Source organism: Acomys russatus, chromosome 20 (assembly GCF_903995435.1).
Source record: "Acomys russatus chromosome 20, mAcoRus1.1, whole genome shotgun sequence".
Classification (NCBI taxonomy): domain Eukaryota; kingdom Metazoa; phylum Chordata; class Mammalia; order Rodentia; family Muridae; genus Acomys; species Acomys russatus.
Genome location: NC_067156.1, coordinates 10,056,579 through 10,123,113, shown reverse-complemented (window position 1 = coordinate 10,123,113; position 66,535 = coordinate 10,056,579). Strand labels below are relative to the sequence as shown.

Sequence of the window (66,535 nt, the reverse complement as noted above, 5' to 3'; positions counted from 1 at the left end):
AAGGCAGCAGGGGTGTTGCCTGACCTCTGCCATCCCTGTAAATCTCAGAGCTGTTGGCTCTGCCTTGTTATAGTTCCAATCCTGCTAAGGAGGAATGCTGCCCGGCGCAGCTTTGACCTCTTCCACTGTAACCTGGTTGCTAGGCAACAAGTAAAGATTAGCTTGTTGTAGTGAGTGGAAATTTCTCCCTTGTATTGTTTGTTGTTTAGAGAGATGAAAAGGGGTTGAGAGTATTTGAGGAAAATACTGCTTCTATGTCTTTGGCTGTTGGATTGTTTTTCAAGATTAATTTTATTTATCATTTATCTATCATCTCTATCATCTGTCTATCTATGTATCTATCATCTGTCTATCTATCTATCTATTATGTATCATCTATCTATCTGTCTGTCTGTCTATATCTATCTGTCTATCTATCTATCTATCTCTTTTATTTATTTATTTAGAGAGAGTATGTGTGTGTGCATGTGTGTATGTGTGTGCCCAGTGTGCATGGTAGTGCCCGAGGAAGCCAGAAGATACAAGATACATTAGATCTCCTGGAACTGGAGCTATCAAAGGTGTCTACTGCCATCTGGGCACTCAGACCTGAACCCAGGCCCTCTGCAAGAACTGTACCCAGGTGATCTTAAGTGCTGAGCTGCCTCCTCAGCCCCACAGATTATTATTTAAAGAGGCCCCATTTATTCTAACAAAAAGACAGAAACAAGCAACAGATGGTTTCCAGTGGTCCTAAAGTGCTCTCATTCTGGCCTTCCCCCCGCCCCTCCTTGTTCCCATAGTTAATTTCTTTCTCAAGGGAGAAACAGATGATAATTCAAAAAGCAAAAGAAGACTGGGTGTAGTAGCATAGCCTATGATCCCAGTACCTAGTGAGGTCTTCACAAATTCAAGACCAGCTTGTGCTGCCTGGTGAGATGCTGTCACTCCACCCCTGTGCCAAAAAAGAAAAGGAATGCTGAAGGGCTGGGAAGGAAGAATAGAGACTTGGATAGTTGCATAGACTTTCCACAAAGCAAATTCTTATAGTTTTAGCTAGACACTGGGGCAAGGGCCGATCGGCCTAGGTACTTGAGAGGTTGAGACTTGGAGGCCAATTGAGTGCAGGAGTGCGAGGCTGGTCTCGGCCAGCACAACAAACCTGCAAACCATGCCCCCCCCTCCCGCCCAACTAAAATGTTAATTGTGAAATCTTGTGTGAGAATATGAATGCTGGCCAGGAATTCTTTCAGATTTTCTGGGTGCATAAAACATTTCTTAACCCGTCTACTGACACAAGTATGCTCCCAGCTGGTTTTGGTCCTACTCTGTGTAGTTTAAGGACATTTAGCAACAAATGTCGTGGGCAAAGTGTTGTGTGTAGGTAGAGCAGATTTCTTGGCTCAAAGTGCACATTGTTCCACAAAGCACACGCCAATGACACTGGATAGTCACGAGCACAAACACACGTCAGATTTCTGTAGCCGTCTGCTTTGTCTGTAAGTGTGAGAGGTTCGGTAAAGTGAACTATGCTGTTTTGTTTGCTTTGCATACAAATACCTTCATAAATCATCAACAACAAAAATTCTTTGGTCTTAGGTATCTTCCGATTTGAGTTATGGAAATACGTGTTTGCAAGAGCCATCATATTTTGCCCCTGTTGGTTTTTTGACTTTGTTGACATGACATTTAATATTTACTTTAGAGCAAGGAAAAGAGGCACTGGGAATACATGGAAAAATCAATACGATTCAGAGGAGAAAATGATGTTAATGTTTAACACTCCCAATGGTTAGTGTTGCCTTCAACCCTCCTCCCCCCACGCACCCCTTCAATGCCTGTCTCCTCCAGCCCACCCCTCCTCCTGCAGCCTGAAGGCTCTCAGCAGTCAGCACCAGGCTGCCTGCTCTGAGACCTGGCCTTGGGGTTGCCTAGTCAAACCTCACAGACTCAGGCAAAGCTTCTTGCTTCTGGACTCACAGCTTCTGGTCTGTTTGCTGCCTCCCCACCAACACCTAACCAGTGAGAGATGAGCTGATCCCTCCCCCTTGTGAATGCAGCCTCCCGCTGTCACTAAAACCTCACCTCTCTAAAAACAAAACAAAACACAAAACAAACCTACAAGCTCTCTGCCCCTTCGCTTCTGAGGGTAGGCAGTGACTGTGAGAAATTAAAAGAGGAACAAATCTCTCTGATAAGCTGTGTCTCCTTCCCTTCCCCCTTCCTTCCCTTCCTCTCTGCTTCCCTCCTCTCCTCTCCCTTCTTCCTTCCTTTTTTCCTCTTCCTCTTCTTTCCCACCCTGAACCACTTCTTCTTTTTTTTTTTTTCCTCACCTGATTCTTACTGATCCCAGGGCCTTAAAGCACTAGCTGACCACTCAACTGCTCAGCCACCCTCTCTGCCCGCTGCTACTCCAGGGCAGTGCACCCCCCCCCCACCACTGACTTCTTGTCTTTGACGGCTTCTTTATCAGCTCTGACCTGCATTTTTAGAATTCTCTCTCTCTCTCTCTCTCTCTCTCTCTCTCTCTCTGTGTTTTTTGAGACAGGGTTTCTCTGTGTAGCCTTGGCTGCCCTGGGCTTGCTTTGTAGACCAGGTTGGCCTCGAACTCAGCGATCCGCCTGCCTCTTTCAACCGGTGTTTGCTTAATTGAATGCAGTTTTGCTGAAAAAGTCAACTTCTGTTCTTGAAAATGCCCCCCACCAGGCTAGGTGTGTCACTTGTCTGTCTACCAGTGCCATTTGCCTGTCTCTGCCTCCCTGAGTGCTGGGATTACAGGCATATGCCACCATGACTGGATGTCGGTGTCATTTTCTTTAACGGAAACATTTAAAAGATGACCCAATGTGCATGATTGACCTTCAGAAAGATTTTTGTATTTTACCACCAAGAATGGTATAGGTTTTATTTGACTTCCATGATTGCGGCTTCATTTTACAGGCAATTTGCTTTTAAGGCATTTTTCCTTTGCGCAGTGTGTGTGTGTGTGTGTGTGTGTATGAGTGTGTGTGTGAGAAAGTGTGTGGTGTGAGTGTGTGTGTGTGTGTGTGTGTGTGTGTACTCAACTGTGGGAGTGCAGGAGCACATGGCTCTGCCTGTGTGGAGGTCAAAGGACAACTTCCCTCAGTCAGGTCTCTCTCTCTCGCCACACTGAAGAAGGGAGCTTGAATTCAGTCCACTGCCTGGGTGACAAGTGCTTTCACTCTTTGTGCCATGGCTCTGGCATCCCACATCTTCTGGGAGGCCGTCCTGAAGGAAAGTGCTCACCTCTACCCCTTTGTGTAGCTCAGGAACCTACCAAGCTGCTTCACTTCTGGCTGCTAGACCAGTGTTCGCCTTTGCCTTTTCCTGCATGCACAGTGCCACCCTGTGGTCACAGAGCACATAGCACCTATATTTGCTATTGCTATTGAAGCTTAGCTGCGCTTTTAATCTTTGTGGTTTTCTTTTTCTTTTTTTTCTTTTCTTTTCTTTTCTTTTTTTTTTTTTTTTTGGTTTTGGTTTTTTCCCCCCGAGACAGAGTTTCTCCATGTAGCCTTGACTGTCCTGGACTCACTTTGTAGACCAGGCTGGCCTCGAACTCACAGCGATCCACCTGCCTCTGCCTCCCAAGTGCTGAGATTAAAGGCGTGCGCCACCACTGTCCGGCCTAATCTTTCTGGTTTTGCTTTTGTTTTTTCATTAATGCTGGTGATTGAACACAGCTTTGAATGGCAAGAACAGAGAATGCGCAGACACAAGTAACAGCAGAAGCAGGAACAATTTATCGGCAGAAGATCTACTGCTAAGGGAGGAAGTGGGCCTGAGCAGAGCGTAGTAGTGCCGGTTGGCCGTGGTGGCGCACACCTTTAATCCCAGCACTCCAGAGGCAGGTGGATCGCTGTGAGTTCGAGGACAGCCTGGTCTACAAAGTGAGTCCAGGACAGCCTAGGATACATAAAGAAAGACTGTCTCGAAAAACAAAACAAAACAAAAAAAGTGTAGTAGCTTTAATGGTCATGTTGTACAAACAATTGGTGCATCTATGCCTCAGAGTGTGAGCTTTTTGGCTTTCTCCTGTGTATGCTCTGTTACATGTAGTTGTACAAAGAACTTCATAGGTTACATGTCTGAATAGTGTCCCTAAGTCTCTACCCAGGGGTGTGTCCGCGTCCTGATATTATAATGAACCATAGATCACCTGACACTGTAGTATCCCGGTGTCGAGCCAGTTGTTGTGGACTTTACCGAGGGGCCAGGATTTTCCAGTCTTCTCTATATTGCTATTCTTTCTCTCTGGCTCAGGGCTCTCCGAGCTCACTCACTCTTTGGCCTTGTTACGCTGGCTAGTCTTGTGGTGTATCTGGGATCACGGGAGCTTGCATGCCACCTGGCCTGCCTTGCAGATCCGGACTCTGAACAGGTGCACACGACCATCTCATCTCCTTAACTCTGCTCACGGGTTTAGTGGGCTCTGTGATCTGGGGAACAATGCCCGTCCATTCTCGCCTTCCTATGGGCTTGTTTCGGACTGTCCACGATGATCATCTATTTGAGCAAGTGGGGCTGCGTGACAGTGTTGTGCCGGATGTTGCGCCAGATCTTGAGATCCCAAAAGGAACCAGAAAGACTCTAAACCAGATGTAAATACAAGCGCTGTAAATGCTCGAGCTGGATCGCACCCGGACACCAAATCAACAGTATCGAAAAGCAACCTGGGGCGTTGATCTGGGGACCTTTTCTAAGTCTCTTTCCTCCCAATGCCCCCTAAGCAGGGGGGATTCTAGTTTGGCAATCATCTATTGGTTGAGTAACATAAGGGGGCCTAAAGTCCAAAAGGTGACAGGCTACAGAAAAAGGCGCCAAGACCACCCATGGCTTAACTTTCTTTGTTCTCTTTATTGGCCACCTTGCCCAGGGAAGTGTCTGTTTTTCTTAGTAACTCTAACTCCGGTGGGCCGGGTCAGTTGCTAGGTAACGCTATCTCTGGTGGGGGCTCTTCTTGTAGCTCAAATTTCTTTATCTTTTCAAATCTCCTTTTCCTACCCTTTAAGTCTGTTTCTTCAAAGAACTCTGTGACCCTGACTTAGATAGGCACCAAGTCCATTTGTGGTTCTGGAGGAGAGAAGGGAACGCATTCTCCGTTCACTCCCTGGGTCCCCCAACTGCTTGTCTCTCATATGGGGATTTAGCCAATTTAAAAAAATCTTTTAGGCCTCTCGTTCTCACAATAGAAGATGTAAAGGTCTGTGGGGCACGGGAGACGTTTGATGAGCATATGGGTGCATGGAAAGCAGGAGATCTCATGGTGTAACCACGGCCCTGTGCTGAAGGCCTGGTGGGTAAGTCTGGTGCTCCCAAGAGAGAGATGCTTTGTGGCCTCCCTCCAGCACCTTTCACTTGCAGAATCAGGTCTCCAGGAGACTGCAGGAGTCTGAGCTGAAGCTGACTTCCAAAGGAAAAGCAGAAATAACTGTTATACACTCGTCAAAGGAATGGGCCTAGGTCCCAGGACACTGCCAGGCCCAGAATGGGTGGATATCTTACATGCTCAAATGCAATCTTTTCTTAATATTTCTTTCTTTCTTTCTTTTTTTTTTTTTTATAGAGTACATGTATTTCCTTAGTGTGGAGGGAGGGGCCTGGCATAGCCACGTGTGGTGTGTGGAGGGCAGAGGGCAGCTTGCTGGAGTTGGTTTTTCCCGTCATCTAAGTGGATCCTGCAGACCAAATCTGCCTGTCAGGCTTGGCGGCCAGCTCTCTTTATCTGCTGAGCCATCTCCCCAGCCCAAACGCAATCTCTTCCTTCATTTACTTATTTATTTTTCTTTCTTTCTTTTTAAAAAAATTTTTAAAAGATTTTATTTATTTATTATTATGCAGTACTCTGCCCCCATGTGTGCCTGCACGCCAGAAGAGGGCACCAGATCTCATTATAGATGGTTGTGAGCCACCATGTGGTTGCTGGGAATTGAACTCAGGACCTTTGGAAGAACAGACAGTGCTCTTAACCTCTGGGCCATCTCTCCAGCCCCACAGTCTCTTCCTTTTAAAAAAAAAATGCTGCAGAGATGGCTCAGCCTTTAAGAGAGTATACTGCTCTTTCAGAGGACCTGAGTTCAGTTCCCAGCACCCAGATTGCGTATCTTATAGCTCCCTATAGTTCTAGCTCCCACAGCATCCCAGAACTCTGGCCTCCCTGGGCACCAGTCCTCATGTTCACCCCCATACACTCATAATTACAAGTAAATATCGAAATATGGTATCTTTAACACACTGTGTTCTTTAGCTTGGTCTACAATAGAAAGTGATTTCTAACAGAGAATGGAGCAGCCTGTGGAAAGAAATGTACATCTATATACATTAGTTAACAGAGAATGTGGGCAGAGTTTTTTTTTTTTTTTTTTTTTGGTTTTGATATTAAAAAATCAATACATATTAATTATTCAAAATGATGGGCATCACTGAGACATTTTCATGCATTTATGTAATGTACTCTGGTCATAGACACTTCTTCATTGCGTTCTCTTACCCAGGCAGCTCCAAGCTCTCCAGGTAGAAGCTTTTCTGTCTGACAGATACCAGTCTGTATCCACAGTTGGTGGGGCCCTCTGGGGCCCTCCCCCATCAATCACTAATTAAGAAAATGCCCTATAGGCTTGCCTATAGCCCCATCTTACTGAGGCAATTTTTCATTTGAGGCTCCCTCCACTTAAATGACTCTACCCCGTGTCAAGCTGACCTGAAACAGCCAGCACAACTATGTACATGAGGCAAGTAGTGCTGGCGAATTCTCAGACACGGGCCGAGTTCTTTAGTCTGTGAGCTATAGGCTTGTGTCTTGCTTTGGACAAAGGTGAGGAATTTCTCTGTCTTCAGTTTCTTTACAGGTTGCTGGTGATAAGCATAACATTTGGCTTGATGTTTACTCAATAATAAACCCAGGCACCAGAGGAATGGCTCAGTAGTTGAGAGCACTTGCTGCTCTTGCAGAGGCCCCAGGTTCAGTTCCCAGCACCCACTTAAGGCAGCTCAAAACTGCCTATAACTCCAGCTCCAGGGGATCTGACGTCCTCTTCTGGCCTCTGCAGGCACTGAATGCACATGATGTATATATTTACACATCCACGTTCACATATATATATATATATATATATATATATATATATATATATATATGTGTGTGTGTGTGTGTGTGTGTGTATATATACACATATATATTCAAACACCTATATTTTTAAAATAGTAAAATTATTTTCTTTCTCTATAGAAAAGTTTCTTAGGGTTGGTGTCTTAGGAGGGTTTCTAGTGCTGTGATGAAACATCACGAACAAAACCTGGGTTGGGCTGGGCAGTGGTGGCACGTGTTTGTAATCCCAGCACTCGGGAAGCAGAGGCAGGTGGATCTCTGTGAGTTTGAGGCCAGCCTGGTCTACAAAATGAGTTCAGGACAGTCAGGGCTACACAGAGAAACCCTGTCTCGAAGCAAACAAACAAAAAGTTGGGGAGGAAAAGGTTTATTTGGCTTACACTTCCACATTGCTGTTTATCACCAAAGGAAGTCAGGGCAGGAGCTCAAACAGGGCTGGGACCAGGAGGCAGGAGCTGATGCAGAAGCCATGGAGGGTACTGCTTACTGGCTTGCTTCTTCTGTTTCTCAGCCTGCTTTCTTATAGAACCTAGGACCACCAGCCCAGAGATGGCACCATCCACAGTGGGCCGAGCCCTCCTCCACTGGACACTAATTGAGAAAACAGCTTACAGTTGGATCTCATGAAGTCATTTTCTCAAATGAGGGTCCTTCCTCTCTGATGACTAACTTGTGTCAAGTTGTCACAAAGCCAGCAGGTTGGTCAGGGCATTTCTTTATTCTTTGTGAATTTCACCGTGTACCCCAATCCTACTCATCTCCTTGTCCCTTCAAATCCACCCTTGAGGAGCCCCCGCCTCAAGCAAGTTAACAAAACAAAGCAAAAGACTCACTATAAAATAATCACATCACAGAATCTGTAGTGTGTCACAGCGTGTCACACAGCACATTTTTTTGTCCATACATCTTTACTTGCAAATGTTCACTGCAGTGAGTCATTGGTCTGGATTGGAGGCCTCTGGCTTCTGCTGCATTATCAATACTTGATCCTCACTGAGACTCGTTTTGGACATTTTGTTGTTCTGTGTCATGGAGATCCTGCAGCTTTGGATCTGTAGGGTCAGCCCCTTTATGTGCTCCAGTAGTGCATAGGGGAGGTAGATTTTGGGGTGGGCCAACACACACACACACACACACACACACACACACACACATTCACACAAGAGCAACTAATGAAGCAATATATGTAGACAGGTATAGTTAAAAGGTCAACAGAGGATCTACAGTGCATCTCTTGTTAATCCCACTGGGCTAGAAAAAAGACCATTATCACAATTTTTGAGACAAATTTGAAACAAGCTTTATTAAATACTGGCCAGGTCCACCTCCAGGATTCCTAGGAAATAGCTGTGAATTACATTAGTCTGGTGCTTATAAAGGCAAATCCCACAAGGCTACAAACTTTCTGCCTATGTCCAATCAAAGGCAAGAACACATCCTGACGTGCTCCCTGCCTCTGTACCGTTAAGTTAGAAATCTCTGCTTGGAGGCTACCATTCACACATGCAATTGGCAGCAGTGCTTTTATTTAGCAGAAGCAAGAATCTTTCAGGGGTCAGCCACTTTACAAAAATAGAGATGCTGGATGTCGGTTTGCTGGCCTTTTTATGAGTAAAGAGTGAAATTCCCCCTTAGTGACAGTTGAAGGCCCAGGACTGAAGGGGTCATGCAAAGCTGAGGCTTGGCACTATGAAGGCAGCCTAGTTGCAGCGGAAGACCCTGGTGTTTCAGAGATGCCAGGAGGATGGGATGACCACCAAGGACAGCAGGAGCAGTGAGGTGGAGCCAGCTGGAGCCTAGAACACCATCTGTGCGCTACAGAGGGCAGAAACGGAGAAGTGACCCAAGCCCTTTGGAGAAATCCAGAAGATTGTGAGTGGAGTCCAGACATTGGACAGTTGGAGTTTGATTTTTGCCTTGATTTGATTGCAACTGTGTGATGAGCTTTCCTTTTTTTGTTTTTTTGTTTTTGTTTTTTCAAGACAGGGTTTCTCTGTGTAGCCTTGGCCATCCTGGACTCACTTTGTAGACCAGGCTGGCCTTGAACTCATAGCGATCCGCTTGCCTCTGCCTCCCGAGTGCTGGGATTAAAGGTGTGCGCCACCACGCCCGGCTTGATCTTTCCTTCTTAAGGTAATAAAGTATTGTATTGGAACCCATAGTTGAGAGACTTTGGATTTTAAGAGACTGGATATTTTAAAGGGACTGAAATTTTAATGTGTTTGAATTTGTAAAGACTGTGGGACTTTTTTTCTTGTCTTTCTTTCTTCTTTCTTTTTTTTTTTTTCTTTTTTGACACAGGGTCTCTCTGTGCTAGCCTTGGTTGTCCTGGACTCACTTTGTAGACCAGGTTGGCCTCGAATTCACAGCAATGTGCTTGCCTCTGCCTCCTGAGTGCTAGGATTAAAGGCGTGAGCCACCACGCCTGGTCCTAAGACTGTGGGACTTTTAAAATTATAAATCTTGGGGATGAATGAGAAAGGAAAGGCCGTGGCTTAACAGTGATGTGCTTGTGTGTCACGTTGACAAGGGTCCAGTTGTACTGGCTGGTTTTGTGTCAACTTGACACAAGGTAGTCATCATAGAGAAAAGAGCCTCAGTTGAGGAAATAACTCCATGAGATTGAACTATAGGACATCCTCTCAATTAGTGGTCAATGGAGGAGGGCTCAGCCCATTGTAGGTGGGGCCATCTCTGGGTTGGTGATCCTGACTTCTGTAAGAAACAGGCTGAGCAAGCCATGGGGAGCAAGCCAGTAAGCAGCAGCCCTCCATGGCCTCTGCATCAGCTCCTGTCCCCAGGTTCCTGCCCTGTTTGAGTTCCTGTCCTGACTTTCTTCAGTGATGAACAGCAATGTGGAAGTCTAAGCTGAATAAACCCTTTCCTCCTCAACTTGCCTTTGGGTCACTGTGGTGTTTTGTTGCAGCAATGAAACCCTGACTAAGACAGCTGCGAATATCAACTATATGTTTAGTTTACCATATTTTCAATTAATGCTGGGTTTTATTGAGATATAATTCCAACCCATGTCAAAAACATCTCCAATTTTTAAACCACTGGATGTACAGTAAAATGTTGTTCAATGCTGACAGGACAGTTCAATTTCACTGCCCTCCTAAGGAGGATTAGCAATGTTTTCTCAAAGAGGATGGCTGGACCAGCAAAGCAGGTCATATTTAATAATAAAGCCCAAGAAACATCTGCCTTTAGGAAGCTCTTTTAACACAGCAACATTCACTGTGGATTATAACAGATGAGGAGGAAGACAAGGGAAGGGTCACTCTGAAGGAAGGTGGTGTCTTTATTTAAATATTTTACATGGATAGGCACACAAATACAATCTCCCCAAGGCACAACTGTAAAAGCTAAAGCAAACCGCTTTTTTAGGAACAAGGAACACCGTGCTTGTGACCACAGCTTGTACAAAAGAGAAGGGGCCCCGAACTACCCACAGAGGAAGTTCAAGACTAAGGTTTAGTTCTTTGAACGCACGGGCCATATCTGCAACTTGACACAGTCGTGTGATTCCTGCTGCACACCTGGTAAAAGAACATCAACTACAATGAAAATGAAAGCAGAAAATCCCCACAAAGCTTGCTTTGTAGAAAGTAAACAATTCTAGATCATAGAAATAAGGCGACCTCCATCCAACATAGCTGACCATATGCAAAACTACTTCATGCATCGCACGGCATACAGTTTTTTACAATGCAATTTATGTAAACAACATTTTAAAAACATCTACAAAAGTTTAAGTATAGAATTTCATTTTCTTAGAAAATATTGAGAAATTTGATTGTTTTCAACATTTTTTTTGGTGGGAAACATGCATATAAATTATTACTGATATGCATGTAGGTTTTGAAGCAATTTTTTTTTGTTTGTTTTTGAGACAGGGTTTCTCTGTGTAACAGCCCTGGCTGTCCTGGAACTCGCTCTGTAGTCCAGGCTGGCCTCGAATACACGGAGATCCACTTGCCTCTGCCTCCCAAGTGCTGGGATTAAAGATGTGAGCCACCACCACCTGGCTGCATTGTTTTTATTTGTATAATACTCTGCACTGACAATCTGCATAATCTAAAAGACAAGTTCCTTAAAGAAACAAGGCAAGGAAGCTGAGTGAACTTGGGCCGTCTATTCAAGGTTTTCATGATAAAATATTTACTTCCTGTTTACCAAGACATAACCAGTCAATTACTTTTAGACATCAAGTTGGTAAAACTCACCATAACTCAGAATCACAGAAACACCAGGTCTTTTGATATTTGAAAAGTCGTAATAAAAGAGTGCTTGTGGAACTCATCTTTGAGCCATAGATACTGGCTTGGTACCCATGAGAGGCACTGAGGATGAAAGGCACACAGGAATATGGCGGGCTGCTAACCACACTGAATCGTGTGAGTGCAGTGTCTTTGGGGTTCATTAGAGGGCATCAGATCTCCTGAGTTGGAACAGAGGTGGCTGTAGGCCACAGGACATGGACGGCAGGAACTGAAGTGTGGTTCTCTGCAAGAGCAGTGCTGTGTGGTCTTAACCATGGAGCACTAAACTGTAGCTAAGAAACAAATATATGCTGGTTTTCTTCATATAGTGCCACATTCCAGAAAAATTAACTACGAATTTTATCCTGGATTATTATTACTTTTGGTTTTTTTGTTTTTGTTTGTTTTTTTCTTTTTTTTTTTTTTTTTTTTTTGAGACGGAGTCTCTCTATGTAGCCATGGCTGTCCTCAACCTTTTTATATAGACCAGGCTGGGCTTGAACCCTCAGAGATCTGCCTGCTTCCTGTGTGCTGGGACTAAGGGAGTGCTCTACCACACCTGGCTATCAAGGATTAGTTGACTGAACTTGAAATGCTCACCATTTTCATGGCCTCTGGGAAATAGGAAGTCATTTTTTTAAGTTCATAGGACATGTGTGCATACATGTCATCTGAAGCGAAGTACACATATGTGTCCTTACACACTTCCAGTGTTCTAAAAGTCCAGCAGTTTCATGCAAGAAAAACAGGCTCCAGTGTTTTTTCTTTCTTTCTTCCGCCCTCCTCTCATACTCAGGGTTCCAAGGTTAAAAAGAACCAGAACCAGAAGAGAAAAAACCAGAAGTGGAAGGCCCAGAGTGGAGATGCATCTCTGGGTAGATGAGCTATCTGGCACCTAAAACCTGCGTGGCTCTGTAACGTAAGGGGCGGGACTTATATTGTGCCTGCTGAATATCAATGCATTGTGCAGAGAGCCACCCATCCCTTTGGACCAATGGACTGGAAACCATGCTTTTAATTTGGCAAGTTCTGGGAAGCCAGTTTTACTTGTCTAGTCTGTGAGTATTGCTTGTATCACTAAAAGGCACTTAGGACCCAGCATCTTCACTCCATGCCTCCAGCATCACAGATGTGCATTTCTGAAATACAGCCCTCCCTGAGACCTGTGGCTCTCGGCATAGCCGTGTAAGTCTTCATGTGGCTCATATAACATTAGGGGCATGGAAACACACATCCAGTTGAAGCTAGGTAAGCTCCAGACTGCAGCTGGCTTCTGTTTAGGAGTAAGAATGCTGCACGGTGCTATGCTTGGTGACCCTGGTGGAAGATGTGGTTACAGTCGAACCGGGACGGCCAGATTCCTCTAAACCTAAGCTGGACAGAGGGCCTGGGCCTCCCACGCTAGAAAGCACAGTCTTCCTAGCCGTGAGAGAGGTTTCACTGGGAAGTTGATAACTGGACTGCAGGGTGGAGGCAGGAGTCAGTACTCTCTCTGTCACCATGACATTCTGTCCTGCTGCCACGCCGGGTGTTACCAGAGTGGGCTGCACACCCAAGCTCGGAGCAAGGATGCTCTCTCTTTCCCTCACCATAACATACTGTGCATCTTTCAGATGCTGGGCCACCTCGAGGGGCTTAGGGAGACCCCCATTTGGCTGGATCACTCGTTCGGTAACGAGGACACTTTCTTCATTGGCACAATGCTGATCCACCAAGGTGGATGTGGGAGCGTACACCCTTTCTGTCACAATAAGGCTCTGGGGCTGCCTGGGACCCAGGATCACAGTGGTGGGCGGCACCTCAGAGCCTGTGGCATAGGAAGTTTCCGTCACTATAATACTACCCGAAGCCACGGGGTCAGAAGGTGGTGGCACTACCTTCTGACTCTGCCTGGAAGACACAGAGCTTTCAGTGACAATTTCCTGTGTGACTTTCTCTGCCTGTGCTTCATGCAGAGGCTTTGGGACTCGGAAGGCCCTCTCAGAGGCATACACGCTCTCTGAGTTGGCCGCCACTTGCTCATAGTGCGAGCCCACAGCCGGCCTCACACTTGCTTCTCGGACAGGCTTTTGCCTCTGGTCAATGTCCACGTCCACGTCCATGTCCACGTCCACGTTGATCTTTCGACCTAGGCAAACCTCAGCTAGTGTCTTGAACTTAAGGCCCAGGTCATCTAAGAACAGGTCGTCACGCTCTTCCTCGATAAAACTGCAGCACCCAATGGAGCCCCTTGGAGAGTCTGTCTCTTCCTGAGAGTAAAGAAGAAGGCAGTCTTTGGCCATGTGAAGGTCGTCTTCCTCAGCATAAGAGGCCGCCTTCTAAATGAAAATAAGGATGGAGACAGGTCATTACCTGCACATATTCCTTTAAAAACAAAGCTTGTGTATAACGCAAAAACTGAAAAAAAAAAATGCACATAATTACAAGAAAACATAAGAGAAACACAAGGGAGACATCCTACATCACGGTTGGCCTGTCATCTCACAGTATATTAACATGAAGATGGAAAAAGGGGTGGGAGTCCAATTTCAGATTTAAAGTGTCATAGTAACTGAATTAGACACTGTATGGAAAATTAATTGTTTTACAAGAGTGCCATGGAACAAAACTGAGATGTAAATTGTATCAATTTTAAGGGTTTTTTTTTTTTTTTGCTTGTTTTTTTTGAGACAGGGTTTCTCTGTGTAACAGCCCTGGCGGTCCTGGACCCACTTTGTAGACCAGGCTGACCTCAAACTCACAGAGATTCACCTGCCTCTGCCACCCGAGTGCTGGGATTAATGGCATGCGATACCATGCCCGACCAATTTTAAGTTTCTTAAGTTTCTTAGCTGTACTGTGGTAATAAAGAATATGCACATTATATTTGGGTATGCATATGTTTATGTGAACGAGACACAGAATCAAAAAACAGAAAATAATGGCGAATGCTAATTGGCAAAAGACCATGTAAAGGATGGACAGACTTGAGAATTTCCCTCTCTTTGAGGCATGATTTTACATATCCCAGGCTGGCCTCAAATTCCATATTGAGGATAACTTTGAACTCCTGGATCCTCCTGCCTCAGCCTCTCATGTGCTACGATTACAGATGTGTGACTCCATTTTCAGCCATTGACTCTTCTGACTGTTTTATGATAGCTTTGAGGTTCTAGTTCCCTTTGTTTTTTGCAGTGCTGGGGACTGAACATAAAGCTTCCACCTCTTTCGCTGAGCTAAGTTCCCAGTCCCTGCCCTGATACCAGACTTATTCAAACTGTTGTGGTACCCAGAGCTCCACCACGCCAACCAGACTCAGCCAGCGGACGATGCTGCTGCACTTCTTACACCCTTGCTGACGTCCTCCCGCCTTTTTTCAACTCCTGACTATAACTGTGGACTTGCCTAACTCTCTAGAAGTTTTTGTTTCAAGGCTTTGGGCTCCTGTCATAAGCACTGACTGACGAAGGAGTGTTAGGCTTCCACATGAACTGACTAGTTTCCATTCTGGAAAAAAAAAAAAAAAGGTTCTTTCTAGTAATGAAATGTATTCTAGGATGAATTTTGTCTAGATGAAACACTTATCTCCAGTCATGTTTTCAGTTGCTAATCTCAGGCGATGTCATCTTTTGTCTTCCTTCCTTCCTCCCTCCCTCCCTTCCTTCCTTCCTTCTTTCCTTCCTTGTTAATTCCTTTCAGGGCTTGTCATACAAATAACAAAAATGTGGAGCCAGAGAGATGGTTCAGTGCCTGAGAGCCCTGGCTGTTCTCCCAGAGGACCCAGGATTAATTCGGAATATCTACCTGGCAGCACACAACCATATCTACCTCCAGTTCCAGGGAATCTGATGCCCTCTGCTGGCCACCACAGGAGCTGCATGCACACGTGCTTAAGACACACATGCAGGCAAAACACCCATACACATAAAATCAATAAAATTAAAACAAAGAAATGAACAAATAACAAACAATGCCCCCCAAACAGAAATGTGAGTGGCTTTATTAACCTGATTGTTTTGGATTATGCTCTCGGCTCTCCTTCCTGTGTTTTATAATAATTAAGATAATGAGAGATGAGAGGTACCAGATATTATGTTATACGGCGTTTATTAAATGAGCATGGGGAGGGGGAAAGAAAGGGGAAGGGGTACCCCAGAGAGAGAGAGACAGAGACAGGAAGAGTGGGAAGAAGAGAGAGGAAAAGTAAGAGGGGTAAGAGAGAGGGAGGAGAGAGAGAGAGAGAGAGAGAGAGAGAGAGAGAGAGAGAGAGAGAAGGAGAGGGAGAGAGAGAGAGAGGAAGTAGAGAGAAAGAGTAGAGGAGTAAGGAAAGGGGCCAAGTGATGGTATGCCCTTTTATATGACCCTGGGCAGGGCCATGACCCTGTGGCAGGTAAGCAATGACGTCACAAGCAGGCCGACTGAAACAGAATCCTAATTTGTTCCTCTGAAGCCTGCTTCTATAGAGGGGCTGTGTTTTCTGACTCATAGTCACTTATCATAGTCACATGACTTGTTTTGATCAAAGAAACACAAGTGTAAAAGGGGGCGACATTGAAAGGGCCTGTGGTGGCTAACCTTCATTGACTTGACTGGTGACACACCTCTAGGTGTGTCTATGAGGCAGTTTTCGAAGGGGTTTGAATGAGGAAGGAAGAGCCACTACCCTAAATGTGGGCAGCACTAATCCATGGGCTGGGGTCCTTAACCCAATAAAAAGAGAAAAAGACGACAGTGAGCTGAGAGGCAGGTTCATCTCTCTCTGCTTCCTGAATGTGGCCATGGCTGACTGGCTGCCTCACGAGTTCAAGCTATGCCTTCTGCACCATGATGGGCTGTCACTAATTTCCCAAACCCATGAAGCCCCAATAAACCCTCCCCTTCAAGATGGGCTTGGCAGGTGCTACATCACAGCGAGGAGACAAGAAGCTACCAGAGCCGGGTTGGTTCTGCCACTGCTGTTTTCCCTGTGCCACAGGTTGGCAGGATGACAGGATGACAGGATGGCAAGATGGCAAGAATCTACTTTCTTAATGTGTGTCTCAGAAAGAAGATGACATGGGGCAGAGCAGGAACAAATTGACACGTAAAAAACATGAAGAAAAAGGCCTTTGGAAGAACTAAGCAGATTGGGGGGCCATTTGTTACCACAGCATAACTTAGCTAACACTGACTGTTTCAATGGATCCCAACTCTCTTTCTCATCACCAGTAAACACAACTCAAAAAACCTTGTCGAACTTCCCCACTGACTGTATTGCTCACAAAAGCCTTTACTGACGTAGAATCTTATATTTTTGTTATAACCCTTTCCCTCTCTGTCCTCACCATCCATAACAAGCTTACCTCCGAGAAGTAACTTCTTAAGAATTCCTCATTCATCGCGACGGCTCCTCGAGCCCCACCCACGTCTCTGGAAGCCCCCATGGCTTTTGTCCTGAGGGTTTCATTGGCAGCGATGGCTCCTGCTGTCCCTACGAAGTGAGTGGCCCCGGCAGTAAGGAGGCTTCTGTGTTCCTCCCATCTTCCGTCAACCTCCGACAGCTCATGCTGCCCTTTGGTGAAGGAAGCTGAGCTACTGCCTTTCGCCATGCCTTCCTTGAGCGTCGCACCTCCTACTCCGTTTCTCATGGCTGAATTCTCCGCGTGTTCTGCCATCAGAAGCGACGGCACCACCTAGGGGGGTAAACACAGCTCAGCAATGAACCCAAAGGCCAAAGGATCAATGTACTTGGCAGAAAGATGCAAGCTAAGGGGATGTAAGGAGGGGCGGAACTATTTCCTCCTGGGTAAACTAGGAAAACACCCAGGGTGGGACACTCCCACTGGAGTCAGGTGAAGGATTTCTTCTTCTGGCTTCAGAGCTGACTACAACTCAAGGAGGACGCAATGCCCAGATTTCTTTATGTGGTCTTATTCACTTTTTTTTTATTCTTCGAGACAGGGTTTCACTGTGTAGCCTTAGCTGTTCTGGACTCACTTCACAGACCAGGCTGGTCTCAAACTCACAGCGATCTGCCTGCCTCTGCCTCCCTGAGTGTTGGGACTAAAGGTGTGCGTCACCACGCCCAGCTTGGGTCACTCCCTTTACCAGAACCAAGGCCATCTACACCCCCTTTAGGGTCTTGTGTGACAGTTACAAAACCCTGCAATTCCAGCTGGACACATGGACATGCAAAATAGAGACTTTATTTCCCATCTTCCATTGCTACCAAGGTTAAGGAGAACCAAGAAGAAGTGGTAGATGGAGCGTTCTTCATGGTGTCTCAGCTGCTTGCTGCAGTGTCTGGAAGGAAACCTATCTGTTGAGCCTCAGGTAGGAGGTGGGGTGGGGGCATGCGCTGAAGGATCTCCATGTCGATTGATCCAGGACCACCCACATTTACTCACTTATTTTTATTTGTTTGTTTAGTTGTTTGAGACAAAAATCTCACTGGGTAGTCTAGACTGGTCTTGGACTTGTGACCTTCTTCTACTAGTCTTCCAACTACTGGGGTTATAGGGTGGTGTTGCCATTTGAAGATGGAGTGTGTGTGTGTGTGTGTGTGTGTGTGTGTGTCCCCTCATAGGCTCATGCGTTTGACCACTTGGTCCTCAGATGGTGGGATGTTTTGGAAGATTGTAAAACCATTAGGAGGCGGAGCTTCACTAAAGGAAGTGGATCACTTTGGGTGGACCTTGGGGGTTTCATAGCCTGACACCACTTCCTGTTTGCTCTCTGCTTCCTGGTTGCAGATGCAATGCAACCAGCCTCTTCACACTTATGCTACCAAGCCTTCCTTGCCACAGTGGATCGTATATCTCAAACTGGGGGCCAAATAAGCCCTTCCTTCCTTCGTTCGCTCCGTCAGCTCTTTTTGCTGCTGTTACAAGGGAAGCAGTCGACATGGAGAGTCACCATGCTCTCCTCTGCCAACACTCCAGCTTCCTGGCATGTGATGCTGAAGCATAAATCCTGTAGGAAATGGGTAGAGGTGGCAGATGACGAGGAGAGACCCAGTGTGAAGACACGATGGAGAGACAAGGGAGCTGACTGTTGAGCCATAGGAAAAGGGATCTGGGCACACGAAGTAAACTCCTTGCGGGCTGGAGGTTTACTACCTCTGTCAACTGAATCTACTGAGAATGGAGGTGCATCGGATCCTGGCATTGAAAGCACCACTTAATAGTGGGGCAGAAGGTTCCTTTCTGAACTCCCATGTGCTCTTGCTCTCCCTGTCCCTTGCTCTACACCGTTTGGATCACCTGCTGACTTATGGTCTGCATTCTCATTAGCACAGGACATACCACAGTACAGGCAAAGCTGCTCCACTCTGCTCTGGCAAATGAGAGACTATGCTATCGCTTGGACCTGTTGTTTAACAAAGGCATGTGGGTGAGACTAATGCTTTGTATTCGCCGGCACAGTACAACATTAACACAGGCTCCTGTGACCTTGAAAGGTATAGGGCATTTTCCTCACCAGCAAGCAGTCAGCTTTGCAGGGGATGTCTTCTGGGTCCTGCCATTTCATTGTGCTACTGTCAGATGCCACAGATGGAGGGCTCAGTCCTCCAGACATTGTTACTTCCTAGATGCCAAGGACTTTAAGAGTTTAATGTTTGGCTGGGCGCACGCCTTTAATCTCAGCACTTGGGAGGCAGAGGCAGGCAGATCTCTGTGAGTTCAAGGCCAGCCTGGTCTACAAAGAAAGTCCAGGATAATCAAGGATACACAGAGAGCCTCTGTCTTGAAAAAAGGTGAATGCCAGCTCTTAATTGTATATATTTTGCAATTTGATAGCTGTGTTAGTCTCTCAAGATCTAAAAATGTTGCAAACACTCCTCTAAGTAAGACACCTTTAAAATCATAAAAAGAAGGCTTGGGCATGGTGGTTCACAGCTGTAATCCCTGCAGTTGGCAGTCCAAGGCAGGAGGATTGCTTTGAGTTCGATGCTAGTCTGGATTTTAGGATGAGATCGCTCAAACTCCCCACGTGCCTCCCAGTGGGAGCAGATCCACAGCAGGCTGCACCACTGTCTGGAGAACTGACCTTGTCCTCAGGTGGTGCCCCTTCATTGTTCCAAGGGTGAAGCATCTGTATGGTCTCAGAAATGGGGGTGAAGTGCTTGGCGCCCTCTCCACAGTGGCACATCAGCAGCAAGAGTGGCACAACTGTACAAAGCAGAGTCCAGAGGTCGGTTTACCAACTGAGCACACATCATTCAGATTTCATGCTTGACTCCTCAAAGCCCAGCCTTCACACAGCTGAAGTTTCACTTTTTTGTTTTGTGTCTCTCACTCTGATTCGACCTTTCCAACTATGTTTTGGTTGAATTACGCCAAAGCCCGCAGGCAGACAGAGTGGTCTGACTCAAAGGCCTGTCTCTGGCTCCTGAGCAGAATATACTGTGACTGGGTTAGCTCATGTGTAAATTAGAAAAACCAAGGTAAAGATGAAAAATTTAAAACTACTGTTCAAAAATTTTGTGTAAGTCTAAATGTATCAGAGCGACCAAAACCAGCCAGGAATGGTGGCACATGCCTGTGACTCCCCAGTACTTAGCAGTTGTCCCATGCTTGGGAGGCTGAAGCAGGAGGATGACTGTGAGTTTGAGGCCAGCCTGAGCTACAGGGTGAAATCTTATCTCTAAAGCCCCATTCAGCACACAATATACACAAAGACACAGACAGACACAGATGCGCACACACAGACACACAGATAAACACAGACACAGACAGACAGACAGACAGACACACACACACACACCACCGCCCCTCCACTCACACTCACCCAACCCCTGGGCGGGGACGAGAAACAGAATGAAACATGTTCTAGAACATCAAAGCTATCGTACTTTACCTCAGAGTGGGGCTCCGCCCAAGACTGGGCTGTCTCTCTGATGTTTCAGCCTACCTTTGAACTACCTAAGCACCATTTTCTTTTGTTTGTTTGTTTAATTTTCAGACAGGCTGGCCTTGAACCCAGTATGCAACTGAGAAGGATCCTGAAGTCCTGACCCTGCTGCCTCCACTTCCCAAGTTCTGGGGTCCCAAGTGTATCTAGTTTCATGTAATTTGGAGGCCGAGCCCAGGCACGCTAGGTAAATAGTCTACCAATTAAGCCACACACCCGGCTCCTAAGTATTATTTCTAAAAACCAATAGCACTCAAGCATCATGGGCTGAGCGCCAGGCTTGGAAGCCTGGGTGGGAAGACAGGGCATGGAACCCCTGTGTACACGATACACACCCAACTCCGTGAGCTCCAGGTAACTCAAGACAGTAGAGCTGATGGGCTAGGCCCGTTGTAAACTGTTGAGCTCTGTGCATTTGACTAGACATCTACAGGTGGTTTTTTTGTTTTTTGTTTTTCTGAGACAGGGTTTCTCTGTGTAGCCCTGGCTGTCCTGGACTCACTTTGTAGACCAGGCTGGCCTCAAACTCACAGAGATCCACCTGCCTCTGCCTCCTGAGTGCTGGGATTAAAGGCATGAGCCACCGTGCCTGGCTATAGGCATCTTTAATAGGCTCCTCCTCTTTCTAAGGAGATAAGCCCAGGCTATCTGGAAGGTAGTGCTCTGCCCAAGTTCAAGTAGTGTGGGACTGCAGGTGATGCCGGGTCTTTGGAGGGCAGGCAGGAGTGGGGCACAGCTTGTCATTTTGAGGACACACCAAGGTACTTTGGAAAGAGGGGGCTGCAGTTTGGGTTGCCTAGACGCAAGCCATGCAGCCTGGAGTGGAGGCAGAGGAGCCTCGAGGAGTTGAGGTTGCAAAGCACGGTCGGATTGGAATAAACCGAGTTTGTAAAACTAACCTTACATTCTCACGGCACACGCACACGCCAACTCTTTTCTGAAGACCTGTTAGCACTACTAAAGGCACTGAGAGTACAGAGGAGCGAAAGGCAACATCCTCTCCAGAGTTTTCCTGAGTGCGAATACCAGCAGGAGTTATGCCCAAAGGCGGAAGAGCATGCGTTGCTCTTCAGTTGTTCTAGTTTAAAAAACCAATACATTTAAAAGACAAGTTTCTCGTCCGGTGCGTGAATTTACCAAGCACCTTGGCCATTTCCCTGCTCCCCTCCAAGGTGTTCTCATCAGGTTAAATCGAGAACTGTAAGACTGAACACAGGGTTAATTAAGAAGTCACCACGGGCCGAAAGACGCTCAAGGCAAGGGCTGAAGACTCACGGAGCAAAAGCAGGAGGGCCAGGATGATGAGGGCGACCGCGGCGGGTCCCAGGCCAACGTAGTTGTCATACAAGCCTTCCGTACAGCCACCACCGCTCAGACACTTGCACACCGTGAGCCGAAGGACCTGCTTCTCGGGGCAGCTGAAGCCCTGGCTGTCGGAAATGAGCAAGGGCACCTCACTCCTCCCGGGCTTCCTCTCGCTTTGCTGCAGCAGGACGCTGGTACCTGCGAGAGGGGAGGCACAAGGGAATAAAACCGAGCGAAGAGACGGGTAGGGGGTCTTAATGTAGGTAGCTCCAGGTGTAAAGCTTTATTTCTCCCAAGCTCCCCATGGAGTTCATTCTCTGTGCTTATAAAAAAATGTGTCCACAGGGGCTGGAGAGATGGCTCAGAGGTTTAGAGCACTGGCTGTTCTTCCAGAGGTCCCGAGTTCAATTCCCAGCAACCACATGGTGGCTCACAACCATCTATAATGAGGTCTGGCGCCCTCTTCTGGCCTGCTGGCTCACATGCAGGCAGAACACTGTACATATAATAAATAAATAAGTCAACACAAAGTATGTCCACAGATACCGAATGAAGCTTAACTAGCAGAGGGTCACGGTTGGACACAGCTTTCATGGCGGTTAGTGTAGCTAATGAGTGTGGGCTACTAAATGCTAGGAGCAACCGCCACTGTCCAGTCAGTGGGAATGAATGCGTGATGCATGAGATGACATTTATATGAATAGCAGTCATTCAGCCATGTTTACATTACCAACTATTAAAAAAGAAGCCATCAGAGTAGTTTTTAAATGTAGCAGAAACTGCATGATGTCACTCCTAGCTTTGGTAATTTTCAGAATAGGTCCATCTTATTTTTATCCTGTCCATCTCTTTTGTGACAATACTTTCTCTCTCTATATATATACTTACTGTTTTGTTTAAAAGTCTGGCAATGGCATTTCACATGATCTAAACAGCATTTTAATACAGTAAGAGAGAGAGGGGAAAAAAAAAAAAAAAAAAAAAAAAAAAAAAAAAAAAAAGGCAAGGAAAGTAACAGTGTTAGCACCCAGAGGTTGAGCAGGACAACAACAGAGTTTGAGGCCAGCATAGGCTACAGAGTAAGACCCTGTCTCAGAAAACAAGCAACTAGAATCAGCAACAACAAAATCCCCAAACAATGGATTTTTGAAGTCATATCTAAAAAAGAAAAGAAAAGAAAGAAAGAAAGAAAATTACATTTCTTTATTTCCTGTGGACAAGTCTATGTCTGTGTGGTGCAGTACCATGGTTATCGTGAACCAGAGGCCGGTCCTGGCTGTGGAACCCAGTAGTTGGGCTTGCAACAAGTGCCTTTATACCCACTGGGCTATCTTGCTGACATTTCTTGAGACAGGGCCTTGTAATGTAGACCAGGCTAGTCTGGAGCTTGATGTGTAGTCAAGGCTAACCTCAAAATAATCTTCTTGCCTCTGCCTACTACTAAGTGCTGGGATTGTGAGAACCACTTTTACATGGATGGTTGTGTGTATTAAAGACAAACAAATGGAAACCCAACAACATGAACAAGCAGTGGAAATACTAAGCAAAACCTTTCTCTGAACTACTTTAAGATAAGCTGTAGACAGTCCTTGATAACTGTGCTGTAAATATTTCTGAAATGAACCCTGCTTGCTAAGTCATCTTCGTGGTAGTACTGTCTGCATTTGAGACTGTTCCAAAGACATTCAAAAGGTAACATCAACAGGAGGAATGTGTCCAAGATACAGACATTTGACTGCATCCGCCGACACCCGGTTAACGTGTGTGTCAGACCCTGTGACAGATCATCTCCATCAGAAACTAGTTTTGTACCTTTCAATAAGCAGCTACACCCTAGGTAGGCGAGTGGCCCCTACCCACCATCAGGAGATAATGTTACTGACAGTGCATGCAGAGGGAGTGGTGCACAGTATGTGCTCAGTAAATGTGACTTGAAAGGGAACGTTATGAGCGCACCTCACAAATGTATGGCTGCTGTACATGGAAAGGCTCTAGTCTCCTCATCCTGTGACACAAAAGTACTTAGGGCCACTTAGAAAAGACGCAGCCTCTTTTAAGGCATGCTATACCCTCTTTGCCTCCCACAGGCCTAGGTGAGGAGCTAAGGTACCCCTGTAGGTTCAGAGCTCACTTTATTTCCCCCTTGAGGAGCTAAGGTACCCCTGTAGGTTCAGAGCTCACTTTATTTCCCCCTTGAGGAGCTAAGGTACCCCTGTAGGTTCAGAGCTCACTTTATTTCCCCCTTGAGGATTATATTTGGGGATTACATTGGAGGTATAATTTGAGAGGATACACCTGGTCCACATTATTAGTATTTTTGATGCACAGTCCCACTGGGTAGCTCTGGCTGGGCTGCAACTCCTGGTGTAGAATAAGCTCGCCCTGAACTCAAAAAGATGTCCCAGATGGCTCACGGTTCTGCCTCCCTAGCACTGGCCAAAACAAACAAACAAACAAACAAACAAACAAACAAACAAAAAACCAAAAAACCAACATATTGGGAATTATATTGGAAGCAAAATTTGAGAGAACAAACAGTGTATGTGATAAAAAGTTTAGTTACCCATCACATTTACTATTTAGACTCTGATGTGGTTCAGTGATTTACTCACTTTCTCGGTGTGTTATTTTCCATTTGTTTGCTGTTCCAGGTGGCTGGTCAATGATGGAGAAGCTGAACGGCCCACTGTTCTGGGGTCCATCCAGATCCTGTGCAGTGACGTTCACGTATGGCGCGTCCTCACAGATACTCCGCACTGAGTCCACCAGCGTGGGACAGTTGTCATTGATGTCCTCAACGGTGATGACGACGGTGCCGGTGATGGTCTTTTGAGGATGATCTTGAAAACAAGCAGGAGAGAGTTCAGACTTCCGAGCGTATCACTGACTGTGGACACAGTTCCAGTACGGAAGCCGATCAGGCAAGGAGTGGGTGCTAAACATCACAGACACCTCCCGCAGCTGGGTCTCGGGTCTGTATCAGTGCGGTCACTAAATAAGCAAGAATGTGCAAGCTTAACCGTGGAAGAGATAAGCCATGTGCACACAGTCAGAACAGACGCGTCTGCTGCTGGGGGAAAAAATCTAAACGCATTTAATCATGAAACCCGTACGGTTAACGACTTACCATCGGACACAGCCACAACCTTTACAGTGTAGGTACCATTTTGGACGAATCTAGATTCAAAGTCAGGAATCTTTACAAGTTTAATTTCTGAAGTGGCAGAATCCACAGAGACCCAGTTGTCTCTATCTTCCACTATTGTGTATCTGTTACAAAAAAAAAAACCACCAAATTGATTTTTAATTCCAGATACATTGAGACTAGCATCTGTATCTCTTTCAAACTGAACTTTATCCCAGTACCTATGCCTTGTCACCAAGGGTTGAGTGTCACAAGGCAGGTGGGATAGACTTGTGTTATATATTCTATTGAGATGTTGTCAATACTTAAGCATAACTTTAAAAAAAAAAATCAGTGGTCGCCTTAAATGGAAGCGACTAAACATTCTGGGCTATTGTGTAGTGTCAGGAGTGATGATGACTTTCAAGGAGAATTGATTAAAAATGAAAACATTGCATTCTTGGGTTTCTTTTCTGAAAGTGGGGAAAACAATGCGAAAAGCCAGCTGTAAGAAGCAGAGAGAATATGCTCGTATTAGGTTCTCAGAATTATTATATACAGTGAGTACAACTGACTTTGACACATAAAAATGCAAACATAAGCCTAACACGAGTCCCTTGGTTCAGCCAATCAAGTCAATAATTTGCTTTCTAGTAAGTAGCTATTGAAGCACACAAAAATGGGTGGCTAACTTATAGTATGGCTACATAGTGAGTTCAAAGCTATCCTGGTATAATGACACCACGTCTTTTTGGTTTTGGTTTTTTGAGACAGGGTTTCTCTGTGTAGTCCTGGATGTCCTGGACTTGCTTTGTAGACCAGGCTGGTCTCACACTCACAGTGATCTACCTGCCTCTGCCTCTCCCTCCGAGTGCTGGGATTAAAGGCACACGCCACCAAGTCCGGCCTGACACCCTGACTTAACAAACAACATCTAACGCTGTAAAAATAAAACTATACAAATAAAATGTAAAAGCAAACGGCAACACTTTTGGATTTTTACGAGCATTTCTGAATGGCCTGTCAGGAATTTATTCAGGCACTGATTTTCTGCCCCATTTTTTTCAATTCTCATAGCTATTTCACAGTAAGGTCATCTAAGCAGTAAATGTACACGTCACAATGGAACACATTATGCGATGTCCCTTAAAGGCTTTGCAACTTATCTGTTGTGGAACTCAGCATTTGAGCAGGATAGCAGCTCCTATTTTACATAAATATCTGTAAATTACTGAATCAGTCAGCACAATACCACACTATGACAGAATTAAAGATAGAATTCTTTTGTTGTTGTTTTCTTCTTTTTCTTTTTTTTTTGTTTTCTTTCTTTCTTCTTCTTCTTCTTTTTTTTTTTTTTTTTTTTTTTTTTTTTTTGAGACAAGGTTTCTCTGCATAGCCTTGGCTGTCCTGGACTTACTTTGTAGACCACACTGGCCTCAAATTCACAGTGATGCCCCTGCCTCTGCCTCCCGAGTGCTGGGACTGAAGGCGTGCACCACTGTACCTGGCAAAGATATAATTCTTTTGCTGTCCTTATTAAGGTTTGAAAAGGATTTCATTTTAATATTAAATTATGTGCAAGTGTGCTTATCTGAGTGTAGATATGTGCAGGTGTGTGCTGGTGCCTCGGAGGCCAGAAGAGGCTGTCAGAAGCTCTGGTACTGGAGTTACCACAAGAGATTGTGAGACTGGGCTGGAGAGATGGCTCAAAGGTTAAGAGCACTGACTATTCCTCCAGAGGGCCTGAGTTCAATTCCCAGCAACCACATGGTGGCTTACAACTGTCTATATTGTAACCTGATGCCCTCTTCTGGCCTGCAGATGTACACTGTATAAAGACCACTGTATAAATAATAAATAAATATTTAAAAAAAAAAAAAAAAAAAAAAAAAAAAGAGATTGTGAGACACCTGAGGTTGTAGGAAACGAACTTGGGTCGTCCACAAAAGCAGCAGGTGCTCTTAACTGCTGAGCCACCTCTCCAGGCCATCCTGTCCTTATGAGGGTTCAAACACTATACCTACTGTTTACTGAGGTAAACGATCTAACCTAGCTGTGCCTCCCAGAAGTCTTGGGAGCTCACAGGTGTGAGCTGGTGGGCAAGGTTGCTCCCTTTCTATAATAAGTGTATGCTAAAGAGAGGAAGTGAGAGTCTTTTGAGAAAGAAGCACATCTTATCATTTTTCAAAAAATACACATCAGTTTGATAATAGTCATAGGCATTGATAAAAATAGCAGCGATCAATGTGAGATCGAGGCCAGCCTGGTCTACAAAGCGAGTCCAGGACAGCCCAGGCTACACAGAGAAACCCTGTCTTGGAAAAAAAAAAAAAAAAAAGGGCAGCAAGACCTAAAACAATTGTCAGGAAGCCATTTTCAATAGGTTGTCATCAGAACACGCAAGCTTCCCAGTGACTATAGGGAGGAATCCCATTCTGGGGACTCAGCTAGGGAGGGGTTGCCCTGTCAGATATATCCATGTACATTGTCATGGAGGATAAAACAAATGACCTGCTTGGGAGGAGCAGTTTGGCCCCTGCAGGGAGGGTCAGTAAAAGATGGTCACAAGGAAATTTCAGGAAACAATGGAAGGTGCGCATTAATATTAATTTGGGAAAGAATTATCTATTCTATGGATGATAGATTCCATTAATGGAGACTCGGAAAATGGAGACAGATAGTTGGGGCACTTTCTCTGGATTCCCTTCCCTGCCACAGTTAGTCCGATTTTTAGATAAGATTTTGTTTGTTTGTTTGTTTGAGACAGGGTTTCTCTGTATAACAGCCCTGGCTGCGCTTTGTAGACCAGGCTGGGCTCGTACTCACAATGATCCGCCTGCCTCTGCCTCCCAAGTGCTGGGATTAAAGGCGTGCGCCACCACGCCTGGCCTTAGATGGGATGTTCTATGAAGCGCCAGCACCCGGGGACACAAGGCGGAAGGATAGATGAGCATCTGAGCGTCCTTGGTGTTGAACAGAAATTTCCCCACAGCTAGATATCGCAGCAGCTAAATAACTCAACCCATGTAACTTAAACAGCAGCTTTGTAGATGAGTCTCCCCACGGTGTGACCCTAGCGCTAAGACAGAGATTCACTTTGAAGGATTTAAAGTATGCCAGTGCACGCTATCACTATAGACCAGACACAATGAAATCCTTTTAGCACAGTGACAACATTCACTTAGCTCTTAACAAATGTACTTTAATGATTCTTTCTTGAAATTTTTATGTGTACTGGTGTTTTGCTTGCATTTATGTCTGTGTGAGGGTGTCAGATCTCCTGGGACTGAAATTACAGACACTTGCAAGCTGCCATGTGGGTGTTGGGAACTGAACTAGCCTCAAATGTATTTTAAGTAATGACCATTGTGATCAATACACACCCAAGTTCACAGAGACTGGAGGGATGACTCAGTGGTTTAGAGTGTTTGGTGACTTCGGAGAGGAGCTGGCTCTGGTTCCCAGGACCCAGAGGGTGGTTCCTAACTGCCTATGACTCTTGCTTCAGGGAACCCAGCTCCCTGGGTACACACATGCATGTGGTGCCCAGACATGCACTCAGGTGCACACACACACAAAAGTTCACCCCTCCATGAACCAAATGAAGTGGCTTAAATATTAATTTATTTGTGTGCAAAAATGACTTCTCTCATGTTGGAAACAAACAAAAAACCAAAAAATATGTGTAAAGTGGAATTTGTGGCAAGATTCTATCTTTATTCACTTATTTGAGATAGGGTTTTTGTGTAGCTCAGGTTGGTCAGGATCTCAGAATCCCCCTGCCTCAGTCTCCAGAGTACTGGGTTATAAATGTGTGCCAGTATCCTTAACATGCAGGTAATCATACCTGCTACTGCCTCACCCTCTAATGTGCTGGGAAATAAGAGAATTTTATAGTTATTACCAGGCATGTAAGACAATTAAAACCTGGAAATGCACTCACGACCACGTCTTACTTTACTTTAGCTGCTTGTCCAGTGTCTTCATCAAAAACTTGAAATTTTCCAATGGACCGGCTGAGGCTGGACCTGTCCATTGCCTCACTAGCTCGGACTGAGACTATGCTGCTCTTAAAATGGATGCCTTCAACCACGTTCTTGACCTTGACAGTGATGGGAATGGGTGTAGCCTTGTACTTGTTCCTAACAGACTTGTGGAAAGCCGCTTTATTAGTGACGAGGATACTGAAGTCGAGATTCTTCATCTTTTCATAGTCGACTTCCTAGGGAGGCAAAGCTGAGGTTAATGCCAAGGAGCCAGAGTACACACACACAGACACACACACACACAGACACATGCACACACACAGAGACACAAAGACACAGGCACACACAGAGACACATAGACACACACAAAGACACATGCACACACACAGAGACACATGCACACACAGAGACTCACAGACACACACACCCCTGGGTTTAAATAATAACATATGGGAGACACAGCTGCACTGAGCAGTTGACTTCTACACAGACAGCAACCAACTACAAATCCTATTAATTTGAAAATTCATAAATGTGAAGGAATTTTAGGAGCTGTTTCTTCTTCTTTTTCTCCTCTTCCTCCTCCTCCTTCTTCATCCTTTGAGAATTTTACTGTTTGTTCAACTTTACCCCCATCTTACAACTTCTCTCAGATCCATCCCCACTTTTCTTCTCACTCAACTCTGTTCATTCTCTCTCTCTCTCTCTCCCTCTCTCCCTCTCTCTCTCTCTCTCTCTCTCTCTCATTCTCTCTCTCCCTCCCTCCTTCCGTCTCTCCCTCCCTCTCTCTCTCTCCATGGAGTTCAGTTTCTGCTGTCCAGTCACTCTTGGGCATGAGGCCTGCCCTGGAGTGTGGTCAACATACCAGTTGTCCCACCACTAGAGAAAACAGATTTCTCCTCTTCCAGCAGCCATCAAATGCCAATAGCTCAGCTTTCCCCACCATGCTGGGACTCTGTCTGGCTCTTCCTTGTCTTGGAACTCACCCTGCACGCCAAGCTGGCTTTGAGCATTTCACCATCTTTCTGCCTCCTGTCCTTGGGTGCTACCTTAAGTGTTTGGAGCCACCATATCTAACAAAGCAAGTACTTACAACCTATTTTGGTCAAGGTCACAGTTATTTTCAGAAGCATGTTTCTATTTTTAACAAGCAAAGTCATTTTTTTTTTTTTTTTGCAAAGGAGAAACCAATGGGCATTTAATAAAAATTAATATTCTGTAACGCATATTCAATGAGCTTGTCCTTTGATGGTGGGGTTGTGGGGTACATAGTTGCTGTGCTGAATAGTTTATGTCACCTTGACCCAAGCTAAAGTCATCTGAGAGGAGGGACATCAGTTGAGAAAATGCCTCCATAAAATCAGTCTGTAGGAAGCCTGCAGGACCTTTTCTTAATTAGTGATTGATGGGGAAGGCTCAGCTCATTGTGGGTGGTACCAACCCTGGGCTGGTGGTCCTGGGTTCTGTAAGAAAGCAGTCTAAGCAAACCATGATGAACAAGTCAGCCAACAGCACCCTTCCATGGCCTCTGCATCAGCTCCTGCCTCCATGTTACTGCCCTTTTGAGTTCCTGTCCTGACTTCCTTCAGCGATGGACTGCAATGCGGAAGTGTAAGCCAGACAAAGCCTCTCCTCTACCACTTGCTTTTGTTTGTGGTGTTGCGTCACAACCCTAACTAAGACAGCGGCATTGCCAGCTCTGTTCCTAAGATAGATTTACACTGCGCCTTCAAATGCTAAAGAATCTGATCTTTCCTGGCACAGCGAGAAAGCCCAGGGAAGTACGTTTAAATACGAGCCTATTTCCTACCCTTGCTGCAGGGAGCCAGTGAGGAGTTGCTGAGTCCAAGAAGGAGTAGCTTTTTTACAAAAAGCTCTTTGCAAACTGTGGTATTTACAACACCATTGTACAGTATGTGCACATAGTATATGTACATAGTGAATGCTTCAACTTTCCATTTTAAAAATAAATATTGGTATTGAGGTATACTTAACTCGGTCATTCTGTTACTAGCTTTTGAGCTACTTACAGTTTTTACGTAAAGTTGATGCTGCTCCGAGAATTTTTATGCAGCTATTATTTTTCCGTTGCTAACATATATCCTATTACTAAAAGAGCCACCTAATCTGAATTCACTTGAATCCTTGCCTTTCATTGCTTTTACTTTTATTTATTTATTTATTGTTTGTTTGTTTGTTTTTGAGACAGGGTTTCTTTGTGTAGCCTTGGCTGCCCTGGACTCACTTTGTAGACCAAGCTGGCCTTGAACTCACAGTGATCCGGTAGCCTCTGACTCCCGAGTGCTGGGATTAAAGGCGTGCACCACCACGCCCAGCCTCATTGCTTTTACCTCTAGCAGGGTTTTGTTGTACTAGCTGTAGGTGGGGACTTGTGTCTCAGCTGAATTCGAAGCTTCCCTAATGACCAGGGGATCTGGGACTCTTTCCCTGGTGTGCTGTTTGTTTACATCTGTCCTAGGATTTGCTATGGAGTCCAGGATGGCCTCGAACTCACAGAGATCTGCCAGGCTTTGCTTCCAAGTTCTGGGATTAAACCATGTACCACCACGCCCAGGCTCCATTAGCTTCTTTTCAATGGCATTGGGTCACTACCATTTTAGTTTGGAAGTGAATCTTTTTATACCTGGAGGGACTCTAGCCAGCCCAAAGAATGGCAAACATGGCTCTGGCAGGCCTTGCCCTTCTCCCTTATCCCCTCTGCCTTGCTAAAAACCAGTAGATTACATTCCTAAAGCTAGCTAGCCCTCAAGGTCTATTTCCTCATTTGGCCACTTCCTCCTTCAGAGGCTGACTGCCGAGGTCCAGCCATCAAAGTATTGAAGTATAGCAATCAAAAGACCTCTTTGGCTCACCAAATTAACATGGCCACTCAACATTAAACACCTCATCCTGACGTGGGGTTTCCCTTTTTACCTTTATAAACTGTCATTTTCCCATGTGACACGGCTGGCTGTCTTCTTTCCATCCAGAGGCTGTCCTTTGTCCCCTGGGGCAAACACCCCTCCCCCTCTTTTCACCCCCCCTTTCTTCCTTGTTCTTTATTTCCTGTCTTTGTCTCTTATTCCCCCCACCCTTTGTTCCCTGAAGCAAACAAATATCTTTTGTGCTAAGAACTTGGTCTTGGGGTGTCTTGAGCCAACTTGAGGTTCCCTACGATCCTCAAGACATCAGTGAAAGCAATCAATATCCAAACCATCACATTTGGAATTTTGTCAATCTGTTGCTTTTCTACACTAATAGTTTTACGTAAAACACTTTGTTTTTTGAGCTGGGCGTGATGGCGCATGGCTTTAATCCCAGCACTTGGTAGGCAGAGGCAGGCGGATCTCTGTGAGTTTGAGGCCAGCCAAGAGTCCAGGACAGCTAGGGCTGCACAGAGAAACCCTGTCTTGGAAAACAAACAAACAAATAAACAAACAAAACAAATAAAAAAACCCAAACAACAAAAAAACCATTTTGCTTTTTGAGATAGAATCTCATGTAGCCCAGGCTAGCCTCAAACCCTCAACTCCTGATTCTCTTTCCTGTGTCAGATCACTGCCTCTGGTTACTATGGTGCTGGCAGCACTGACCATGTGACCTGGGTCCATGCATCTAGGCAAACAGTCTACCTACTGAGCTTCATCTCCAACAAACTTCACTCTTTTTCATCCACACTTCTCCCTTTTTAAAAAAAAATTATTAAGATAAAAATTTTTTGAGTGTTTTTCAAGACAGGGTTTTTCTGTTACACAGAGCCCTGGCTGTTCTGGACTCTCTTTGTAGACCAGGTTGGCCTCAAACGCACAGATATCCACCTGCCTCTGCCTCCCCGAGTGCTGAGATTAAAGGCCTGTGCCACGGAGCTCGGCTCACACCTCTCTAGCTGTCATCGTACACTGAAGATGCTTCTACTGTCATTTATCATGTGTGTTACTGTGTGTGAAGTCTGTCTTCCCATCTGGGGTTAATGTGTACACGATCCGTCTGCTCCTGCTGAAACATGTGTGTCCATGAGCTTTTGCGCACACTGGCTTTTGCCACTGGTGGGGCCTGCAGCCGATGACTTGCAATAGTGTTTATTTCTATATAAGGGTATTGTTTGCTCTCTGGTGCCATAACTCATGTCTCCACATCTTAAAGACCTGCCTATCCTTTAAACCGGACGTAATGTGGTTACCTCTGTTTTTAAAAAGGCAGTTTAAGCTGAGTATGAACCCACCTCCCCCGGAAAAAAAAAAAAACACAGCTTAAATGTGTATGGTGGCTTATTAGTAAGTGGAACCTTGAAACTTCAAGCTAATTTCCTTTTCTATTTACACATCCATCTCATATCACATTGTTAGATTTTATCATATATCTGAGGAGGCCTGGTGGCACTAGGAGGAAGGGGAAGCAGGCTATCTGGATGAGACCTGATAGGCTGTGATCATATGGTAGCGGAGGAGGTCCCCTTCTGTCACAGGCCTAAGGGAGGGGAATAGGGTAAAAGAGGGAGGGAGGGGGGAACAGGAAGATACAAGTGAGGGGATAACAGTCAGGATGTAATCTGAATAAATTATTTGAATAAAAATAAATATAAAAAATAAATATATATACACACTTATATTAGTAAACACACACACACACACAAACATACAATGAGCCAAACACACATAAGCTTGCAATCAACTTTTGTCTGTGTTCATCTTAATGAAATAGTATTTAAAAGCTCTAACTTATTTTATTTTAAAACCAGGTAAGGTAATTCTAATACTTCATTAAAAATAAAATATATACAACTATTCCTTGTTTTGTTACACAGACAAAGCCATCCTACAATTTTTGTTTAAAAAAGTTCTTGGGGGTTGTGAGAGCCAGATATATCCACATTTTCTTTCTTTCTTTCTTTCTTTCTTTCTTTCTTTCTTTCTTTCTTTCTTTCTTTCTTTCATTCAGGGTCTCACTTTATAACCCAGGCTGGCCTGGAAATTACAATGTAGTCTAGGCTGTCCTTGAACTTTCAGCAGTCCTCCCTTAAGAGCAGGCATTATAGGTGCAAGTCACTACATCCAACCACGTTTTAATCTGTTTGGCCCTGGGGACTGAACCCAGGGCCCCACACATGCTGGGCAGGCCATCTACCCTCAGCTGTTCCCTGAGTTTCATGTGCTCAGTATGACTACTTAGGTCAACTTTCCCTTCACTGACACCAGGAAGTGGAGGAAAGCAGGTCACTTTGTTCCAAACTGCAGCCCTCACAATACTTGTAAGTAAAATCACAATAGACTTTTGTTTGAAAGGCAAGTTACTGAGCCCTGGCCCATCAAGCTCATGCTGGGGAGCCAGGGAATGCTGTGTGGCTGGGGGTCTTGCCTTCCTAAACTGGCTCTGAACTGTAGTGTGACTGCTTCTTCCCAAATGACTTGGGCCAGGAAGGATGTTCCTGATCCCCAGCAATGCTGCAACCAGCTGATGTCCTTGTAAAGCGCCTGTGAGAGTATAGCTCAAAATACTCTGGTCTACAAAAAGAGTTCCAGGACAGCCAGGGCTATTACACAGAGAAACCCTGTCTCGAAAAACCAAAACCCAAAGCCAACCAACCAAAACAAACAAACAAACAAACAAACCACAAAAACAAAACAACAACAAAAAAACTCTCCCCAAAACAACAACAACAACAACAACACACTAGTCTCTCCTATAGCCACAGCCCTGTCCTGGTGGCAACGCTCACGACTTACCTTGACAAGGGTCACAATCCCTTCATTAGTCTTCGTGTCAGTCTCAATGTGGAAATAGCTGCCTTCATTTCCTGATGCAAATGTAAAATTTGCTAACCAGTTGTCGGAGCCTATTTCATCTGCGTCAGTCACTTTGATACGCATGACTTCTACATTGACTTGGTTTTCTTCCACTACCCCTTCGTACTGCAGAACACAAACACAGGTTTTTTTTTTTTTAATTAATGCAATAATATACTCTTAGTTGGGATTCAAGAAATAGTAAATGTACTATAAAACTAAGTTACCAATTTGTTTTCCACTACAGGTATATTGTCATTGACATCCAAAATACGAATCTGAACTTGAGCTTGCTGTACTGGCTTGTCTGTTATCTGTCCTTCGGTGTCGCTCGCCGCCACCGTCAGGGAATAGCTGCTGTGTTCCTGCAGAACAAAAATAAATGAAGAAGACCCATCTGAGGCGGGAATTAATAGCTACTTAAAGCTGCCATTCTGGTTTTGGTTCAATTTATCCTTAGGAAACGGAGCGAGGTCTATTTCATTCATAAGTAACGTCTGTGGTCGTCTAGTATGATGTAATCAAAGCTTTTACAGAGGGGAGGAGAAACACAGGGGAGATTTTGATAGTCCTTAACTATGCCCCAGGAATAGTTTAGGAGATAAGTTCTTTTTGAAAAATATATTTTATTAATTTATTCATATTACATTTCTTCCCTCCCTCCCATGTTCCCCTTACTTCCCTCCCCTATGACTGTGTCTGAGGGGGACCTCTTCCCCCTGTATATGCTCATAGGGTATGAACTCTTCTTGGTAGCCTGCTACCCTTCCTCTGAGTGCCAGATGAGTTCTTTAAACAAAGATGCACTGGTCAAGGAGCAGTTTGTTCTGCCGTGGAGGTGGTGGTGGCAGTGGGACTGAGTGGTCGCTTTTATTTTGCTCCTATACTTTTCATTCAAGTTTAATGCTAACTCAGGAAGACTTGGTCAGGGGTTGGGGTTGGGTGAGCTCAAACTTCCCCAGGGAAAGGATGCCTAGGAAACATGTCCAACAGATGTCAAAACTGTGGCTCAAAAGCAAAAGCACCTTAAAAAAAAAAAAAAAGCCCAAACCAAAGTCAAACAAAAACCCCAAAAGGGAACCCTTTGGTATGGGTGCTCGCCTGTCTACGGCTCCATTCAGTGTGTCTGGGGCTTGAGGGCCTCAGCAGGTGCCTCCATGAGGGAGGGTCCAGTGTGGGACAGAACACCACTCGGTGGATGGGGGAGAGCTGTGCCCTTGAAGCTAGCGGCCTGCCTGGCTGACACACACTCTGTCCTTTTGAGCCTCAGTTTCCTTATGTGTAAGATGGGAATAAGAGCTGAGCTTGCCTCCGAGGGTGTCAGTGTGGATTACAGAAGATAATTCTGGTGACCACCCAGTAAGTGACAGCCCAGGATCCACGTTTTGGGGACAGCAGCCCCCTCAAAGGCACAACCTCCCATTCTAGTTTCATGTGAGAGTGCCTGCAGCAGAAGTTAGCAGTCCTTGGTCACAGCCTTACATTTCACAGAGAGCTCGATACAAATGCTGGCCTAGGTCCTTCCCATGTAAGCAGCTAGTTCTCCAACATGACACAATGCACAGCACCTTGTGCTTGCTAACACTGCAGTGTCCTCAGGATCGCTGACACTTTACTCTTCTATGCTATTAAATGGAGTCTGTGGCATTATTTGCCTCCCTTTGATTAAAATGCTAGAGTTAGGGGTTGGAGAGATGGCTCAGTGGTTAAGAGTACTGGAAACTTCCACAGGACAGCTCACAGCTGCCTTGTAACTGTTGTCCCAGGGGATTTGACAACTTCCTCTGACCTCCATGGGCACCAGGCATACATATGGTGCACAGACATACATGCAAGCAAAACATACATATACGTAAAACCAAGCTTTCTTTTTGAAATTGAAATAAAAAAGGAAAATATTTGAGAAAGGAATCTTTCTAGGACAGTACTCAAATTCTCAAAATTTCTTTTGAGATTTCAAACAATTTTCTCTATTATAAACTTTGTTTATATTCCCCTCTTTGTTTTTGACGCTGAGTCTCACTATGTAGCCCTGGCTGGCCGGAAACTCCTTAGTCTGTAGACCAGGCTGGTCTCAGACTCATGGGCATCCAGCAGCCTTTGCCTACTGTAGAGTGCTGACATTAAAGGCTTGTGCTATCATGCCAAGCATTTATTTTGGTACTGAGTTTCACTATGTAGCTTAGGATAACCTGGAGCTGCCTACGTAGAACAGGCTGGCCTTGAACTTATGGGGATTCGTCTGCCTCAGTCTTCCAAGGCCTGGGTGTGCAGACATGTTCCACCCCATGTCTGAGTCATATGGCAAAATTTTATAGTCTTTATGCCAAGTTTTCCCGACATGGTGCTTATCCTACCCATTTCAATATGAACACAGCACACCTCAGTTTTGACTGGTCACATTCCAGGCGTTCAGTAGCACACACTGCCAGCGGCTGCCATATTGGGCGGCACATCCCTACATAATAATTCTTAGGTTGATTCCATGAATAAGGAATACAGGGCAAATTAAAATTAGAAAACACAAATGAAGAGAGTGGAGAAGCTAGAAAGCAGAGCGTGTAAAAAAAGAGTGGCGGGCAACATTAACTTACCTCTCTGTCCAGAGTAAAACTAGTTGTGTATATCTCCCCAGTGTCTTTATTTAGGTAGAACACGGGACTATTTGCAGGCTCCTGAGAGACAATTCTGTAGGAGATTTTAGAATTCAGCGTATTGGGCTCATCTGCATCCGTTGCACTGACTTTCATCACCAGTGTATCTGCCATTAGGAATAAAGGTGTTGAGGTAAGTGTTCTTACAAGTAGGCTACTGTTTTATGTGCTTGCTCAGCCATTTCCGGCAAGGATCTGAGGTTCTTATCAGAATTATACTATAATTCTGTGTGTGTGTGTGTGTGTGTGTGTGTGTGTGTGTGTGTGTGTGTGTCACTCACTGACACGTACGAGGAACTGAGACTGATCCTTGGGACCACATGAGAGGAGTGAACTGACCCTCACAGGCAGTGTTCTGACTTCCATGCATGTGCCATGGTACTTGGATAACACGTGTGCATGCCTACACATAGGATAATAGGAAAACATTTTTAAAAAAATAGAAAAAAAATGAAAGCTTGCTATATGAAGGCCACACCTTTGACCTAATAGCCAAGCCTGAATACCACTCATGCCCCTGGATGCTTACTCAGATGCAAACACATTAGAAGAAGAACAATTATTCTTTTTACTATGATCAAAGAGAAATCTCTCCCGTGGGTCTTAGAGAGAGCATTGCACTGAACAGTGTTGTCAGCAGAGGTTACAGTAAAAACAATGTAAACCAGGGATCAACGACACCCCCACAGCAGCCCAAAGCCAGGTGGTTGCTTACTTTTGCTCATAAAAGTTTTACTAGAACAAAGCCCTGCCCATTTTGCACAGTGTCTACGGCTGACGTCCCCTTACAGGGAGCCTTGTGGAGAACCTACCTGGTTGTGTCAATCTACCATCCTTTCTGAAAGATCATGAGTCTTAAGGTCCTTTAAATTTACAGCAATAAAAGAGGTTGAACTTGGAGCCATGGGTTTATTATCGCTCTTTCTGTAATACTCAACTTTTATTAATATTTTGTGTTTTATATAGGGGGGCAAATGACCAGTTGAGCATATTCCCTGCATATACATACATACATACATACACACACACATATGTTTGGGTCTGGAGGTTAAGAGCACCAGCTGCTGCTTTTGCAGACGACTCTGGTTCAGTTCCTAGCACCCACATAAGGTGGCTTACAATTGCCTGTCACTCAAGTTCCAGGGGGATCTGACGCCATCTTCTGGGCGCCACCTGCACCTGCATGCGCACGGTGCACATTCGGAAAAAGCACGCATGCACGCACGCACATAGAGCCGAAGGAAGAAATGCACTCTTACGCGCTGCACTCAGTTCTTCAATGGACCCGACGAAGACATCCTGTGTGAACACTGGCTCGTTGTCGTTGATGTCGAGAACTCTGATGCGCAGCTCTAAGGGCTTCTCCAGGTGGTTCCCTCTGGAGTCCAGCGCGTAGGCTGTCAGCTGAGCAGCAACAGATTTGCTACAGTAAGTCAACTGCTATAATATAGCCATAAAACACGTCATAATTATCCCCAAAGAACGGCAAATCGTGGTAATTTGCTTCTTACCAGAAAAAATGGCGTTTCTTCCCGGTCAAGAATGCTGGTAACGTTCAGTTCCCCCGTGTTTCTATCGAACACAAATATGCCGAAAGGTGGCTGTGTAATCCCCTTCCCAGTGTACTTGTAGGTGACCTTTATTCCTTTTTCTTCTGCGAGGTCAGAATGAATCTAGCGTAAAAAGAGCAGAGGCACATCTCAAGCTAAAACCTTTATAACGTATATGAAAACATCTAATGACAACAGTCCTTTTGAAGATGTCATGGTACCGATAGGAGACAGGTGGCCTTCAGGGAGCCACGATCTCATCTCAGCACACACAAGGGTGTGACACTGGTGAGTCGCTCAGCCTTCCTTGGCCGAGTTTTCTTATCTGTGAAAGGGAGGTTAGGACAGTGCTCACTTTTTAGAACTATTGTACAAAACATTTTAAAAAAAGATTTATTTACTTATTATGTATACAGAAGTTCTGCCTGCATGTACACTTGCACACCAGAAGAGGGCACCAGATCTCATTTATAGATGGTTGTGAGCCACCATGTGGTTGCTGGGAATTGAACTCAGGACCTCTGGAGGAACAGACAGTGCTCTTAACCTTTGAGCCATCTCTCCAGCCTTAGGACTACTGTATAATTAAGCTCTAATGGGGGTACATCTTGGAGGGGAAGTAGGTTTTTTTTCTTCTTTCTTTGGTGTACTACGGTAGAAGCCAGGGACTCCTGCATGCTAGTAGAGAGCTTTTACTGAGCTATACTCACTGGAAGTAGGTCTTCTGAGACAGGATTTCACATAGCCCAGGCTAGCCTCCAACTTGCTTTGTGGCTGACGATGACCTGAACTCCTGACCCTCCTGGGTATATCTCCCAAGAGCTGGGATTATAGGCATGGGCCACCATACCCGACTTAGCAGGAGTATATTTTAAATGTGGTACATGCAGTAAAAACTTCAGAATCATAAATGACTTTCATAAATCCATTCAAACGCCTGGAAGATATGAAGAGGGTATCTTCCCAGATGGGGCTGAATACAGCTACGCACTTTCCCAGCATGGAATAAATACTTCAGCAGATCAATAACTATTTCTAACCTGCTGGGTCCCCTCCAGTCATCCTCTTTGCTCTCCACAGGTGATCTTCTTATTCCTTCCCATGTTTTCATTCATTGTGTTTCCCTGAGTGCCTGCCCCCCAGGCTTCTCAATTCCTGTCACCTGTCCTCACATGTCACTGAAGACATTGATCTCTACCTGCCCAACCAGCTCCCTCTACTACTGAAACCTTAGGAGTAATGACACATTCTTTCCACAATTTCCCACCATGCACTGTGGTGCGGCTGCTGTGACAGCAGTGCTTTTAAACGGGGAGTTTGACCAGTGGGGGATAATTTCCTGAGGTATTTTGCCTTCTGTGTAAAGTACTTTTAAAGGTGTATTTTATGTATGCATATAATTATGCATGTAGTGGGACGGGTGGAGAGGGGGCCGCGGCATGGAGTTTGTGCATGGGAGTGCAGAGGCCTCCAGAGGCCCGAGGGAGATGTTACATCCTCCGAAGCTGTAGTTACAGTTGGTTGTGAGGCACCTGAGGTGCTGGGAACCAAACTGAGGTCCCTTGCAAGAGCAGCATGTGCTCTTCCCCACTGAGCCATCTCTCCAGCCCCTTGCTTTTTATACAAATTTTTTGCTTTTAACAACGTGTACGATTAAAATTAATAAGAACAGAAACCACTCGCTAAACTCTTAAGAGTCATTTTGTTTTATGGAAACCTATTGAAAGACAGTCTGGATGACTGAGAAACCAAAACCAAACTGAAATGAAAATAGGCACACGCTGCTCCGTGAAGCCATGGTGAACGTCTAGATTGTAGGAGGTTTTTATAAAAACGATGTGGTGGGGCTGGGGAGATGGGTCACTGGTTAAGAGCACTGGCTGCTCTTGCAGAGGACCTGGGTTGGGTAACTCACGAACGTCTATAACTCCAGTTCCAGGGGATCATCCAATGCCATTTTCTAGCTTTGATGGGCCCTGCACACATGTGGTTATACACACACTCATGTGGGAAAACACACATATCCATTTAAAAAAAAATAAAAACAACCGTCATGTTTGTAAAAAACACAAAGTAAATACAGCATGGTGCTAGATAAAGGAAACTGTTGTTTTTGATTCTATAGTTGTATTTCTCTTATAGGAGCCCTTCCCATGTAAGATTGGAAAGCTGAAGATCGAACTTGGATGCAGGGGAGTATACCTTTACATGATGTTCACCGACACCCACTGCACATGCAGGGACCAGGCGGGACTGAGAGCCTCTAAGAACCAAGCCCCATGCTCACCAGGGAGGCAGAGAATAAGCAAGCGGTGTCTGGCCAATGTCTAGCAGTTAAATATGCTGTAAGCCAAATTCATCCAGCATAAGAGAACAAAGAGTCGGGTGGAGAGAGGTGACCCTTGAGCAGAGATGTGATGATGTCATGTACTGAAAATCCCTGTTGGGAAGGGACTCTAGGAAGAAGGAACTACAAGTGCGACAGGTAAAGGCTGCAGTGAAGTGTGGCCAGATCAGTGTGTCCGGTGAAGTTGAGGGTGGGAATCCAGGACGGAGAGGGGCCAAAGTCAACAGTCACATGAGCTTCTACAGACAATGGCGGGGGGTGGGGGGGTGTGAGTCTTCCTCTGTGCCCTTCCATTTACTGAGTTCAGGGCCTCAGTAATGGGGTGGACGTGCCTTGGTTTGTGTTTTCTGAAGTTTGCTCTTGCTAAATTCCAGAGAATGGGCTTCTTTCGGGTGAGGATTTGGGAAGAGTGACATCAGGAAGACCAGTGAGAGGTAGAGATGTGACAAGGGCTTTGGCAGTGGGTCTGAAGAGAAGTGGGTGGCTTGTGCTGTGTTTTTGGGGGTAAAATTGATAACAATTGCTAGATTTTTTTTCCTTTTCTTTCCCTTTTTCTTTTCTTTCTGTGTACTTGAAACTTAGATGGGGCTCTCCACCTTTCCATCGTGGGTAGGAGCGGGGTCCATGAGTCCCACCATTCCTGCGGATCCCAGGACTGCTTGTGGTTGCTGGAGGAGATGGTGTCATCTTCTCAGAGTGTAGTCACTGGGGTACAAGGTAGGAAGAAAGGAAAAGGAAGGGGGGGGGGCAGAGGGTAACAGGGAGGGAAAAAGCAACTGTTGCAAATATGTGTAAAACTGTGAAAATACTTAAGGAGGCTCAACAAGATGGCTCGGTGGGCAAAGGCGCTCGCTTGGCACTTGCTGTCATGCTGATAGCCTGAGTTCAGTGTTGGAACATAGACGCAGAGGGGGCGAACAGATTCTCACAAGTTGGTGTCTGATCCCCACATGGTTGTGGGGCTTCCACACTAAAACAATGTAAAAATAACAAATGAATACAGTGAAAAGAGAGAGAGAGAGAGAGAGAGAGAGAGAGAGAGAGAGAGAGAGAGAGACAGAGACAGAGACAGAGACAGAGACAGAGAGAGAAAGAGAAAGAAAACCTAGACCCATGCTTCTCAGCCTCCCTAATGCTAGGACACTTTTAATACAGTTCCTCATCTTGTGGTGATCCCAAACCACAAAATTATTTTGTTGCTACTTCCTACTGTAATTTTGCTACTAATATAAATTGTAATGTAAGTACATGTGTTTTCCGATGGTCTTAGGCAAGCTCTGTGAAAGGGCCGCTCAACAGCCCCCGGCCATTGGCTTAGACTAAAGTGCTATTCACAGAATGGTCAGAATACAAGATTAGCTTTAAGGAGGCAAGCAGGAGGGGGTGGAGTATCCAGGTTCATACAGAGAACTTAACTTTGGAATTTAGAGCACTCCGTGCTTGTACCACCAGGACCTTTATTTGAAAATGGGACTTCTTTTGAGGGAAAGGAGAGCTGTCAATCATGAATTCCAGAAGACAGTATACAGGGTTGTCCCAAGGCAAGGACACACATCGCAGTCACTCTTCCTCACAACTCAGTTCCTTGCAGCTGCTTGACTTTAATGATTTTATCTTTTTTTTTTTTTTTTTTTTTTTTTTTTTTTTTTTTTTGCATATTGTAAGGTTTCTATTAGGCCAAGACTGACTCAATGTCAGATTCTTCAAGTTGTAATTGAATCGTGTAATTAAGTGTCATTGATGCTGGATCGTCTGTATTTTCTATTCAAAGGTAAGTTCTGGTCATTTTCAAATACATCCCGAGTATCTTAAAACTTGATATGTACATACCTGATTTTCATTATATTGGAAATTCATTTTTTCATACACCACCGCCTTAAACACACACACACACACACACACACACACACACACACACACACACACACACCATGACCATGTTCCTCTGCAGCTGGTACCTTGGCAATTGGGTTCTTTCTGGAAAGGTCTTCTCCCTCTCGAAGAGCCACAGGGGCTGTGATCCAGGCCCGCTTTTGCCGCACCAAGTGAGGGTGCTTAGGGAGCTGCTTGTCTTTGCTTCTGGGGCTGAGGACCTGGCAACAGTATAACCTTCAGTTAGCACATCCCTGAGGCTTTGGTGAGATAGTCTATTAATTCGCTAAACTTATAAATAGTGCACATATTAAGGTATTACTTAAAATAAATGTAATTGATTAAAAAGCAAAATAGTGCAAAAGTTAAGATACATTTTGAAGTTTTTCAAAGCTTCACTTTCATAAAGGGAATGAAGAAATTCTAGAAAATTCCTCAGGCAGAGAGGTGGCCTCCCAGCTGGAAAGATGGCAGGGTTTGCTCTCTATAGGAAGAAAAGGTTTCCAAAGTGAGGTTAACAAAAGGCCGACAAATAATCCAGTCCCTTACAGGTTAGGAACAATACCAGGGCTTTCTTTTCGTACTAGCTGACAACTGAGTTTCATGTACTGTGATGACTCTTTGGATTAAAAATCCATGACTGTGTATTTTAGGACATTACTCTTCAGAAACCGCTGACATAAACTTGACTCCACCATGTAAGGCTGTCCATGTAACCCTAGAAATGGTTCCATACCAGGCTCACCTCATCGTTCTCATCTGTTGCTCTAAATAAGCATGTATTTTATTTTAAATTATTTAGTCATTGATTTTTCTTTGTTTCTTAACAAAATGTGAATTATGGCTTAAAACATTTTTCTTTTTCTTTTCTTTTTTTCGAGACAGGGTTTCTCTGTGTAGCCTTTGCTGTCCTGGGCTTGCTTTGTAGACCAGGCTGGCCTCAAACTCACCTGCGATCCACCTGCCTCTGCCTCCCAAGTGCTGGGATTAAAGGCATGTGCCACCGTGGCCTACCCTTTTCTTTTTAATTAAAGATTTATTTATTTATTTACTTATTATGTATACAATGCTCTGCCTGCATGCCAGAAGAGGGCATTAGATCACATTATAGATGGTTGTGAGCCACCATGTGGTCGCTGGGAATTGAACTCAGGACCTCTGGAAGAGCAGACAGTGCTCTTAACCACTGAGCCACCTCTCCAGCCCCTTAAAACTTTTTTCAATGACAAGTTTTCATGCAATATATTTTGAGCACCTCCTTCCCTTCCTACCCACCTGCCTCATGCTTGCTCTCTCTCTCTCTCTCTCTCTCTCTCTCTCTCTCTCTCTCTCTCTCTCTCTCTCTCTCTCTCTCCCCCTCCCTCTCTCAGAAACAGATGAGAATGCTAAAACTTACAATGTAAACTGTGGAAGTCCTATTCTTTACTCATTCCTTGGTAATGGCTCAGGGAAACTTCCCACAATTCCATAGCCACAGTTCACATTCATGGGTAAAGAGCTTTCAACTCACTATGTTGATCAGGTTGGCCTCCAGCTGATAGAGACCCACCTATCTCTGCCTCCCGAGTGCTAGGACCAAAGAAGTGTGCTGTACCAAGCCTTACAAGGCATCTTTCTATCTATCTATCTTTCATCTATCTAATTTATATCTATCTATCAATCATCTATCTATGTATCTATGTATCTATCTATCAATCAACCAATCATCTATCACTGCACTGAGCATTCTCTGCTGTGTGTCCTCTGTGCTTGTTTGAATGGGAAGGTCAAAGTCTAAGGAGGTGCAGATTTCCCATCTAGTAAGGCATAGCCATCTGTCCACCAGAAATCTAAGGCACTGGGTCCCAACAACCCCTCCTCCACCTTTAGTTGCTCACCTCTAAGTGAAGTCCATTTCCAAAGTCCAAGCAGACCTGTAAAATAAAATTATAGACATTAAAAATAAGAGTCCAGGACAGCCAAGGCTACACATAGAGTCCCTGACTTGATGCAGATACATACACACATGGCCCTCAACAGTTGGTTTAAGTGTACAACTGTTGTCTTCATGGTGGCTAATGTTGAAAGTCCTCAGTCACAGGGAAAAGCAGGGCTCTGGACTCTACTTTCTAATTTATGGGCTCTGCATCTGAACCCGGTCAATACCTGACAGGTGACCCCTGCAAAGTGTTTGCCTGCCACAGTCTCCTGTCTGCTCTTTAGATACCAGGCTAGCCTCAAAGTAACTACTGTACCTTCAGGTGAATTCCCCACTGAAGTTGGCTCCAATAGGAAGGCATCTATGTGGTACCATTTTACTGACTCAGAATTTTGAAACATGAATTGAGCTATGCTGTGCGAAAGCCAACCTGTACCATCTCATCCTGTAAGGAATTTTTATTTCCTAAGAAGTTCTATGTTATCTCGGCCAGCTCCTAGACAAACTAATCGAAACCTCAAAAAGTCGAAATTAACTTTTATTCATTATCGATTTTTAGTAACACTCCTAAATGATTCTCTAAGATGCATCGCGGTGACTAACAGAGCTAGGCTTTTATAATGTTTAATCCTTTCTACTCTCAGTTTTCATCATACGGAGATGTGAATGGTGCTTTTCACAATCGGCGGCATTGAAATTATAATAACAGTTGTTTGGCCCCATCGGAGCATTTCCTGTTCAATAGGTGTGGGGTGGGGCCCAGGAACATGTATTTTTATTTACTCTTTAGGTACTACTGATGCATCAAGGCCTCCACGGCCAGTTTCGAAAGCCACAGCCTAAAGACCACAGACTAGCAAGGAAAGACAAGAGCCTGGGCAATTAATTCACAATCCTTATGATGCAGAGAGCTGTGTGCAGACATGACTTCTGAGTGATGCGATTAAGGCGCTGTGAGTTTACAAGAAGGTTTTTCACCTTATAAGTGCCAATGGGATTGCTTTAGAGACTGCACGCGTGCGCATGCGTGCTGCTGCCTGTGGTGCTGGAAGGTGTCCAATTTCCCAAAGCTGGAGCTACAGACAGCTGTGAGCTGCCCCACGTAGGTGCAACCTAACTGTTGCTCTTCAAGAACAGCGAACACTCTCAACCGGTGAGCCATTTTTCTAGCCCCAAGAGCGCTTTAAATGGTCTTTTCCCTGTGGATTACATCTCTCCTTCAGGTTTACATGTTGCGCTGACGCCGGACATTTATCATTAAAAAAAAAAAAAAAAAAAAAAAAAAAAAAAAAACTTTTACCTTTTTATCATTCGTTTCTCTAACAGCAGCCACGAATGCCTTTGAAAGCAGACAAAGCAGAAGCTAAAGTGTGTGCGTGCTTTATTTTATTTGACATTTAAGAATGGTGTGCTGTTTCCATCATTTAAAAATTTTTACTTGCAGTGCAGTTATCTCTGAAAATTACGTTTGAAAAATAAAACGAGGGAAACTGTATGGTCTTCACTGAGGTTTAAGAAAGCAGCCTTTCAGGTGGATCACTGTGCATTCGAGGCCAGCCTGGTCTACAAAGAGAGTCCAGGACAGCCAAGGCTACACAGAGAGAAACCCTGTCTCGAAAAATCCAAGAAAACAAAACAAAACAAACCAAAACAGCCTTTAAGCCAGAGCGTGGTGGCACGCCTTTAATCCCAGCACTCAGGAGGCAGAGTTAGCTGTGAATTTGAGGATAGCCTGGTCTACAGAGTGAGTCCAGGACATCTAGGGCTGTTATACAGGGAAACCCTGTCTCGAACCCCCCCCCACCCCCACCCCCCGTCAAAAAAAGATGCAGCCTTCTTCCCACCACTAGATGGCACTAGCCTGCCAGGAAGGTGGACTTCAGGAACCACTGGAAACTGACCTGTTAACAACTGTCTCCAGAAAGGTGGACAGGCAATGTGGAAGGGTTCGGAGAGCCGCATGAACACGTGGGCAGGATTCTACCATGAAATTAGGTATATTTTGCTTTACGTTTCTTTGCAGCTCCGTGCACTGCCACGCGAAGGATGCAAGGTGTGAGCCTGTGAGCCTGCGGACGCAGGTAGTTGTCTATGCAGCCCCATCTACTGGTGGGTGAGGGCTGTTATACAAACATCAAGTTCTCTTGTTCACACTCCCCTTCCCCACTGCAAGTCTCGTGACCAGGAGAGTGTGAGTGCACCCAGAGACTGTTGTGCACACACATAATTCATGACTGTGAAGTGTGTGTGTGTCAAGTATTTCTTATTCAATCTATCTGGGCATTCTATGTTTTTCTTTTTCTTCCAGTTAGCATGCAAAGTAATGGGTGTCATGTGACATTCTATAGATGCACACGATTGCGCTCCGTTCTACCTCCCTCCTCCACTGTCCGAGCCTCTTCTTGTTTGTCCTCCCCTTCCCGCCAGACAGTTGCAGCTTCTGCTTTTATGACGTATGTGCGTGGCCCTATTGTGTCCCTTTCTCTTCCTCGCCCTCACAGCCATCCTCCTCAAAACTTTTATCTTCCACATAGATATTATGTAAATCTAGATTCTATGGGTGAGAGGGAACATGCAATTTTGTCTGACGTTGATCTGTTTTGCGTCCCATAATGATCTCCAGTTTTATTCACAAATTCTTTCGCACAATTCAGATTGCTTTGCTGCCTTCTCAAATGCAAGAAGAAACGAGCTCATCTGGAAGGGCCATTTCTGCGTCCAAAAAATTTAGTGAGTTTCTAGGCACATGCAACAAGGACACCACTCTGATGACTCTCAGAGCTTAGTTAGGAAAGAATAAGGAAGTGCTTATTCCTCCCGGGAAGGGCAGGTCCTCACCTGTGTCTTTGAGATTACTTCTGACATCATCATACAGACAGAAAGCTGTAATTCATAAGTTAGGCATAGTAAGAGATGCACACAGCTAATAATAACAATTATAGTGGCATACGATGATGAAAGTTATTTACATTTTATGAATTGTTTATATCTTAAACTTTTCATCTACTAGTTTTCTACCACGATTGACCATGCCTAACCAGAGCTTCTGGAAGTAAAAGCTATGGGGGAAAGCGCATGCCACAGAGGGAGAGTCTTAACTGCGGGTGGAACGTGCAGAGGCAGAAGGTACTTCCTGCTGGGAGGGAGGAGGTGGTGATGGGTGTGGCTTTGGAGAGGGTGGAGAAGATAGGAGAAGGGAGGAGAACCCACAGATCAAAGGACACAGAGATTTGAAGTCGACAGAAAGAGTGCTGGGTCTAGCTAGCGCCCCTTGTATGATGGTACCAAGCAGAAAAATCAGACACAGTGGGAAAATCAGACAAGGCGCCTTCACTGATCATGAGGAGTGACTTACCACCTTAGAACAGGAAATTTGTCACGATGCCGGTACTACAGCACAATAAAAAAAGGCAGGAGACAGTTTGAAGGTTTAAGGAATAAGGCAGGAGAAACGGAAAGAGGGGCAGTCACTGGGCAATGGCCTTGGCCGACACCAGAAGGAGGCAGAGGAGGCTAAGGCTTGAGGGAGAGCTTTTCAGAGGACAGACTGGAGCTATGTTAAGCTAAGACGACAAACTGATTAGGGAACAGCAAACGGTGGGGGTTCCCAGGTCAGTGAGACGCCGGCTACTGGCCACGGGATTACTTCTTACCCTTCTTAATCATATATGGTCCTGGGGTCTGTTCCCTCTCAGCTGCTGCCACCCACGCTCCTCCCAGCTTCTAGCCCCACACGATGTCTCCCAGTGACGCACCCACTGACTATCCTTTCATCCCATTTGCCCAGAAAAATGGGGCGATGGACGGAGCCCTCTGGAGCCAAGAGCCACAATAAACCATTCCTTCTGTCAGCATGCTGTTCACAGCACTGCAAAGCTAAGCATCATGCCTCCTCAGTGCGCCCACTTGGCAAGGAGCCTTCTGGCTCCTCCTGTTAGTTTGGAGGCCTGAGACCTAGACCCCCATATGTTCTTCTGCCTCACATGCTATGTGAAGGCAACGTGGACTCTTCCATCTCCTTGGCATAGTCCTCTCAACCTAGTGTGTTCTCCCTCTTCCTCTTTCTGCCATCTCATCAACTTGCCATTCTTCTCCTATCCCGCCCGGGACGCCCAGGGCTGGGCTGGTCGCTCATTCTGCACTGTGTTAGTCACTACTTTGATCTGTACCCAGTGGGAAGTTAGTCATTTCATCGTCACTTATGAGACAGTACGCATCAACCGAGCAGGACGTGCCTGCCTTTGCTATAGACTTCTTGTGTGGAGCACACTGCCTAGCACTAAGTGGTCATACGGCGCTAGTTTCTTTCCTTATAGGCATTTCCTGTCTTATCACCACTGTGTGTTATACACCCTGGCACCCCAACTTCCTGCATACTAATTATCAAACTTCACTTAGCAAAAAAAAAAAAAAAAAAAAAGTCAATGAGTTTTGAAGTAAAAACATTTAACGCCATACGAGGTATACTTGTGAGCTGTAAGGAAGGACTAAGTGGGGAGGTCTCCTTCATCGCAGACAGAGCATATGGTTAAACATGCTCCAAAGCAGCTGAGCTTTGTGGCACCCATGGAGAAAAAGCTGTGTTAACGGGAGGCTAAAAAAACACTTAAAGCTCACGTGTGCTTTCAATTGAGGCATCTGAGTTTGGGGAACCCGGAGAGACGGCTCAGTGCTTAAGAACACCTGCTGCCCTGGCAGAGGAGGTGGATTTGGTTCCCAGTGCACAACACAGTGCCTCACAATTGGTGTGTAATTCCAGACCCAGAGGACCCAGCGCCCTCTTCTGGCCCCTGTGAGTACTGGAAGCCACGTGGTGTCTACCTACAGGCACAAAATAAACCAATGTTTAGATTTGCATTTTTAATAGAATTTGACTTTTTTTTTTTGTTTTGTTTTGTTTGTTTTTGTTTGTTTTAAGTATCAACTCAGGGGCCAGAAAGGCAGTTAGTTCAGTGGTGTGGGTGCTTGGTGCCAAGTCCAATGTTCTCCTACAGATTGTAGGAGAGGATGCTTGTAGGTGTCCTCTAACCTCCACATGCGCACTGTGGTATACATACGCACGCGTGCACACACACACACACACACACACACACACACACACACACACACACACAAATAAATACACTTTTTGAAGAAAATTTAAAAATATCAACCCACATACGATTTTTCTTTCTTTTTTTTTTTTTTAAGACAAGGTTTCACTATGTACTTAGGTTCATCTGAAATTTACAATGTAGCTCAGGCTAGCATGTATCTCATGACTCTACTGCCTTAGTCTCCCACGTGCTGTGATTATGGGTGTGCGCCCTTATGTGTAGCTCTAATGTGTACTATTTTGCCCATGTAGACACTGGTAGACTTTCAAGTGTTTTAGAAACTGTAAACCAGTAATTCTCACTCCTACACTAGGGTCAACTGGAGTTCCTACAGAAACATCTTTCTAGACCTCGGCCTTTAGAGTTTAACCTACGAATCCCTCTACATAAGGGAGAATTTTGACTGACACAGCCTCATTTTCCAGGCAAAATACTTTCATTTATTTATAATTAAAGAAAACTGTTACAGTTGGCATCTTCCAACTTACTAATTTTTAGAAACCAAAACACATGTCTTTTTCAAAATTCATAAGTATTTGATTATTTGTACAAGCATCAACGCTTACCATGCAGTTTGTACTTTATTCTTAACTCTGTGCAATTTAGTAGCATAATTATCTAATTGCTGGTAATTTGTGGAGCCCACTTGTTAAATTGTGCTCCCTCCCCCAGGAAGGTGTTGAAATGTTAATGAATTGGAAATAAGGTTATTGGAAACAAAGGTCTATCCAGATTTAGCCAAGCTGATCTCCTGAGGCTGAACCTCACTCAGTTACACTGGTGTTCTCAAAAACCCTGGCCACAAACACACGGGGGAGGGGGGTGGTGGTGACAGCAAAAAGTGACAAGAGAGAAACTGCCATGTGAAGATGGGAGGACTAGAGGGAGACTTTGCAGACGGGTGTCAAGGACAGCCTGCCAGCTGTCAGATGCTGGGCAGAGGCACAGAGGGATGCAGGGAACAGGGCTCTGCTGACAGCTGGATTTCCCAGCTCTAGAACTGGGAGACCACAAACTTTTGTTGCTTTAGGCCATCCAGTTTTAGAGGCCCCCAACCCGCCTTTTTTTTTTTTTTTTTTTTTTTTTTTAAGTCTGGCGAAAGGATATGTTATTAAACACATCAGCTCAGGACTAGAAGCTGAATTTGAATCCACAACATGGAGTTTGACTTCTAAACACAAGTTTAGGTAAGGCAAAATTGAGGCACCTATCAGAAAATCCCTCCTCCTAATACTTTCCCCCCCACAGTCTATCCCTCTGAGAATGGTTTTAGTATATATATTGTAAGCCAGGTGTGGTGGCACACAGCTATAATTCCAGCACTCTGGGAGGCAGAGGTAGGAGGATCACTGTGAGTTTGAGGCCAGCCTGGTCTACAAAGTGAGCCCAGGACACCCAGGACTACACAGAGAAAGCCTGTTTCGAAGAACAAACCAACAAAAATGTATACTGTAGAGGAATGTTAATTCAGAACATGGCTGGTCTGGCAAGCAAGCACATCCAAAGATCTTCTAGGTCTGTGTGATCCGGCTGGAATACACACACGCCTTTAATCCAGGAGACAGAGGCAAGCAGATGAGTTCAAGGCCAGCCTGGTATAGAGCAAGTATCAGGTAAAGAAAAGCTTAGGTCCAGGTATGGTGGTACATGCCTTTAATCCCAAATGAAGGTAAAGTTAGTTTGTAGAAGGAAGCACCCATGTTTGAAAGTGGTGTCTAATTGAATGGCAGAAGATTTGATCGAAGACAATCTGTTCAACTCTTGCCAGAAGAAAGAGGAAAAGGAAGCTACTTAAGAGGAAGTTTTATAGAGAGAGGAGGCAGTTTTACCAGGACAGTAATAGAGAGATGGGTTGCAGAGAGAGAACTCGGGTGAAGATGGAACAAGCCAGAAAATAAGAAGCCAGATTAGAGCAGATTGCTGAATTAGTTTGAGGCCAAGTGGAGCAATTCCGGGCCTGGAGAGAAGCCAGATTAAATAAGTCAGCTGGGAGAAGAGTTTGAGCCAGAACAGCTGAGTTGAACGAGCCAGGCCAGAGCTCAGAAAGAACAAGTAAGGGTGAGCTTATTAAGGAGTAAGTCTCAGAGGCCAAAAACATAAACATTCTAGGCCTCGGTTACATTATATGAAGACTAGAAACTTCCAGGACTAGGCCTAGATTAGTAGTAGGAGGCAGTAAGCCTCCCAGACAACAATTGAGCCAGGAGAATAAAAGTTACTTTTACAGTATACAATATATTGCATTAAAAGCCTAAGTATATTAAAATTATTTTAGAACTTAAAAACTACAAATGTTACAGTAATTTCACATTAAAGTCTAGTAGTGATATTTAAGATAAAGGGTATTTTGAAGTGATTAATATATTAAAACGTTGAACCATACTATGAAAATACAAGTTCTGCTAACGTGGTCACATAGCCATAACTTCAATGGGAAATTTCAGCTACAGACAAATGGGAATACATGTGTACATAGGTCCCTGCATTTGGGAATACATGTATAATTATGTCCCCACATTTCTAGACACCCCCTGAATTCTTTCTGTGGATAGCTTTACAGTGGAGAGATCCTAGTCTTGAAGAGGAAGAAGACTTTAAGGCTTTATTCAGAAAACTCTTTCTGCCATTTTGACAGAGTTGGGTGACATTCTATAGTTACTTTGCGGTGTGCCACTGAAGGGACAAGCCGAAGACCACTACTGGCTCGCCGGCACGGCTCAGTGCTCAACACGTGTGCTCAGCCAGTCTGAGCTGGGCACCCTTAACTGTAATGTTTGGGACCAACAGATTTCAGGTCTGTTTTTGTTTTTGTTTTTTAAACAAAACCAATATAGGCACCGACTTTATTAACAAAGCATCTCCAATCCAAAACTCCAGTCTGAAAACTGAACTTCTTGAGCTCCACCACGCTCAGAAAGCTTAGAGCACTTTGGCCTCTGATGCTCACCTACCTGGACTCTCTGGACACTTGAAGGAGCCGGTGTGTCTATGTCTGCCACATTCTCTGGCGCAAAGATGTGGATGAGGCTGGGTTTTGTAGCAGCCTTATTCAGCCTGCCTGTGGTGTCTAGTCTCTAGCTCTGCGGGTGGCCAGGGGCGAGGCACAGACATGTATGCTCTTATGCATTCCATTCACTGTGCCCTCTAGACTGTGGAAGTGACACTGAGGCTCCTGGCTCTGTGACCACAGATGGGGCAGCTGCTAGCTGAATGGCTGGGTCAATGATATGGTAGAGTCAAACTATAATGTTCTGAAAAGATTCTCTCTCTCTCTCTCTCTCTCTCTCTCTCTCTCTCTCTCTCTCTCTCTCTCTCTCTCTCTCTCTGCGAGTGTGTGTGTGTGATGCTTGTGCAGGTCACAGATCTGGGGGCCAGAAGTTAAACTCAGGGGTTGTTCCTTAGGCTCGACCCCGCCCACCCACTTTGCCTTTGGAGACAGGGGTTTTTTGTTTTTTAATTTTTATTAATTTATTCATATTACATCTCGATTGTTAGCCCTTCCCTTGTTTCCTCCTATTCCTCCCTCCCTCCCTCCCACTTCCCCCCCTCTCCCCTCCCCTATGTCTGTGATTGAGGGAGACCTCCTCCCCCTATATATGTGGAGATAGGGTTTTCATTAAATATGCAGCTTGCCGAGCAGGCTGGGCCAGGCAGCCAGCCATCAGGCTGCAGGGAGACTCTGCCTGCCTCTGCCTCCTTAGCACTGTAATTATAGAGTGCACCTGCCCATGAGCACTTTTACTTGGGTATGAGAGTTGAACTCTGTCTTCCTGCTTGCAGGGTAAACATTCCAGCAGCTGAACTCTCTAGTCCCAAATATCACTCGCCACCCCCTGCCACCCCTCACCCCCACCCCCATCTGTAGAGTAAATGCTGTTATGTAAGGCTGAACTGACCAAACTGCTATAATTTACATCCATCCTATGAAGGACCCACCATTTCCCATCCGTTACCAACCTTCTATAACTGAGAACAGAGTGCTGAAATGCCTACTGTCCTTAATAGGTCACCACACCCCTTCAGATTATATCAGAAAAAGCACTATAGAAACACATTGAGGGACTGGAGAAATGGCTCAGAGGTTAAGAGCTCTGGCTGCTCTTCCAAAGGTCCTGAGTTCAATTCCCAGCAACCACATGGTGGCTCACAACCATCTGTAATGAGATCTGGTGCCCTCTGTACATGCAGACAGAACACTGTATACATAATAAACAAATAAAATCTTAAAAAAAAAAAAAAAAGAAAGAAACACATAGAACAGCCTGCAGATTCTGTTCCCTTTCAAAGGAGTAGCCCAGCACTGTCTAATTAAGCAAAAAGGCACATAAAATGCTAAAATGGAAAGCCTAACCTTAGCTGTTCCTTTTTGAGTCTATGACCTGGCTTGCATGTGGAAATTGAAGGGAGTTTTTTTTTTTTTTTTTTTTTTTTTCTTGTATGGACAGGATTAACATTGGACTCTAGGTGAGACAAGGCAGGCTAGCTTGGCATCCCCTTAGCCAGGATACAGCAGCATAAGGGGATGAAGTTACTCCTCAGGTCAAAACAGAGTCCAAGATTGTATCACAGGAATATCTCATGAAAAATGACCTCAACAGCATGGGCAAAGCAAAACCCAACTGCAAGAGAGCGGGCTGTCCTAACAGCCTGCGGCTCCTGGGGTCCAAGCGCTCTGCGGATTGCATTGACTCATCTTTCTTCTGGTTTGCCTTAAAAAAAAAAAAAAAAAAATCTACCTCTTTCCTTTATCCCATCAGCACTCCAGGATCTCTCTCTCCCTTTCTCTTGTATCACAATGCCTCTCAGCAACTCTGTCTGTCTGTCTCTCTTTCTTTCCCTATTTCTCTCCCTTTCCTCCTTCAATCACCACAACTCTAAATACATCATTTAGAGGCAAAAACTTCCAATAGAGTGAGTACGCATACCGTTTAAATGTCAATCATGATGTAAAAAATAAGGTATGATCTTGTAATTTAATCTCTCTGAACCTAATGGTGAGTTTTTGTTTGTTTGTTGTTTCCATATGATCCCACAGTTTATCAAAACCCACTTGGCAAATCTCCGCAAGCCACAGACATTCCTAAGTTATATGCAATTTCGTTAGCTAACAAACAAACACAGCCATTTAAAAATCCAAGTTGAGCGTAGAAACCAAACGTAAGAAAGAAATCTAGACCTTCGGTCTGAAGCGCGTCTCTGTTGTGGAAAAACCTTTTCTTTAGAAGGTGGCTTCGATTTCCTTCTAAATGATAAAAACTACTACACACGTTTATTGTAATACGGGCAAAGTACTAAACGTTCAGGCTAGACCAATGCACCTTTAAGAGCAAACCCCTAAACTCTGTAAACAATACTTTTAAAGAAGGCACTTTTAGTTGTCGTTTTTTTTTTTTTTTTTTTTTTCACTCTAGGAACTCATGTCTTTCCTGGTTTCCCGGCTCACTGATTATCAGTAGTTTCAGGAACTTTAGCGAACTTGCAAGAGGGTGCGCGCGGGGCTTCCCACAGCCTCCATGTTTCCCAGTCCAGAAGGCAGCAGACAAAGCTCCGGGCCCCCAGGAAGAGGGTTCCTTGCCCCGGGGCTTACGCACCCACAGACCGTGCCAGGGGCCTGAGTGTGACGGTTAGGGAGAGGGTGATTGGGCGCGCATTCTGCCCACCCGGCTCGCCGCAGGTTGGGCCCAGCGTTGTCCCACCGCGGGGACACCAGGCGCGTTCCTGGCTGGGGCGCGGGGGTCACCGCACTTACCGACGCCAGCAGCAGCCACAGCAGCAGCAGGGCGCACCGGCCTCCCGGGCTCCGCGCCATCGCCTCACTCCGCCGCACCCTCGCCTCCGGGCCTCGCCAGCGCCCCGCCGATCCTCCTGGCCAGGTCCCTTTGGGGGCCGCCCTTCTCGGCCTCAGCCCGGCCCGGGGTGCGGTTCCAGGTGTGGCCGGGTCAGGAAGGGTAGCCCTGGGCCGGCCCGCAGCCTGGATGGAGGAGGGGAATACACTCTGAGGGGAGGTGCGAGGCAGTTCCCGCCCTCTGCACCTGGGGCGCTGACGTCCCCCGCCGGGGACCTTGGGTGGTTGGCCCCGCCCCGCCCCGCCTCCTTCCCGGTCCCCTCCTCCTTCGGGACTACCTCAAGTCACTGTCCAGACCCCCAAGACAGGGAGGGGATCTAAGGAACGGAACGCAGGGAACTCGAGATCGCAAAACTGCGGCGGAAAAGTGCTGGCGTTGCGGGAATGAGCTCAGGTGGCGACGAGGTGACACGCTTGCCATGCCGCATGGGGCCTGCTCTTCGGAGCAAGGTTTCAGGACTGTCCCTTTAAAGGCCTCTCACCTTTTCTCTGTGGCCCTTTCCAGCAGGTTTGCAACTTTTTTGGCTCAGAGGGAGACTGTAGAAGACTCACAGCAGGGCAAAAGAGAGGCTTTGGTCTGCTCAACAGTTGGCTAGTAACGTCCAATACATTGGGTTGCTGTAAGAATAAAATCATAAAGTATATACGAATCTTTCTGGACTGGCTAGCACTAAGTGATAGCTGTTAAAATTAAAAAATTAAAATTAAAACTAATCTTGCGGGGGCTGGAGAGGTGGCTTAGTGGTTAAGCACTGGCTGTTCTTCCAGAGGACCCAGGTTCAATTCCCAACACCCACATGGCAGCTTACAACTGTCTGGAACACCAGCTCCAGGGATCTGACACCTCCACACACAAATCCATATTCAAATATTGAAAAATACAAATTCACATATAAATAAATCTTTAAAAACTATTTTTGCAAGAGTAAGAGAGTAAACATTAAATTGGATTCTATTATTATTTTTTATTATTATTTTATTATTATTATTATTAATCCTTTTTTAGACATAGTTTTGCTTAGTAACCCAGGCTGACCTCAGACTTGAGATCCTCCTTGCCTAGTTCTGTGATTACAGACGTGTTACGAGGCCTGGCTAAAGGAACTCTTGAAAAGCAGAAACTGAATATGGGTGCCTAGATACCGGAGTCAGCACAGGTTAGGAAAATCCCTTGCTGCATGTAAGATGTAAAGTATTATGGAAACTGCTCAGGCAAATTTTAATATATTTGAATATATTTACATTAGACATCTGCACAAATATATTCTGAACTAATGCATTAAAGCATCTAAAGAAAAGTGTTTGGCATAATCTTTTAGGTAGTGGGGGAGGGCTTTGCAGGTTTTAATTTTCACCTATTAACATTTCTGTTTATTTCCGGTTGATATTTCAGTAGTGGAAGACCCTCTATGCCATAGAGGGCTTACAGGAAACTGGCAAGACCAACTTGTCACTTTAGATCAACTAGTTGTGTTACTTCTCAATTTCAAGTGGGCACATTGTCACAATTTAGCACCATTGTCACCTCTGTTCTTGTTGGTCCCTTTCTCTCTGAGTCTGCAAAGGCTTCCTTTGCGCTGAGAAGTGCATCCTCTTGCCTGGGGTCTGGTCACTGGCTCTGTTTTTTCATATGGTGGGTGGCAAATGAGCTGGGATCTGAGCTTGCCTGCTCATGCTGCTATCCGGCGTCCTCTGCAGTGGAATGGACGCGATCTCCGTGGTTACGCAGTTAATGCAGAGGGAAGGCTGTCTTTTTGTTTCTTGAGCTAGATGTGGGCGCAGGCATAACCCGTTGGCAGTTCCCATCCCTCACAACCCTGGAAGAACTCCTAGGTGAAGGCAGCAGGCTTTACCAAAATGTGTTTGCAAACCTTCCCAGGAAGCCCTGCCTAAAGGAGTGCTCTTGCCTTCGAGCCCTGTGGACACGTATTTGCGCTTCATTATCGAGACTGCAGGGGCTGTTTCCGTAATGAAGATAATTGTAGCTTCCAGCGCAAGAAAGAGCTAATTCAGATTTTATTTCTGTTGAATTATTCACCAGCCTCTGGGGACTGCCAAAGTCAGTTTTAGGCGGTATTCCTTCTATAAGGTGTCTGTCCCAGGACTTATGAGGTGTCAGTCAGTACCTGCACCACATGGTGTCATAAAATGTCATTGGAGAATAATTTCCACTTTGCAAATTCTAAGCAAGTGGCTCAGTTGCAGGGACTTTCTGAGAATCAGATAATTCATATCTGCTTCCTTTGCCCCTGATTTCTTCCTGCTTGCGTGAGGTTGAACTTACTTAATAAATCTCTACATATAAAACCAAATGTCGAAAGTCATTTCCAATGAAGCAGTAAAGATGGCTTTGGGATAAATGGAAATATTGATAATATGTGACAATTTTAACTCCTAGGTTCCCTATCTAAAGTAGTTTAAGATTATGGTACACACATTTTTTTTCTTTAGATGCTTATAACTCATTAGCTCAAAACATATTCAAATATATTAAAGTTGGGTTAGAAGAATGCCTCAGTGGTTAAGATTGTTTGTTGCTCTCACAGAGGACCTGGGTTTGGTTCCCAGCGCCTGTATGGTGGATCACAACCATCTTAAACTCCAGTTCCCAGGGGTCCATCTCACTCTTCTGACCCGCTGGGCACCAGGCACATATACGGTGCACGTAGATATACATAGGCAAAACATACATATGTGCTCACACGTGTGCATGCACACACACACATACAGACATGTGTACACATGTGTGCGTGTGCACACGCACATACACACACAGGAACACGCACACATTAAAATTTACCTGTTTTCTGTAATGGAGATGAGACTAATCTTTAAGGGATTAATCTTAGATTCACTGTTAATATCATCTAAAATAAATCTTAAAGGCTTTAAAAAGGTCAATAAAATTACTGTATCTCCTCTCAACCATCAGTGCTTCCTCTTCCCACCATTTCCCGGGGCCTCAGAGATCTTTTCATACATTGGCATTTCTTAGCTAAAGTTCAGGTAGGTGGCTGGCCATTTAACTCCAGTGACAACCCTTCTAAGGGCGTTATTCGAGTTAATCTTTTGAGACTTTGAGAGCCAGATCTAGCCGTTGTCTTAAGAAAACATCTTCCAAGAAAATCATAAAAGTGTGCTATTTTTATAAGACGTACGGTGGTTGTGGTCGGTAGGCTTACACACAGAACTTTGATTAGCAAAAGGTACCAAGCTGCAGGTGTGACTGAGCGGTAGAGTGTTGGCGTAGCAGTCGCTGGAGCTCTGGGTTTAAGTCTGACCTCACCTCATTGCCACGCCCAAATTCCTGTCTTCCTTATGGGAAGAAGGACTGGCTTTGGCTCACAGTTTAAAAGATACATCCCATCACAACAGGGAAGGCATTGTGCTGGGAACCAGAGGCATTTGGTCACAGTGAGTCCTCTGTCAGGAAGTGGGGCTGGGCTATAAAAACATCAAGGTCCACTTTCTTTAGCTAGACTCAATCTCCCAGTAGTTCTGCAACTTTCCAAAACAGTGCCACCAACTGGGGACTAAGTGTCAAACATATGACTCTGCGGAGGTCATTGGGATTCTACTCATAACACTAGCACCACAAAAAATACATATAGATAGATGGACACACACACACACACACACACACACACACACACACACACACACACACGTAAGTAATATAAAGACAGAACAAAATATGAAATGCCTTGATGTAACCTAGAGAGACACTACAGGGAAGAATCCTGTTCTTATCTCTCTCTGGCTCTTTCCCTTTTTCTTTTTCTTTCTTTCTTTTCTTTTTTCTTTTTAAATTTTGTTTGGTTTTTTGAGACAGGGTTTCTCTGTGTAGCCTTGGCTGTCCTAGACTCACTTTGTAGACCAGGCTGGCCTCAAACTCGCAACAATACACCTGCCTCTGTCTCCCAAGTCCTGGGATTAAAGATGTGCACCACCATGCCCGGCCCCTTTTGCTTATTAAAATTGTTTTGCATTTGTTTGTTCAGTGTGTGTGTGTTGTGCATGTGTCAAGACAGGGATCTGGAGGTCAGAGGGCATGTGGGTGGAAGTCAGAGAATACCATGTGAACTCCTGGGAGCTAACTGGGGTCACCAGGCTCAGAAGCCAGTGCCTTTACTCTCTGAGCCATCTTGCCAACTCTTTTTTAGCCCTTCCTCTGCCTGCTCATACAATGATGTGTCTATTGAGGTGTATTTTTAAAAATAATTTTCTTCTTTCTTGACATCAGACACAGCTCTGCAGCTGTTTCTACTGTGCATCCCTGTCACACAGCCTGGCTATGACATGGGTACCTCAGATGATTCTCAGGGATGCTATAGCTCTGTCCCCCACCCAGCACACCGACGGACAAGGATTTCTCATTTATCACATGCTTGTCACAGTGAATGATGGCCTTGTCACTTGGCTACCCAAGCAGCATTGGAGGTATCACCCTCAATTTCCCATTTTCTAGGTTTCCCATATTCTTTGTGGTTATAGTTACAATTAGTAGCATTTCCCGTGTGACTCATGGTAATTTCACCCAGCTCAACTGTCCTACCCATTGCTCTGTCTCAAGACTGTAAGGGCTGGAGAGATGGCTCAGAGGTTAAGGCTGCTCATCCAAAGGTCCTGAGTTCAATTTCAGCAACCGTTTGATGGCTCACAACCATCTATAATAAGATCTGGTGCCCTCTTCTGGCCTGCAGGTGTTACATGCAGGCAGAACTCTGAAGACATTAAAAAAAAAAAAAAAAGACTGTAAGTTCCATAAATGTAAGAGCAATCTGATACTCATAGTGGGCTCAGCCATAGTCCCAGGTTCATACAGGGTGTTCAATAAACATGTTTTGGACCAAGCCTACATACCGGAAGGAATTAATTATAAATGAAAAACCAGTATTATGGACGAACATATTTTGACTATTCATTGTAAATGAATTCATAGATCTAGTCAGAAAATGCTAGTCTGTGATGTGTGTTTCTTTGTGTGTGTGCGCGTGTGTGAATGTACTCACATGCATATACATGTGATTTGTGTATGTGTGTTCCCTTAGCAACCCTGCAGCCAAACAAAGATAGCAGGTATGAGTCAGGCTGTGGAGCATCCTGGCTGATGGTTGAGAGATTTAAGTATCCAGTATATATATGGGACTGAGTGTGACTGGGAGGGGACGGATAGTCCAGGAGCCAACTGAGACCAGAGTTCATCACCCTGAAGGTAGAGAAATTAGACAGAACTGCCCTTCCCCTCAATCCTGGTGAAAGAGCCAGCTCCTGTGCCCTGGTGGCCCAGGCATGAGTCTCAGACCTCGATAGCTGGATCTTGAAGTGCCTGATCTCTAGTTTGTTGGGCCAGCAACCAAACGGCTGCTCAGGGAGTGAGAGGAAAACACTGATAGGCTGTGGGAGGAGCCTCTAGTAGCAAGCTGGGCCTTTCTGAGTTACAGTCACGGTGGTAATAAATAGTCTCCTCACCCTGGAGGCAGACACAGCCCTGAGCCCAGCTGAAGACACCACTGTTTGAGAAGAGTGATACAGCCTACCCCAGTGAGTCAGGGTCTATACTCCACAAGCCCATGCAAGTTCTTCTGTGTGAGTCAGGGCACTAACTGGGACCGGTGACTGCGGGTACAGAGTCCCTGAGCCTAAATATGTAAGGAAATCAGTAACATTGGTCATGAGGCAGAGACGAGCTAGGAAAAGATGCAAAAATAGCAAAGAGGGCCTTGAGCAGTGTGTCTGTGTGTGGGGTGGGGTGGGGGGTGGGGGGAGAAGAGTCTACCCTTGGGGAAAAGTGGAGTTTCCAGAGCGATCCAAATGTGGCCATGCTGTTTTGAGGTGAATACCAAACAGGCCCAGGAGAGCCCAGGAGGTGTTGGAGCCCTCCCAGTCTGGCACGCCCTCCCACTGAGTCATGCTTGGAAACATTTGGCTGAAGGCTCCCTTGACGCCCAGTGAGTCCTATGGGGAGGTGGCTTGTTGATCCATTGTCCGAGATCTGCATATAACTCTGCCACCCCAACATGCCCTTGTGCTCCACCTCAGAGCTTTTGTCCTCAGTGCCCACCCCCCAAAACAGTGCAAAGTTAAAGTTTATTTCTTCACTCTTTTCTTTCTTTGGTCTCATACCATGTCTTTTCAATACAGTCCTTCTCTGACCCATGGCTTTAAAGTTGCCAAACCCTACCACGCCCCCCCTTCCCCATGTCATGTCTCTCTTTGGTACATTACATCCTAATAGACTGTATTTCTCTTACTACATTGTCCAGAAGGCAAATTCTCTATGAGCTGGGGTGTTTCTCTGTGAAACGCTATGTGTCCAGTTTTTCTTGGAAAAGCACAAGTCCAAAAAATCCCATGAGTATGGACAAGGGATGTGAGGAGAGGAGAGGAGGTTTCTAGGAGAATGGGGGCAGGGGAATGGGAGGGGGGAGAGTGAAGGGGAGGCATCGAGAGTAATGAGAACCATTGTACACACACATGGAAATGCCAAATAAATTTAATAAAACATTAAATAGGCCAGCTCATTCAGTAAATATTAGTTATATGTGTGAAGGAAGAAGTGAAGAAGCTTTCAAAATTAAAATTGTTTTTTGAAGGTGCTTGCACATGTGTGTGTGTGCATGCGTGCGTGCGTGCGTGTGTAAAATAAGGACAAAATGGGAAAAAGAGGGAGGGCATCAATTTTCTGGAGCTTATGGGGGTAACTCTCTGAGGGAAGGGTTGTCCTTGAACCTAGTTCACTTTGGATTAAATTCTCTGACTTCTCATTATTTTTCAAAAGTGGCCACAGTGCTGGGAAGCTTAGAGGCCACCAGGGAGCATCTCTCTGTCCACCTGAGTGTGACAGTGAATCATCATCTTCCACTTAGTATAGGCATGGAAACACACCTCTGAGTATGCATTTGAGTGTTCCCAGAAAGATTTAACCGAGGAGGGAAGCCTTTCCACAGGCTGGGTCCTGGACTGACCGATAAAGAGGAAGGGAGCCGGCCACCAACCTTGCTCCCATGCTTCCTGACCGGGGACACAGTCTGCCTAGCTGTCTCAGTCCCACTCCTGGCTCAGTACCTTCCAACCAGGATAGACCATGTTTTTATACTATGAGCCAAAGTAAACCCTCCCTTGGGTGCTTTTATTAGGTATTTCATCAGAGCAAAGAAAAAAGTGACTGATAGCCAGGAGGACTGAATGAGAAAACAGGAACAATCTGGAAACAGGCCCTTCCCTCTGGGGCTAAGCAGAACAGACTTTCATTACAGGAATTCAACGCTAGGATGGTTGATTTTTATCCAGTCATAGGGAATCTGGGGCTTTCATTTTGCCCTGGGATTGTTTATGGGAATTGTTAGAAAGATAAAGGCACCAGCCGTGGTCAGGAATGAGAGGAGGGCGTCCTTGGCTTCTGACAGAAGCCTGGAATCTGTCTTCAATGTGACAGGGAGTACAGGCTTTCATGGGAAGCTAACTGCAGTGTTTACAGAACGTAACAAACAGAAACCACTACTGACCGACGGAAGGTGACTAATGGGCCTCTAGAAACACAGAAAGAAACCAGCAGGGGACAGAAAGGAAACGTCTTGGCTATTTCATTCACTTGCACACAGACAAGTAGCATTCGTCAATAGAACAAAAACCAAAGCAATCAGTCACCAACCATACAAATGCTAAGAAACCAGAGCAGTAGCACAGACATGCAGAATCTCAAAAGCACCCCACCAAAGGACTTGAAAAAAAAATACTTATTTTAATCCACATTACAGACCGTTTAGATATATGACTATGATCGGTTTAGCATTTCAATGCCATCTTAGTTGATACAGCTCAGAAGTTTGTGAGTGATTGACTTGGCTAAGATGTCCAGAGAGCAGCTAAGTTTGTGTAACGGCGATGCTTTTTCTGGGAGCCTGACAAAACTAGAGTATGTTCCTCATATGGCCAGGTTTGAGTCTAGGCGCTGAAAACAAAGATGTCACTGGCTTGCATTCCTTGGTGGAGGGAGGAAGTGGATTCCACTAGGAAGGGAGCGAGGAGTCTCCGTGTGAGCCTGTCCTTGGGAGGGCAAGAGCTTCTGCAGGGAAGATGGTAGAAACCATTGCTACGGAGGTCAGATAGATGCATGAGCGGTCCTTACAGAATGATGTTCTTGAGTTCCAGTGAGATGCTGTAAACTATCTCAGTGCAGCAAGCCTATGCTTGTGGAAAAGTAGTTGAGAGCCGCAGAGGAGGGCAATGGTAGTTTAGTCAGTCCACTTCTGTAGTAAACGCACAGGGAATGGAGGACATCAGGGCTTGTTTAGCATCTCAGGAGACTGTATAGAAACATGCTTTATTTGCACTGTTACAGTTTTATTTTGGTGAACTAGTTTGGTTTTCATCACCTCGTTTGTTTTTTGTTTTGTTTTGTTTTGTTTTTTTCTCTCAAGGTAGAGATTTTATTAAAAAGAAAATATATTCAAATATACAGCAACCAGTGAATAAAAATTGATACAGGTCCTGGTGATGTAGGTCAGTTGGTTAGACTGTTTGCCTAATATGCATAGAGGCCCCAGAACCACACAAGCTCTGGGTCTTGGTGCACGACTATAATCCCAGCGCTTCTGAGGCAGAGTCAGGAGGACCAGACGTTCAAGGTCATCAATCAAGATCATCACAATAATCCTTACTAGTTTGTGTGAGGGTATTGTGGTTATTTTTCAATACAAACCATAATGTTTATTACAGACATGAGTGTATGCCTTGAAAGGGGACCTACCATTTAGCTGGGTAATGGTCAGCTCATTTTTTGCATACTTTTCAACTTCACCCCCTACCACAGTGTCTCTCCTAACTTCTGCTAAAGCCATTTGGAGTGAGTCACACCAGTCTTACACAAATTAGTTACAATAGAGCTAAGCCTGTCAACAAAAACCTCTTGTGAATAATTTTCCAGTGGTTATGTAGAAGGAAGAAAGGTCGCCATTGTTTTCTTCTTCTTAACATTGGGATTAGAACTGTCATCTAAATTAATTGCTTAATTGGATGTCAAATGAATAGGTTAAGCAGTGTGGTATTCCAGGGAAGCATTGGAGTTGAACAGACTCAAATCCACCTGAAACTGTGTGGGAAGGACTTCTGCAGTTGCCAAGAGCAACAAGGCTAGCAGGTCATCCCTCAGACTTGGTTTGAACATCTGTATGGGGGAAAAAAAAGAAAAGAAAAGAAAAGACCAGGAAAGGAAAGGAAAGGAAAGGAAAAGAAAGGAAAGAAAAAAAGGTAGGGTGCAGTGGCACACACCTATAATCCCAGCACTTGGGAGGCAGAGGCAGGTGGATCTCTGTGAGTTTGAGCTAGCTTGGTCTACAAAATGAGTCCAGGACAGCCAAGGTTACATAGAGAAACCCTGTCTTAAAAACAAAAAAAAAAAAAAAAAAAAGAAAAGAAAAGAAAAGAAAAGAGAAAGGCTATAGTTGGTCAGTGGTGGCCTTTAATCCTCAAGCTAGGGAGGCAGAGAAGGCAGACTTCTGAGTTCAGGCCATCCTGGTCTGCAGAGCAAGTTCCAGGAGTGCCAGGGTGCATAGAGAAACCTTATCTTGAAAAACAAAACAGAATAGACTGTGGATCAAACAGTATCAAAGGTTTGAAATTCTGTAGGGTAGGCAGTCATATGCCTAACTTAGAGCTCATTTTAAGTATTGAAAATACAAACGTAACATTTTCTAAGTGCTTGCTATGCTCCAAATCTATTTTGCAACTACAAGGACCCAATGAGGTAGAGGTGGTTACCAGCCCCATAGCTGTGGTTGTGAGTTCTAGTAGTTTGTCTCCAGAGCCTGAACTGGTGTTAATGAGAAACTTAGAACACACATGGACAGAAACAGAATGAAACTTTTTTTAAAAAAAAGTTTAACTCTTGTTAATCATTAAAACACAGTTATTTCTGATTGATTAGTAGATGGAATAAGACTTCAAACTTTTAATTCTTCCCATAGCAATTTGACGTTCTGAAAAATCGAGTGGGTTTTCTTTGCATAGCAGCTCATTATTTCCTATCTGTAATAACGTCTCCGGGCTTGCTTTTATGGTGGAGAGATTTTTGGCTAGCCAAAATTGGCAAAGGTGGTCACTGCAGGCATTGGCATGTTGGAGAAGCACAGGGTGAGCTCTTCCTGGCAGTGTAGGTCTGCGGTTGCCTTGACAACATACATATTCATTGTTAGTTTGCTTCAGTGAGAGACTACTCGAAGGCCAGCCTAAAAGAGCGCAGTTCCAGGGAACTAAGATTGTCTGTCTACAAAGGACCGCAAGGATTCTTGTTTGTTTGTTTGATTTTGCTTTTGAAGTCAACTTGGGGGCTGAAAAAAAACCACCCTGTCCTTAGAAGCACTTGCTGCTCTTACGGAGGACCCCAGGTCAGTTCCCAGCATCCACACTGGGAGCTCATGAGTACCTGCAACCCTGGCCCCAAGGAGCTGGCCATCCTCTCTGGGTTTCTGGAGGTACAGCACTCATGTGCATATATATATGCACACATAGACATGTAATTAAAATAAAAATAAAATCCTAAAAATCACTTAGCTGTCAGCCTGTAGCCAGGAAGTAGCTTCTGAGGATAAATCTGGAAGAGTTTATGGAAGTGAAGAAGAGGGAGATGCAGGAAAGAATGTATTTTAGAACCTAATAGATTGAAGTTGGTTACAATTTTTAAGGGACTCGGGGAATGTCTTCTTTGTTAAGAATAAAGTCTTGCCAAATATAGACTCTTGATTATCTCTATCTAAATGAAGTTCTGTGGAAAATATAGATTATTCTTATTTTTCATTAGCAAAACTAGAAAG

General features: G+C 45.0%; 1 protein-coding gene across 1 annotated transcript; it reads right to left on the bottom strand.

Moving 5' to 3' along the window:
• Nucleotides 1–12,142: 12,142 nt before the first annotated feature.
• Dsg2 (desmoglein 2) lies at nucleotides 12,143–55,934 on the bottom strand. The gene is made up of 15 exons (XM_051163159.1): nucleotides 55,626–55,934; nucleotides 44,740–44,775; nucleotides 42,949–43,083; nucleotides 38,605–38,766; nucleotides 38,353–38,497; nucleotides 37,034–37,200; nucleotides 34,667–34,804; nucleotides 34,380–34,565; nucleotides 28,627–28,892; nucleotides 24,674–24,816; nucleotides 24,159–24,386; nucleotides 21,517–21,744; nucleotides 19,378–19,499; nucleotides 16,692–17,021; nucleotides 12,143–13,688 (listed from the first exon to the last, which is right to left on the bottom strand). The coding sequence occupies exons 1-15, from the start codon at nucleotides 55,683–55,685 to the stop codon at nucleotides 12,648–12,650; spliced, it is 3,387 nt and encodes a 1,128-aa protein (XP_051019116.1). The 5' UTR covers nucleotides 55,686–55,934; the 3' UTR covers nucleotides 12,143–12,647.
• Between the last annotated feature and the right edge of the window lie 10,601 nt (nucleotides 55,935–66,535).

Excerpts from the sequence above, each read along its gene's own strand:
- Dsg2 (XM_051163159.1), bottom strand. The coding sequence starts at position 55,685 with ATGGCGCGGAGCCCGGGAGGCCGGTGCGCCCTGCTGCTGCTGTGGCTG. Across the intron at positions 34,566-34,666 it reads CTGTAGTGGAAAACAAATTG|TACGAAGGGGTAGTGGAAGA; the intron begins GTAACTTAGTTT and ends TGTGTTCTGCAG. Across the intron at positions 21,745-24,158 it reads GAAAATAACACACCGAGAAA|GTACCAGCGTCCTGCTGCAG; the intron begins GTGAGTAAATCA and ends CCCCTCTCGCAG.